At 39.9% G+C, this 72,089-nt stretch overlaps 1 protein-coding gene across 3 annotated transcripts; it reads right to left on the bottom strand.

Moving 5' to 3' along the window:
• Window positions 1-15,646: 15,646 nt before the first annotated feature.
• SLC15A1 (solute carrier family 15 member 1) lies at window positions 15,647-70,828 on the bottom strand. 3 transcript variants are annotated; one of them, XM_036228863.1, is made up of 24 exons: window positions 70,658-70,828; window positions 67,726-67,817; window positions 43,300-43,316; window positions 42,819-42,900; window positions 42,575-42,716; window positions 41,566-41,685; window positions 39,392-39,491; window positions 39,078-39,168; window positions 37,158-37,241; window positions 34,480-34,562; window positions 33,284-33,370; window positions 32,662-32,751; window positions 31,006-31,050; window positions 30,813-30,845; window positions 30,641-30,729; window positions 29,499-29,580; window positions 27,992-28,111; window positions 26,885-27,031; window positions 25,972-26,021; window positions 19,535-19,642; window positions 19,303-19,411; window positions 18,629-18,772; window positions 17,404-17,511; window positions 15,647-16,431 (listed from the first exon to the last, which is right to left on the bottom strand). In XM_036228863.1, exons 1-24 carry the CDS (start codon window positions 70,693-70,695, stop codon window positions 16,246-16,248), a joined length of 2,247 nt encoding a protein of 748 aa, XP_036084756.1. In that variant the 5' UTR covers window positions 70,696-70,828; the 3' UTR covers window positions 15,647-16,245. The 3 variants fall into 3 exon arrangements, with proteins under 3 accessions (XP_036084756.1, XP_015978686.2, XP_015978687.2); XM_016123200.2 differs by lacking the exons at window positions 67,726-67,817; window positions 70,658-70,828 and adding an exon at window positions 58,383-58,581; XM_016123201.2 differs by lacking the exons at window positions 67,726-67,817; window positions 70,658-70,828 and adding an exon at window positions 53,741-55,194.
• Between the last annotated feature and the right edge of the window lie 1,261 nt (window positions 70,829-72,089).

Genomic DNA, 72,089 nt, shown 5'->3' with positions numbered 1-72,089 from the left:
AAATTAGAAAATTGTTTAACAAGATCCAGCATCTATTTTTGATAAAAATGCTCAGCAAAGTGGGAAGAGGAACATATTCAACATAATATAGGCCATATATGACAAACCCACAGCTAACGTCATACTCAACAGTGAAAAGCTAAAAGTGTTTTACTTTATATCAGGAAAAAAGACAAAAATGCCACTTTCACCACTTCTATTCAACATAGTATTTGAAGTCCTAGCCATAGCATCTGGCCAAGAAAAGAAATAAAAGGCATCTAAACTAAAAAGGAGGAAGAACTCATTATTTGCAAATGACATGATACTACATATAGAGAACCCTAAAAAGCCTACTGAAAACTATTAGAACTAATAAATAAATTCAGTAAAGTAGCAGAATATAAAATATTCAGAAATTGGTTTTATTTTTATATACCAATAATGAAATATCAGAAAGAGAAATTAAGAAAACAATTCCACTTATAATTGCATCAAAACAAAACAACTAGGAATAAATTTAACCAAGGAGGTAAAAGACTTGTACTCAGAAAATTATAAAATACCGAAGAAAGAAATTGAAGAAAATACAAATAAATGGAAACATATACCATGCTCATGAATAGGAAGAATTAACATTGTTAATGTGGCCATACTACCTAAAGCAATCTACAGATTTAATACAATCCCTATCAAATACCAATGGCATTTTTTCATAGAACTAGAACGATAATTCTAAATTTTATATTGAACCACAAAAGACCCCCCAAAACCAAAGCAATCCTGAGAAAGAAGAACAAACTTGGCAGTATCATGCTACCTGACACCAGACTATACTACAAGGCTATAGTAATCAAAGCATGGAACTGGCACAAAACAGACACATAGATTAACAGAATAGAGTCCAAAAATAAACCCACACCTGTATGGTCAATTAATCTATGACAATGGAGGCAAAAATATGCAACAGGATAGAGACAGTCTTTTCAATAAATGGGGTTGGGAACACTGAACAAACACATGCAAAAAAAAAATAAATTAAATTAAACCACCTTCTTACACCATATACAGCAATAAACTCAAAATAGACTAAAGACTTAAATGTAAGACCTGAAACAATAAAACTCCTAGAAGAAAACATAGGCAATAAACTCTCTGACAATGATCTTAGTAATATTTTTTGAATATGTCTTCTCAGGCAAGGGAAACAAAAGAAAAAATAAATAAATGGGGCTACATCCAACTAAAAAGTTTTTACACAGCAAAGAACACCATCAACAAAACAAAAAAGACAGCCTACTGAATGCGAGAAGATATTCGCCAATGATACATTCAATAAAGGGTTGATATCCAAAATACATAAAGAACTCATACAACTTAACACCAAAAAGACAATTTGATTAAAAACAGGCAGAGGACCTGAATAGACATTTCTCCAAAGAGGACATACAGATGGCCAATAGACATATGAAAAGATGCTCAACATCACTGATCTGGGAAATATAGATTAATTCTCACTCCTGTTAGAATGGCTATCATCAATAAGCCAACAAACAATTGTTGGTGAAAATGGAGAAAAGGGAACTCTTGTGCACTGTTGATGGTTTTGCAAATTGGTGCAGCCACTATGGAAAACAGTATGAAGGGTCTTCAAAAAAATTAGAACTACTATATGACCCAGTAATTCCACTTCTGCGTATTTATCTGTAGAAATTCAAAACACTAATTTGAAAAGATATATGCTGCCCTATGTTCTTTGCAGCACTATTTATAGTAGTTGAGATATGGAAGTAACCTAAGTGTCCATTGATAGATGATTGGAGAAAGGAAAGATAGTACATATATACAATGGAATATTACTCCACTGTAAAAAAGAATGAAATCTTGCCATTTGAATAACATGGGTGGACGTAGAGGGTATTATGCTAAATGAAATAAGTCAGACAAAGACAAATACCAGTTGATTTTACTTATATGTGGAATCTAAAGAACAAAATAAATGAGCAAAACAGAAACAAACCCATAGATACAGAGAACAAATTAATGGTTGCCAGATGGGAGGTAGTTTTGGGGCTGGGTAAAAAAGGTGAAGAGATTAAGAAGTAGAAATTGGCAGTTACGAAATAGTCATGGGATGTAAAGTACAGCACAGGGAATACAGTCAGTAATATTATAATAACTTTGTATGGTGTCAAGGGGGTACTAGATTTATTGGAGAGATCACTTTGTAAGTTATATAAATATCTAATCACTATGATATACATCTGAAACTAATATAATATTGAATGCCAACTGTAATTGGAAAATAAAAATAATTTTTAAAATAAAAAATTAGAAATTAGAAATTCTCCTCCATTTCCCAAAGGTACAGTATATGCAATTATTACTTTGATGTGTACCATTCCATAGGTTCATTTTTTAAATATTTAAATCTTTGCTTTATTTGAACTTATTCTGAGTACATTGTGTCATATGGAGTTAAAGTCCATATTTTTCCCAATGATTCGATATGAAACATTTATCAAATTCCAATTCCACATCATTTGGATCTCTTTTAATCTTTATATTCCATTCCATTTGTTTGTCTTTTCATGTCCTGTGTACCTTGTGTTAAATGTTGTAGTTGTAGAATGTGTTATCTGTCTTTGGTTTTCTTGCATTTTTGCACATCTTTTGAACTAAAGATGACTTTTTCTGGGCTACCTTTCAAGGATATGAGTATAGCAAACAGCCTTGGAAGAGAGAGAGAGTATCCTGGAAGCAAAGGTTATGAAAGTTTTAGGCTTTCTAAGCCCACACAGAAAAAAAGGTTGATAATACTGACACTTTGGCTTTACCTAGCATCTCGCGTCTACTACCAGTGTCATGTGACTGTGCCAGACTAACTTGTTAACTTGCAAAAAGGATAAACTCTCTGACCCTTCCCAGTTCTTATAATCACTTAGGGTGGTTGTTCCTCAATGCTCTTCTTGTTTAGAGTTTTTCTGGTATTCTTGCATGCTTGTCAATCTCAACTTGAGAGTTAGTTAATCTAGTTTCCAAAGTCGGTCATCAAAGAAAGCTTTTATTTTTATATGGAGTGTGTCAATTTCTCATTGCCAAATATTCCTCTTTTCTATTCTCATGGTCAATATCATAAATTAGGCCCTTATCTATTTATACTTGAACTATAGCTCTTCTTAAAATTAGAGTTTGTTTTAAATAAGTTGGGAGAAAGCCCTTATAAACCTCAGAATAAAAAACACAATGGCAGAAACATGGCTTGTCACTTACCAGAATCTAGGCTTTGTCTGGAAAATGGGTAATAACAAAGCACACTCCACGGGGCTGTCATGAAGTTGAAATGAGTTCACACTTGGAGGTCAGGCATACTAAAAGCACAATAATTGGTACTTATTATTATTATAATTATTTGTTTTGTAATAGTGATCTTCCATCTCAAAAAAAAAAAAATCCCAGCTCCAACCATTTTAATATATGCAAATCTGTATGGAGAAGAAGCTTGGGAGAATTCTTAAAATATGGGAATATGATTTATTGGACACCTCTCCAACATGAATTCATTAATTCAACTAAACTGATTGCAATCATCTATAAACAAAATCCTTTCCCTCAAATGTATCGTTTAATCAAAAAACATTTTATATTCCTCTTGGAGGCCACTACTTCATCATTTTTATAGTTTAATGAGAGTGAAAGCCCTGCTTATTCAGGAACGGGAAAGTAATGGATGGTTTTGTTCTGTGTCAGAGCTATTATGATAATTCTGAGTCTTGTCCTTAGAATGGTTGGTTCATAGATTAAAATTGATAGAAGTCACTGTAAGCTTAAGGTTTTTTAACTGGTATTTGGTTATTTGCTCTATTCTAAGGCATATCTTTTCAATTCTCATTATTTCATTTGGATATTAAAAGTGAAGACCTCTAATGCCATAATAAAGTATCTGAATGATTTCCATGGTAATATGGCAGCTTTTTTTTTTTTAAGCCTAAATCTAAAATGCAAAGGGAGCACTAAGTTGTTAAGAACAAGCCACTTGGGATAGTAACTTTTTCCAAAACTCAGGCATGGCTTGTGTAGACTGTTTGGAAAGGCCAGGTGAGACTTGAGGCAGGTCTCCAAGCCCAAACACTCTACCTACCCACCCAGCACTCCCACCCTGCTCCACCCCAATTCTTATGGCTCCTTAAGACCCATTTTCACTGGAGAAATCAATGAGCTCGTTAACATCAGCTGGTTAGAGGGATAAGGAAACATGATTGACACATTTCTCGGAAAGAAAAGTCTTTTGAGGAGTTATGGAGCCAAGTAGGAGAAAGGTTCTAACAGCAAATTCGGCCCCGAGAGCCCTGGTTATAATCCTTCGCTCGTCTCAGTATTGCTCCCCCAGCCCCTTCCCACTGCTCTTTTGGTAGTTTAGAGTATCAGAAACTGCTGTAATCTGAAGAATTCTATATAAGTAGATACAGTGAAATGCGGGCGTTGGTCTGGTCTGTATTGTCATGTTAATGAGTTCTCTCCAGAGCCTTACCGCTGAGAAAAAGCATCCACTATATTGGCTGGTTCTCTCAGAACGCTGCAGTTGAAAACACATTCCGTTATTTCCCCCAGGTGTAGTTTCCACAGGCCCCACTAGGTCCAGTCTCCACTCATCTGGACTCTGCTCTCTGCCCCAGGAGGCTGGTCTGTGGGATTCCCTTGTTCTGGCTTCTGGTTGGATTCAGCCAATGGAAGCTGGAGGAGAGGGAGGGTCAGTGTCTTTACTCTGTTCCAGGTTGTCTTGGGTTAGCTGCACACCTCCAGCGAGGACCACTGCCCTCTCCTCCAGCCCAGCTGGTCTCTCTGGGTTTGGGGAACTGCTCGCTCCCTGGTGCTCTGGCAGGCCTTTGTCAGATCCAGGTGCTCATCCTCACGTGTTGGCACCACAAGCCTCACCCACGCTTTGCTTATGGTTCTCATAGACCCTTCTCATTTCCTGTTTGAGTGCACCATCTGTTTTCTGCTGGAGGCCTGATTAGTTTCCTGCCATAACAGATCACTACAAACTGGGTGGCTTAAAACCAAAAAGGTATTCTCATGTAATTCTGGAGTCTAGAAGCCCTTGATCAAGGTGCCAACTGCTGGCAGGGCCAGGCTCTGAGACTCTAGGGGACGCTCTGTCCAGGCATTTCTCTTAGCTTCTGGTGTTGCCAGCCAACCTCGGCATTCCTCAGCTTGTAGTTGCATCGCTCCAATCGGCCTTCCTCAGCACACGGCACTCTGCTCTCTGTGCGTCTACTCTTCTTATAAGGACACCGATTATATTGGATTAAGGGCATACTTTATTACAGTATGACTGCATCTTAATTTGATCATATCTGCAAAGACTCTATTTCCAAATAAGGTCACATTCACAGGACTTCAACTACCTTTGCGTGTGTGTATTCGCTTGGGGGTGTCAGGGCTGGGAAGGATATGATTTGGCCACAACAGGGCCTGACCAATGTAGTACCCTAAGGGGGCCTTTCTCTTCCTCCAGGTTCTGATGCCCCTAAATCTCCCTCCACTGGTCCTCTCTTCCCACCTCTCCTTTAAGTTGCTTCTCTACTTAATTTCCCAACGGCTAATGTCCGCCTGAAAACTCTTCTTTCTGTCCTAGTCCTATTGCCACTGCTCTAGTTTTAAGGCATTCATTCCTTTCCTTTGCCCAGTCCTGGTCTCCAGACTAAGGCTGCACCTCCCAGACCTGAGCCGATTGCGCATGGCATCCTCCGTTATCAGTCCAGACGAGGCGGGCATGTGATGTGCAGTCACCCAGTCAGAGCCAAGGGGCCGAATTCTGTCTGATGAACCGGGGAAGTCTCCAGACTTCCCTCCCATGTGCGCACGCTCTCCTGGAGCGTGACTCAGGAAGCACTGCTGCTGGCGTGGCCTTCCTACAGCCACGAGGGAACTGGTTTTAGAACGAGATAAGAATCATGTGGATGACGAAAAACTGAAAGAAAATGAAAAGATGGAAAGAACTGGGTCACAGTTGACATTGTAGAACAGCTGGACCAACCAGCCCTGAAGGCTGCCCTGCCTTCCGACTTTCGATTACATAACCTAAAAAAAGAAGTCTGCATTACCCAAATGGGTTTGGGTTTGTTACTTGCAACCAGAGGCAAGTACACCGCTAGGGTTTTCATATTTCTAAATGAGTAAGCAGATGGAAAAAAATTAAAAACAAATCAGAAAACAACTGTCCTGGATTTGAGGGGGATCGTCAGAATTTGAGGCTATCCGGTTTTCAGTCAAGATGTTGGCGGGGATCGCCTCAGCTACTCTTCCCGGATTCCTGGGTTTTCAGCCCTAGCGGGTCTGTCCTGAGTGGATGCTGCCAGCTGGCTTAGGCTGGAAGCCCCGTGCAAGGGGAGTGGGAGGCCAGCTAACCTTGGCAGATCTAACAGATTGGTTTGGGATGAACAAGTCAGCAAACTACACGTGGAGAAGGCAGCTCTTCCAAGCATTTCAAACAAACTGTTGCAAAGAGAAAGCTTAATATAAAGAAGTCTGCATTAGGACTTCTGGATAGAAATGAGAACTAAATATAAATATTTACATTTACTCCCTCCTTTAACTAAATGACAGTGAAGATAGTGACACACACACACACACACACACACGCGCGCGCGCGCGCGCGCACACACACACACACACACACACACACACACTTTAATGTATAAACCCACAAGGATCAGAGAGAAGACAAAATTGACAATTTTGGAAGCTGAAAAGCATGTACATGAGTGGTAAGTAACTTAGCCAACTTCAGAAAGCTTGATCCAAAACCAGCAGGAGGGAAGCCAGTGCTCGCACACCCCTCGGGGTCAGCAGCACCAGTACCTCAGGAGCAGGGATGAAGGTTGGGCAACTAGTAGGAATTTGACCCTTAGGCCCCCTCCTTCCCCTGCACAGTCGGGTTTTAATCCTGCCCCACCACCTCAGTAGTGGTTTAGACTCTTGAGGGGGGAAAAAGGAAAGGTCACAGGCTCAAGAGACAGCTGACACAATTGGGGGTGGGGTACTAGATGGCAAACAGGATGTATGTAAATGAAGGTTTACACACTGAATACTAAGCTCCTCCCTCCAACCCCACCCCCCAGAGCTCAGGACTGTCACACTTTAACCCTTCTATCTGGGTCAGCTGAAGGGAAAAAAAAGTCTAAAAATGCTACCTTCTGGGATTCTGGGATAAAATGGCTCATCCAGACTTCCTACAGTGAATACCACAGGTTTGTGCACAGAACTTCCATTCAGCTTTTTAGACTCCTCCTCTTAAGTTTGGTCAGACAGCCAAGAATCATAGGACACTGGAGGAAATGTGCTGTTTGAAAAACAGACTAAGATACAAGCAAATCAGAAAAGAGTAACTTGGAGAAAATAGAAACTATGCAGGGGAAGAGCCCTTGAAACACGCAGAGCAAGAGCCTAAAAGTTGCATGAGCAGATCCCGCCATCATGAAATATAAGCTGGGCGCTATCACAAATAACAATTCGGAAAAGTAGAAAGACTCTTTGGATGAAAGACATGATGGCAGAAATTTAAAATGCATTAAAGAGTTTGAAAAATAAGTTGATCAAATTTCAAAAGTAAAACAAAAAGAAAAAAATGAGAGAGAAAGGTTAAGAAAATTAGAGGGCTAGTCAAAGAGGATTAACATCTCAATAATGGGACTTCTAGAGAGAACAAGAGATAGAGGGGCGAGAACTTTAAAAAAAATCATGAAAATGGCCCAGAATCAAAGGACATGAGTTCCCAGATTGAAAGGCCCACTGAGCGTTCAGCACAGTGGACAAAAATGGACCCACACCGACATCTATCACCATCAAATTTCAAATTACTAGAAACCAAGAAAAGATCCTACAAGCTTCTAGAGAGAAAAAAAAAAAGTTTTCATACAAAAGATCAATAATCAGAATGGTTTGGGCATTTTAATAGTGTCATCAAAAGCTATGCGACAATGGCTTTCAAAATTCCCAGGGAAAATGGCTTTTGACTGGAATTGTACAAGCAGCTAAAAGTCAATCAAATGGGAAGGTAGAATGAAAACATTTTCATTCATATGAGACCCATCAAAAAATTACCTCTCATGTTCCATTTCTCAGGAAGCTACTAAAGTGCCCAACCTTAAAAAAAAAAAAAATCAAGAAAGATAATGACATAGGATATACAATACAGGATGTAACAAGGTAGAGAGGTAAAGGGAACCCCAGGATCTTTCTGGCCTCCAGATTGGCTTCTGTCGCAAGGTTCCGGAAGAAACATCTTTAAAATTATGAAACCGATAAAAGTGTATTCAATTGTATTGAGAGATTATTAAACCAAGGGAGATTTGAGGTTAAATTAGTAAAAATATGTAGAAAGTAAGAAAATTTAAAGAGAAGGATTAACTCCAGGTAAACTAAACTATGATACTGTGCTGAGAAGAAAAAACTAATTATGTATAATATGTGGCTTATGCAAAAATAACATTATACAAGCATAATAGTGTGACGGTGAATATTTATCTAACACAAATGACTATATAACTGTATTGAGAAGATGGGAGCTCCCCCACACACTAGTGTGCATTTGTAGCTGGTGTGAATGGCAGGCTGTGTGGAAAGAAAAGCTAAATTCTCCTCTATAGCAGGAAGTTAATACATAAAGTTTAAAACTGAAAAATCAACAACTAATTATATAAGAAGGCTATTTAGGGATAAACAATCAGATGAAACAATTCAAGGTGTTCCCTAGGGAGAGGAAATTGGGCGGGTCGGGGAAATAGAGGATTCTTCTTTTTCAAAAAACATGTCTTGTAGAGATCTTTGCCTTTTTAGATTTTGTGCATAAAATTTGATAAAAGTGAAAACTAATTTAAAAAATACACTACATTAGTACAGAGTATTCAAAATGATAGACCAGGGTTGGACAGTTTTTTTCTGATCAATGTTATCTATCTTTATTATAATCATATTGATTCCAAAAAAAAAGTCTTGATAAAATATATAGCCATTTCATAAAGCTTAAATGAACTTATAATTTCCTTAGTCAATTTACAAAAGCAAGAGATTATTGATACTTTTTAAAGAAATATTTTTTTCTTTTGAAATATAAATAAATATTAAGGTATTTTATTCATTTAACCTTAACCACGAAACATTTTTTTTAAACGAGCTTGATTCTTGTTTATACCTATTGTGGAAATCACTACTTAATGTGTGTTTCTTTTAAACACACCAAGTTTTGCTAATAGTCATGGCAGAAAACAAAATAAACAGGAATCAACTAAAAAATAGTTTCCAATATTTTTAAGGTCTTCACAAATAAGTGAATTAAATGAACCTGGTCAATAAAACTGGTCACTTAAGTTTGTAGAGAGATCACTTTTAGACTAATTATGATTTATAAGTTTTAATATTAATGAAGTTTAATATGAGTTTTGACAGTGTTTCTCAGAGGCTTTGAAAACACAGACTGAAGACATGAATGAAAATATTTCAACTTTTTATTGGACAAATGTTTTGATTCAGGTGGATGTGGAGAGAGAATGAAGCTGACCGAATGCCTTACCTTCTCTTGTAAAAATAAACTTGAGGTAGCAGGTGATCAGCCACTCTGCGCACAATCTTTCCAAGCTGTTAAGGGAACATAATCTGAAAGCCTATAGCACCACCGTTTACTGTGCATTTTGCATCTCACTGGGTGCTCTGGAGAACAAAGAGGGGCCAGCATGGTGCTGTTTCCTGTATCTGCTGTCAAAACCACAGTGTTTAGGGTCCACCATTCTCAGATTTAATTGAAAGGATATAGAAATTTCAGAGACCAGTCAAAAAGCTTCATATGCACTTTAATCTCTACTAAATGACCCATCCAAATGATATTTGATTTTTATCCACATGAAATTCAAACTTCAGCCTGAATGTCAACATCTACACCTAAACTTCCTGGGCCCAGGGCTGATGTTGCTGGTGCAGCGATTGCGGGAGCAGGGTGAGAAAATACGATGGTCAAGGAGAGGGGCTTGCAGATTCAGCAGAACCCCTAAAGGGAGTTCCAGGAAACGGAAGGAATGTTCCAAACTGTTGACAATCTTCCCAGGGCAGAGATAGGAGCCCGACTCAGGTCATGAGGGAATCTTATACTTTATTTTGCAACAAAATGGGGTGCAAGCAGAGCATATGTGTATAATATTCATAGTTCCTCTGTGCAGAGGTTCTGATATGTCAAAGGAAAGGAACAGTAGCCTTGGCTGAAATACCTTAAGAAAATGATCTAAAAATCATACATGTCTATGTCAGGGGTCCAGAGTACCACTGAAGTCTCCTTAGGAGACACCAAAAACTTTTTTTTTTTTTCCAGATCAAACTCAATGCATTTGCTCAATTAAATGAACATTCTTATTTCTATAGATTCCGTCAGCATGTCACATACTGATATGGACAGAAGAGAGCAAAGGCCCAGGAGGAAAGGCCGAGGATGTGAGAGGCATTTTGCAGTTTATGGAGATGTGACCACTGGCATCTCTTTATGCTTGAAACCCAAACCTTGCCTTGGAGAAGGTCATATCTAAATTTCATATCCTGAAAAAAATACAGGAATGAAAACACGCTTGTATTTTAGCTATATCACCATGCTTATCATGCTGGTCATCATAGCTTCTAATGACTCAGAATGCTTTCGAAACTGCATTTTCCCAAGTAAAGATTCATTAGAGTTGATGGGAAGCAGGAGTTCCAACTTAAAGTTCGGAGTTTAAACAGCTGTCCTCAGTGACCGACACCACGTTTCCATGTATGTGCTAGAGCGAAAGTTGCTGTTCCAGAAAGGCACGTGTTGTCATTAATCACAGTGTTTGCGTCATGTCTTTACAATTTTTATTGTGCTTGCACACACGATATAGAATGCTAGTTTTGAAACTTCGTTGCATATTAGAATCCCTGGGAGCATTTAGAAGAACCCAGCACGCCCAGGCTGCAACCCGAGTTCCGATTCCAGTTGCCTTGGGTGAGGCCCAGGCATTGGAATTAGAGCTCCTCAGATGCTTCCAATGAACAGCCCGCAGTGAGGACTACTGCTCTGCTCTGACAGCTTCCCAACACACAGGACAAAACCCAAGGTCCTTGTTATGGCCCACAAAGCCTTATGTGATCAATCTGAGTTCCCTGTCCCTCATCCCTTGCTCACCACACTCCAGACACAGGAGCCTCTTTGCTGTTCTCAAACACGTCAACCAAATTCTCATGTCAGGGAATTTGCCCTTATTAGGGTTTCTTCTGGAATGTTCCTCCCCTAGGCATTTGCATGTCTTGCCCCCTTACGCCATTCAGGTCTCTGCTCAAATGTCACCTCCCCAGAGAAGTCCTCCTTAGACAGCTCATCTGAAATATCAGCCTTCACCACTATTTCCTTACTCTGTTTATTTTTGCTTCATAGAACTTGAGCCACATAGCATCAACACCTGATACATATCAGTTTATCTGGCCTGCATCAATGCCTGGAAAATAGAAGCTTAATAAATATTTTTGAACGCATAAAGTGTGGATAGATGTAAAATAATGCAAACTCTGGCATGTCAGATATACTTGATAAATGTTTCTTTCCCAACTGTATACATAAAGCCAGTTGCTTTCACATGTGACCTTGGACCTACTACTGAGGAAGTGACCCCTGCTGGAATTTGTATGAGTCCCATAGAGAATAAAAGTTCACAAATGCCAGTAGCAAGAATGAAACTTCTAGATATGTAAACACCCAGTATCTGATATAGCCTTCTGATATGCATTCATGAAAAATTCCTAATAAGATATTTCTGACAATGTACAAAAGCTGTTGGTTGGCGCCACATTTTCCAAAGCATATTCTCTTCTGCCACCCTGTGGCCAAGATAGGAAACTTCCATACAAACAGTTCGCGATGACTTCGCTTGTCAAAAGAAAAGTTCAGGCCTGCTGGGCTTGCCCAGAGTCTTTTTGCAAAAACACTTTTGGTCATTTGACCAAGTCCAGCTTCCTAAGCTTCCATTTTTTTTTTTTTTTTTTAAGAAACATGAGAGAACTGAAGTGACTGCCTCATTCGGTAGCGTCTGCTGGACGGACAACAGAGAGAAGTAACTGAGGGTCACCTCCCCAGAGCCCAGCTGTGCCTGAACTTTGTCCTCCCACTCTGACACAGTCCCATAATTAACCAGTCACAGAAAGACCCTGATAGTTTGGTCTGGGCACTCAATAAATGCTCATTAACTCCACGACAGCAGGCGTTTTCTATCTTGTACCCCCAGTTACATTAAGCCGCATTTAGCACAGAGTAGGTTACCAAATAGTCACTGTTGAAGGAATGACATAACAAGAGCACTTACTGCATGGCATGCACTGTAGGAACCCCAAGCACTTCACAGACATCAGCTCCTGAATTAGGGTGACTAACTTGTCCTGGTTTGCCCAGGACTGTCCAGGGAACTGACTCCGTTTCTGACAAGGACAATTTGTCCCTGTATTTATCAGCGCAGGCTGCCATAACAATATATACCACACACTTGGGGGCTTAAACAACACAACAGAAATTAATTGTCTTACAGTTCTGGAGGCTGGAAGTCCAAGGTCAAGATACCATTGTGATTGTTTTCTAGTGAGTCCTCTCTTCCTGGCTTTTAGACTGCTGCCTTTTCACTGCAGAGAGGGGAGATCTCCTTTTCTCGTCTGAGGACACGAATTCCATGGTAAGGGCTCACTCACTCACTCCTGGGATGCCTGCTCTGGGTCCTTAGTACTTATTGGACTCACATGGGCTGTAACTTTGCGTAGCTGAGTGAGACATACAATCTCACCTCGTTTTATTAAGCTTTGCTTTATTGCGCTTCACAGATGTTACAGTTTTAACAAATTGGAGGCAAGACCCTCCCCCAGCAAAAAGGTTATTACTCGCTTTATCGTTGACACGTGCTTTGTGGTGGAACGTGCAACGCTTCCCGGGTATGCCTGTACTGAGAACTGTTTGCTTGTAAACCAAACCAAGGACCTGAGTTAAGACTTGTGACTTCCTGAAGTTTACTCTCACTGAAGGCTGGTCTTCAGTATCCAGGCCGAACAGGAGAGGGCAACAGAGAATGTCATCTCTGCCCAAAGGTGCAGTTTAGAAAAGGGCGCTTGTCACCATTTGCAGGCAGCTACAAAGCTGGGGAAACCTGTCAAATGAAGTTCTGTGATGAATGGCCCGTACTTCCCTTCTCTCTCTTTCCTGTGGAGAAGGCAGACAGAGAATGCTTTAGGAGGCCACTATGAAATGGAAACTGTTAAGGGAAATACTCCTCTGTGGAATGGGAATAATAGTAATCTACATTATTGGGCTATTGCAAGGATTACATGCTTGTAAACTTCATGAAATAGAGTGCGTAACATGCTGTGCGTGCATTACATGCACATACCCAGTGTCCAACAAAGGTTAACTACCACCGTTTGTCATAAAAAAAAAAAAAAGGCTACAAAAAATAAAAATTCCAGAATGCATGACAAAAACCTATGGCTAAATGGTCAATAAAAATCAAATTTGAACATACTTTTAATGAAGTAATTTTATAAAATCTAAGATACATTGCAATATAAATATTTTACTGTGTTGAAATAAAGAACAGTCACAGAATAAAAAATATTATGGAGAAATGTGTAAACAAAACGAAAATAGGTCACTATGAAAAAGATTTGTATGTATGTTATAAACACTGCCCAAAATATTCCAGCTTTTTGATATAAGTGATGAAGTCCTGCTATTTCCAATGAAAGCATTTCCATTATCAACATGAGTTGCCATGGTGAATTGTACTTTAACAGTAGCCAGTCTTTCACGTCAGTGTACTATTTCGATAATATGCTGATTGGCCCAGAACTTAGAGAAAGGCATAAAGCACATAAATATGGGGACCAAGGAAAGGGCAGAGGACCAGAGGTTACTGATCTGTTCTCATCCACCCCTGCCCTATGACATTTGTCATTGTTTAATGTCTCTCATCTAGAATGCCAATGTTGGCACCCATCAGCTTTGATTATGTTTAAAAGAAGTGGATAAAAGCTACAGGGATGATAACTCTGAAAACTTAATGCTGATAGGCAGAGTCCCCAGGTCCCCTCTAAGCCCTCGTCATATCCTTTAAAGGCTAATGCAGATGATGTAGGTGTCATTTCCATCTATATGCAAAGCAAACTACAGTGTTAACATCAGAGTTGATAGAGGGGTGTGCCTCCACTCAAATATTTTTAAGTCTATTGTATGGCAGACACCCTCAAAGGATTTTTAAGACCTCAGGATGTCTAGTGTTCTGTCTGTTTCATGGGAGAAAGAAATGAGATCTAAAAGGTCCAGAGTGGCCCAAACTTACCCAGAGGCTCTCAAAGAAGTTAGGACTAGACTATCTCTTGAGGGTTTAGGATTAGTTCTCTTTTGATTATTGACGAGAGGAGTAATTGCTCAACTGTAACTGTTGGTTTCCCCCATCAAAGGAGCAGATAGAAGTTAGAGGGTAGAAACAATGGGAGAGACAACAGTAGTCATCCCTTACAGCTATTCTTTTACCCTAGAGTTCATTACTTAGGCTCATCAAACTGTTACTGAATGTTCAGTTCTCTGCCACTTCCATCTCACTTCTCATAGCCCAAGAAGTTTAAGACATTTGGCATGTAGAGGTCTACCATGTTCTGGAGACTGAATGCTGAACAGGGCACACACAGAGCTTCCAGTCTAGGGAAAGCTAGAGAGTTATGATGCACTGAGGAATGTGGATAGGGAAACTCTTGGAGGAAGTAGCTTGAATCCTGAAAATAAGAGGGCTGAGCCAGACAGAGGTGGAAGGTAAGCAGTGCTAAGTGTCTTAGGACCTGATTTTTTTTTTTTTTTTTTTTTGCCTTTGACCTGAAAGTAAGAACTCGATGCATTCTAGAAACTAGAAGAAACTTGATGTTGGCTGGATCAGAGTGTGCAAAGAGAAAGAAGATATGTCCAGAGGAAAAAGACCCATATGGGCCCCAGTTAAGGAATGAGCACTGATCCTAAGAATGGGGAGAGTCTTCAGTAAGGTTTGATCATCCCATTTGCATTTCTCGCTTTGGACTTTGGGTCCTTTTCTTCATTCCTTCTCCACAGGTCAATGATGAGCTTGTGCATGAAGCATCTTAGAGGTCCGACATGGATGGGTCCTTCCTCTTAATCCAGGAACCATTTCTAACATTCAGAGTTATGTACAAGTTTGCCTAAGAATAGTTTCTTGTTTTTTCAGGAATACCAAAGTAGACTCATTCTGGGTCTGAAACCTGGAAATGGTTAAATGATAAATACAGGATGAATTAGGCAGTAAGTGTTTATAATGTTTTGGAGGAATTTTTATTCAGGCAGAAAAATATTCATGAGCATTGAGAAAAACACTTTGAGATGGTAATTATACACATAGGAAGATCTTGGTAAGAAAAGAGAAATGTAGATATACACATCCTTGGGGAAAATAGAAACAGGAAGAAATAAATCTCAATATTTCATGTTTCTGGAATTTATTATATGTGGGCATTTCTTTGTTCATGTTTTTATCAACTTCGTATGAAATTTTAATAAGTATGCACAGTTTCAATAATCAGGAAACATGTTAAGGATTTTTTACCCTACCCAAAGACACATAGACACTTATTCTTAAGAACAGGAATTTATTGCATATCATTGAAACTCCAAAAATCATTACTGGCTTTTGTCTGAGTGATCTTTTGAGTTGTACATAATTTAAAAAGAGGTGGGGACTGGAAAAACAAAAGAAAAAACAAAAGGAAAAGATTAATACTAGCTGGTGCTACTATCCCAAAGCCTATCAATTCACTTTCACATTGTCTCGTGCCCCATTTAGCACTGTTTTCATAAAGTGTTATAATGCAAAATATATGGAACTTTGCCACCCTTTCGAAAAATTTAAGTTAGTCCAAAATAACTTCATCTGTATGGTAGGAAAGGAGTTAAATGCAGGATATGCTCTCAGGGTTGTAAAAGAGCGTGTGTGTGTGTGTGTGTGTGTGTGTGTACTCATGTACACTTTAAATAAGACTACTCTTAAAATAAAAAAGACTTTTTCCAGTTTTAGTTTCATTGATGGTTCCTTAGAAAATAGCCTTCTTGGCTTGGTTCACAATTCTGAAGTCTTCCCCATTAGGGGCCGTACTACAGAGTGTCCTGCCACTTGGGGACAGAAGTCAGGGCCTGTTCTGGGCCCAATGCATCTTCCACTTGCTTGCTGACATTCACATCTGTGTTTGCGAGACGGGATCGAATGTGTAATACGGGTTTTCCGGGTTCTTTTTCTCTTCATCCTTACCAAACTGAGCTTCAATCTCTGCCGGGTTGACGTAAGTATAGAATTGAGCCATGATGGCAAAGACGACACAGACAACCAGAAGCAATGCAGCAAACAGAATGTACTCGGCCCACTTGAAGAAGTCGGAGTTGGAGCAAGAAAAAAACAGAAACAATACAAGTTATGTAGTGTATATGGCACAGGTATATTTTCCTGCTGTGTCCAGATGGAAGGTGCTTTTAAATTAAATTGTTATAGAAAATTGGTAGGCCACTGCCATAAATGTCATGGTCAGTTGTTGCCACAGATATAGAAGGGCAAGTTTTTCTTGAATGCACAAATTTAAAGATAACATTTTTTTTTTAAATAGCAATGGAATGCAGAAATATAAGACTTTGGGAAGATGAGAGAAAATTTCTGGAAAACCCTAAGTCTTAAGGCATGTAGCTGGTCCCCGGAAGAATGGAGACCAAGAGAGCACCAGGCAGCACTCTTGAAAGGAAAAGAACGTGATGGACTGTTTGCAGTGAAGACTCCCGTCTTTTTCCTCCGCAGTGCCTTGAGGTCATGAGCATGCACATGCTCTGGTGGGACCCAGTAGGGGAAGTGATGAAATTGATGGGCTCAGGTAAAGGACAACTCCTTTAGGAGGTAGATATGCTAATGTACTGAAGGAGGGAGCTTACGTATCATAAAAAGCCCTTACTTCATTGTAGCTGGAAATATTACCACCACCTTTATAATGGCTTTAACTTTAGGTATTATGACAGTTTCTAGAGAACATGTCTGGTTTGAGACCATTAAGTTGCATTCACTGAAGCTGGGAAAGTCTTTTCTTTGATAGTAAACCGCATTAAGGTGTATGCACGTTAACCCAATCTGGTTATGTTGGTTGTCAATTTCCAACTTAGTAACACCCAGTGGAAATAAGAATCAGCACATGCTTGGCCTGAAGATCATTTTGTAACTGCCCTATATGGCTGGCCTGGCAGTTTTATTCAGCTACTCGCTGAGATGACCATGTATATGTAGATGGCTAGGGAGGGTCATCATGATGACCATGAATAACACAGAGACACATACGATCTCCTTTTCCAACCCATACCTGTTCGCTGAACTGGCCCGCCTCTGCCACGATAAGCACTATGATGTTGCCAAAAGCCACTGTCAATTGCCATCCTGCTTGAAGCACTGACTTCATGTTGGAAGGAGCCTGAGGAAACAAAGAGAATCCCAAACTAGATATCAACCTTAGCAGCAGAACACAACTCACTGAGGCATTCCATTAAACGGTCTACCCTAAAAATGCATATTAAAAGTCAGGCTGCTTTAACTATAAAAGGGATAATTGCTTGGATAGCCAGATACCCCAAATGCTCAAGTTGCAGGAACATACAAAGATTCCTTTTTCGCTCTCCATATACTTGCCGAGTTGCCATCCTAGTTAAATGAACAAATCTACAGATGAACTGATTCTGTTTCTACAGAAGAGTGTCCACGTGAAGCCACCCATCACGACACTTCTTCCCCACATAGGAGGCTGTGTTCTGAGCCGTGAGCATGCTCTTCTGTGAGCTTTCTTGGCATGTCTCCAAAACCTCTCTCTAAACTCTTGTCACCTGTGTTAGAGTCATCCCTTTTATTAGACTGTGAGGTCACTGCAGAAAGGGATTATTCAGTTCCCATTTACAATCTTTACTGTAAAACTTTACTGCCAAAAAGGTACTAGATATTGTGAGGATGCAATGACTATAACTGTAGTTTTTATAAAATCACTTATCAAAATTAAGGAATTAAGCTCTAAATCAGATATCAGCAAAATTTGCCTCATTAGTATAATATACATAAAATCAATAATATATTTTGTTGCCTTTTAAAAGCTAGGCCTTAATCAGTGTTTATTAGGAGCTAGAGAGAGACCTCGACTGAACCTTAAGGAGAATGAGGCCACAGACCTGGAAATGAGCACTATTATGACTTATGACTCGTGGATCCCATCTGGTTGTTTCAGAAAGCAGTCTACTGACTCTTAGGATCTGGTGACAATTAATAGAATTTTTCCTACTTAGGACTATAAACCTCTGTGTATGACTATGGGGATACAGACACATATGATATATGTACTCACGAAGCTAAACAGTAATACTCTTAATCAATAAAGATAAGACTTGGTGATCTCAAAAACCTCATTTGGTGGAACATGCCAGAATGCTTTCTAGAATTATTTAAAACTATAACTATATGGCTACCCCAGATTTACATGAAGCCCCAGCAGCATTTTCGAAAGCAGGGGTGTAGGGGGAGGCTGGTGAAAACAATGAAAAAGAAACCTGAGAATAGGAGAACTCCAATCCTGTGATAGAGAAAACGACCTCGCCGCAGGTGATGAGGAAATACTGTGGGATTTGCAGAGCTATGTTAACTGTGTTGGGTGAAATATCTTCAAACATCTTTGGTTCGGGGCAGTCATCACTCTAAACCGATGAGGCAAAAGTGAGAAGAAGACATTAAAATTGAGATCACTTCTAAAATAAAAATTGCTCAAACAGACAAATTGAGTTTGGACTTCTAGGGTTACATCGGATGGTTATCAAGTACACATTTTCAATGTAAATACACAACACTGCATGTTATACTCGTGATGGCCTTTGGTGGGATTTGAAAGTATCTTCACTAGTGTTTTCCTCTTAAATAAGAGAGTAGTTTGGTAGTCAGGTATGTTTAAAACATTGCCATCCCTTTGAAATAAAAGCATCAAATACTAGTCAATGTGAACTTTTTAATAAGAGTTAGTTAAGTCAGTCTGTTCAGTTTTATTCTAATGGTGAACTTAAGTCATGATAAGGTAAAGACTTGATGATGAACTGAATTAATTCTAAACCTATTCAAAATACAGATCCGAATACCACTCTAGTTAAATCATTACTCTGTCCTAAGTGTTTGAGAGGACTCAGATCAAGAAAGTCTGAGTAGAACTTCTGATATGATGGAATGAGTTACTAACCTTCCTTGTGATTACATAGGTACTTGCACTACCGAATTCAAGGTTGGATGATTCAAAAGAATTTGTACACTGTTCTGAAATCCCTGCTAGGCTTAGTGTGAAGATTTTTCTATGGGGGGAAAAAAAGAATATAGGTTAACATTCTTGTTATTAAAAGCTTAAATGTATTATTTAAACAAAGAAGACTTGAAATCCTTGAACTTGGTACAAGGTGTCCAGTATAGGTACTTACTTGCCAGAAGAAAAAAACTGATATTCACTGCTAGTGTGAAGGGCGATGTTTACATAAACTTTCCCATCCATTGTGACATTCAAAGTCTCATTAAAAGCATTTACAAATCTGAAACAGAAAACCATGTACCTTGTGACTGGACTGTGGAATGATTTGTTCTAAGTCACATATGTGCATCGGAAGTTGGTCTAACCTCCCTATCAGAAAGAATTTAAGGTGTTTACAGAAGATTTTTAGAGTAAAGGCAGAAAGAAAGCAACTCCTGGCGTGCCCTTGCTCATCCACTCATGAGAACATATCTAAAAAAGAATTTGTTTAACACAATTAAATGCCAGGAACTGTTCAAAGTACTTTGTAACTATGAAATATTTCAATGATGTTTTGGGATATTAAGTGTGGACTGAAATAGGTGATGGTTGCTCCCCCTTCTGGAAGGTAGCCATGCCTTTGTGTTCCTTGTTTTGGAAGCTTTAGAACTTAAGTGGTGAAGGACCAAAACCAGAAGTTTCTTAGAACCTAAAAGACAGCCTCTGCCTGGGGCTTTTTTTTGGAGGTTGGTGAGGGAAGCCCATTTATTTCCTTTACCTCCAAGAGGAGCCTGGGACAGGGAGGCACTTTAAGGACTGGCGAGGAAGAAGTGAACCAGCACAGCAATCAGAAACGTTTTTGAGGAATTCCCTTTAGGTGAAGGAGACCAGTGCCTGCAGGTCCTGGAGTGACAGTGACCAGCACCCCGCTGGGATAGAGCTAGGAATGGAATGCCCCCGAAGACTTCCAGTTCCTGCAAAATTCCCAAACCCAAGCTTCAAATGGAACCAGCTGAACTGTTTGCCTTCAAGGGACCATATAGGTGGTGACAGCGTGGAAGGATGACTACAGATCCCTTCCTTGAATGTCCCAGGCTATAGAAGACCCTTACATTCTTATACTACCCCAGGGGGAAGGGTGCTGCCCAAAATAAGACCAGCTGATTTTTCCTACCAAATAGGTAAGTGAAGGTTTACAGTAGACTATCCGATTTAGAGAATAAGAGGAACTAACAGAGTACACCTAAGTACAGAAAATAATAACTTAACTTCTATATCCTTAAAATGTGTGGACAAGTTTCATCACTTTGTGGCAATAAGGAATGTTGGTAAAATTCTAGGGACTAGAAGAACATCTCTATGAATTAAACTCAGGTCATGATGTCCCTAGATATTCAACTTGGTGTAGTTTGATAAATTATTAATACAGAAAACTCAACCTAACAGGCAGAATTAATACTGCTCCAAATTGTAAAAGCTACTCTTGTCAAAGATTAAGATGAACCACTCAAAAAAAGACAGTTGGCAGAATACGAAATTAAGCAGTAGACCTTCCAGCTAGGTCCTGGATTCATCACTTATAAGCCATAAGACTGAATAAATCCCACCCTTAGACCTATTACTTATCTGACATCTCTCAGGCTGGTACAAATACCAAAAAGGATGAAAATAATCTAAAAAAAAAAATGCAACATCACACATATCACATGTTCTTTTCATATGCACACACAGAAAATAGTAGAGCATAAGCAGCAAACATACTCTGAGTGCTTTGAAGGGTGAAGAGAGCAGAGAGTCAAAATCTATTGTGCTCTTATGGTTTTGGGTCCTAGGGTTCCATCAAGGCTAAAGTTAGCTTAGGTCTCTTAGGAATACCAGGATCTAAGGCTACAAAGTGATCATGGAATGAGGTATGGAGAATGAAAACCAGCTGAGAAAATGACAAGATGGGACCAGTTCCTTAAAGAACAATCAAAAGAGGCTGAGAGATTTGTTCCTTCTCATTTTTAGAAATAAAATGGCTTTGTGAGATAGATTCACATACCACAAAATTCACCCATTTAAAGTGTACAATTCAGTGGCTTTAGTATGTCTGCAGGGTTGTGCAACCATCACAACAATCTAATTTTTGTCAAAGAGAAACTCAATGCCCTTTAGCGGTGACTCTCCATGCTGCCTAACTCCAGTCCTTGGCAACCACTCATCTGCTCTGTTTCTACGGATTTGCTTGCAATTTCATGTAAATGGAATCGTACTGCATGGGGTCTTTTGTGTCTGGCTTCTTTCACTTAGCATAACGTTTTTAAGGTGCATTCATGTCATAGCATATATCAGCACTTCCTTTTTATGGCTGAATACAATTCCATTGTATAAATATACCATTGTTCATCAGTAGATGGGCATTTGAGTTGTTTCCACATTTTGTCTATTGTGAGTAGTGATGCTATGAATATTCAACTAAAATTTTTGGGGTGGACATATATTTTCATTTTGGGGAGTATATATTTAAGAGTGAAATTGCTGGATGATATGGAAAATATGTTTAACATTTTGAGGAACAGTTTTTAACCAGCAGTTTATAAGGATTCAGCTTTATCCACATACTCACCAACACTTATAATCTGTTTGTTTTAAAATTAGAGCCCAGTGAGTGTGATGCGGTACCTCATTGTAGTTTTCATTTGCATTAGGCGAATCATAGCCATCTTTAATGACTAATGATGTTGGGAAACTTTTCATATGCTTTTGGGCATTTGTGTATTTTCTTTGGAAAAATATCAATTCAAATACTTTACCCCTTTAAAAATCTGGGTTATTTGTCCTTGTATCATTGACTTATAAGAATTCTTTATATATTCATCATGTCTCTTATCGGATACATAATTTTCAATATTTTCTCTCATTCTGAAAGTTGTCTTTTTACTTTCCTGATGTTATCATTTGTAGCACAAGTTTTCAATTTTGATGAATCCCAAGTTGTTGTTGTTGTTATTATTTTGTTGCTTGTGCTTTTGGTTTCATATTTAAGAAACCGTGGCCTAACCCAAGTCACAAAGGCTTACTCTTATAATTGTTCTATGAATTCTATTGTTGTCGTTATACTAGGTTTATGATCCACTGAGTTAATTTTTGTGTATGGTATCAGGTAGTGAAGGTCTAACGTCAGTCTTTTGTATGTGGATTTCCAGTTGTTCCAGAATCATTTGTTAAAACCGTCACAATTTTTTAAATGAAGGTTTCTTTTTGAATCTACTTATGGTCAATTATGCCTCACCCTCCCTTCTTCCTTAAAGTATCTTTATCAGTATGACAGTTATGAAAACTAAGATTGAAATAAACTAAACTTACAACCAGGCTCATCCATAGCTTTTTTCAAATCCTTACATTGAGAATTCTTTTAGAAATGAATGATGCATACAATCACATTATCTACACTAATGATTTTTGTAAGCACTGTTTTTTTTACTTTTATTATCCTATTTATATTTCTTTTTTGTATTACTTATGATGCACATATGAATTTGGTATAGTAGTTTATATATAATTTATAAAAGATATCATAGTCATTGTGGGTGCATATTCAAAATATTTTTATTGAATGTGATAAAAGGTTTACAGACCACTTCCCTAACTTTCCACATGTGGACAGAGAAACACATATGAATGGGGATTGTGGCATTGTTCGGAAAAATGGAAATAACCTAAACTTCTCTGAATAGAGAAATAGGTAAATAAAATGTGGTATATCCATGCAATGTAATATTATAGAGTGGTTTGAGTGCATGGATAAGGGATATATATATCAATATGGCAAAATGTTAAAATAATATTTTATATTATTTCAGAAGACATTCACAGGACAATAACACATTATTTAAAAACATGTCAAAACATATTTATAGATACTCATGTATGTTGTAATATGTAATATTAAAAAATGCATTAAAAAGATCAATATTAAGTTCTCGACCAATTTTTGACTGCACTATTGCCACTTTATTTTAAAGGCTCTATTTAGAGTAGTCTATTTACATCTTGCAACTTACACATACCACATAATTAAAAGAATGCCATTTTGCTTAAAATTCTGTGTGTACTCTCTTTAATTGGTATATTTCTCAGGAATCTAAATTCTTGAAATTCTTGAACTCGTTCTATTTATCAGTTAGTTTCTGACTAGCTGTTTAGAATTTTCCCTTTTTCTATGGGTTGTCTCCTGGATATTACTGAATAATAAAACCTTGGATCTATTAAGGATTTGGTGTTTTACTTAAAAGAAAAAAATTTCAGGTGTATCTTTTACCACACGGGTAGGTTGGTGGGGGGGTGTTGCTGATTTCATGGGTCCTTCTTTCCCAAGATCTCAGCAAAGACAATTAAGAAAAAAAAAAAGAGTAGCATTAACAGCATCGGAAGAAATGATACCCCAACTCAAAGTGTCCAAAGTGTCCAAAATTAGGAGACATTTCTGAAGAAATCAAACAGCGGGCTCTGAGGCACAAAAGCACACTTTGAGGTACAAAGGAAATCCCAGAGGCACTTCCAGCTTTGCATTCAGAATCAAATACAAAGATCAGGAAAAGGCCCAGTGACTGTCATCAGCATATTTCCTTCCACAGCTGCCGGGGCAGCAGTGGTATGAGACAGAGGGACAATCCAGAACACACAAAAGAAGGTGTTATGGACTGAACCGTGTCCCCCTGCAAATTCACGTGATGGAATCCTAACCCTCGGCACTGCAGAATGACTGTATTAAGCAAATAAGGTCATTAGGGTGGACTTAAATTCTTTTGGTTTTGTCAGTTAAAAAAAATATAGCCATCCATGAAACTCGCTGTGGGTTTAACTTATATTTCCTTAATGCCAATGATGTTGAACATTTTTTCACATGTTAATTTGCCATTTGTATATATTTTTTGGTACAATGTCCATTAAAATCTTTTGCTCTGTTTTTTAACTGGGTTATTTTCTTATTATTGAGTTTTGAGAGTAATTCTGGGTACAAATTCTTTGTCAGGTATGTAATTTATAAATATTTTCTACTGGTATGTAGCTTTCCCTTTCATTCTTTTAACAGTAAGATTTACAGAACAAATGTTTTTAGTTTGGAGAAAATCTAATTTATAAAAATTTTCATATACGTGAAATTTTTTATAACATATATAAGGAATTATATACACAATGGAATATTACTCGGCCATAAAAAGAAGGAAATCCTGTCATTGTGACCACATGGAGGGCATTATGCTGAGTGAAATAAATCAGACAGATTTAGGGTATTGCTTATATGTGGAATCAAAAAAAAAGTTGAATGAACTCATAGAAAGAGAGTATAATAGTGGTTGCCAGGGCCTGGGGGATGGGAAATGAAATGTTGATTAAAGGGTGCAAGCTGACAGTTCTAAGACGGATAAGTTCTGCGGATTTAATGTACAACACGGTGATTATAGTTAATAACACTGTAATATTGTATACTTGAAATTTGCTAAGAGATTAGGTCTTAAGCATTCTTATCATAAAAAAAAGGTTTACCGTGAGGTGATGAACGTGTTAACTCGATTGTGGTTAAGTACTTCACAGTGTATACATATATCATCAAATCATCACATTGTATACTTTATTATATACAATTTTGTTTGTCAATTATAACTCAATAAAACTGGAAAATCATAAACAACAACAAAAACAATGCTATGATTTAATAAGAATTGCACTAAACTCATAGATCGATTTGGGAAAAATTGACATCTTTACTATATTAAGTCTTCTCATCAACAAACCCAGATATCTCTCCATTTATTTAGCCCTTCATTGATTTCTTTCAGGAGCCTTTTGCAATTTCAACTCATGAATCCTGTATATTTTTTATTAGGCTTATAACTATTATTTCATCTTTTTTGGCAGCTATTATAAATGATATTTAAAGTTTCATTTTCCAATTGTTCATTGCTAGTGTATAGAAATATGATATTTTTGTTGTTGTTTAGGCTTTTATTTTTTGTTGTTTAGGCTTCAATTATACAAATATAAAGTATGTATCCTGTACCGTTTCTAAATTCATTCATTGATTCTATAAGCTTTTTTTGTAGAGTCCTTGTAATGTTCTATGTAAATAATTATGCCATCTGTGAGTAGGCATAGTTTTATTTCTTCCTTTTTAATCTAGATACCTTTACTTTTTTTTTTGTTGCTGTCTCATTGCACTGGCATCTGGAAGGATGTTGAATAGGAGTAAAGAGAACAGGTCTTACCTTGTTCCTTACAGGGAGACTTTCGACTTTCAACATCAAGTATAATGGTAGCTTGGGGTTTTTTTTAGGTGTCCCTTTTCAGAGTAAGAAAGTTCCCTTCAATTACTAGTGTGCTGAGAGTTTTTCTCATAAATGGATACTGAATTTTATCAAATGCTTTTTCTGCATCAACTGATATGATGATATGAATTTTCTTCTTTAGTTTATTAAGATAATGGATAATATCGATTGATTTTTTTGAATATCGAACCAGCCTTATGTTCTTTGGATAAACCCCATCCTCTCATTTTATAACCTTGTTACAGTTGAACTTTACTATGGGTATGCAATACTTCCAAAAGAAGCTGACGTAACTTAATTCTTAAAGAAATATACACACCTGACTCCATTTTCTCCTTTTTCTGGTTTCTGGTTAAGGCCATCCTTCACCTGAGAAAGAAAATATTTTTGAATCTAATCCATTAGAATATATTTAGAGTACCATTTCAGGCTTTGAGAAGGAGAATGATATCGACATTTATCCTACGAGCTAAGGACATAATGATTACATTTGCTGGGCTCCATTCCTCAGTGCTGTGTTTGTTTGTTCGTTTGTTTTGAAGTTAAGATGAGCCTCTACAATTTTTGATGTTTGATTTCCAGTGGTTCCTCAGAATACTGCTTTTCCAGAATTTAGAACAAGCCATTCAACAGCTCTAATTAAACACACAACCCAGAAGTCTTAATTCTATATTGCGGTGCTATAGAAGCTCACCTTACAGAACACCCACAATGCCTTCATTTAGTTCAACTACACTTTCAGAGCTTCTTTATATGCTGAATGGCATACGTAGACACCCATATTTTGTCAGTAAATATTTTATATGTATTTTTATTGCTTTTACTTGATATATTCACTATTTTTTTCATAAACTGTTCTAATTTTCTAATTACTCAGTACAAATATTTAAAATTAATACAATTAAAGATATATTTTAAACTTTATCTTAAGAACTCACTGAAAATGCATATACATGCTCACATGCATTTACTCTGTATGACTTGTGTACACACACACACACACACACACACCATGCTCAAAATTTCTTTAAAAAAATTTAAAGATTAACTCTTCCCATTCACCAATAAAGCTTTTATTGGAGGTCAATCGACTCGTGTCCTTGAAGAAGGAAGAAATTGAGGATTATCTAATGTAATACTACATCGGAGTAAAACGAAGTCACAGCACTAAAAGACTATGTCTCCAACATCACAAATAGGAAAGAGTCAGACGTAGGTGTCCAGCTACTTACCAGCCAGTAATTATTGGGGGCCCACACTAGAAGAGTGTAGCGATGGCCCTTGTCAAAGGTATTATTTACTGTAGTGACTGATGATCCAGTAGAAGAAACGTTTATCTTGTTCAGTTTGGTCGTATCCAAAGTCAAAAAATCATCTGTCTACGAAGGGGGAAGAGGAGTCATAGTGAATACCACAGAGGCTTGCTCTGCGCTGTGTAACTGAACACTGTCATGACATATTATTTGACATTCCCAGTGTATATTCATACACATCGAAAAACAACATGGGAGCGCTGGCATTAGTTTGTCTCCGTCTCCCACCACCCTTACGGACACTGCCATAAAGGCATCAGGGGAAAAGCAACAGCCCTGGAAATAATCAGAGCTGGGCTACCCCAACCATCAGGAGTTGAACTTTCTTGTTTCTTTAAAATTATTAGTTCAACGGAATCTAAGGTGATGGTTCTTAACTATTTCTAAACAGGAGTGAGGCCAGTTCAATAAAAATCTGTGGGGTTGGGAAGCATATCAGAATTTTCAAAGCTCTCCAGGTGAGTCCAATATGTTCTCAAGGTTGAGACCCTCTAATCCAGACCAATGACTATCCATATTAGGGTTTTCCAATCTCAGCACTACTGACATTTGGGGCCACATAATTCTTGTTGTGGGAGCTATGTGTCAGCATTCCTGGCTTCTACAAAGGAGATGCCAATAGCATACTCTCAGTTGTGACAATGAAATATATCTCCAGAGATTGTCAAATGGCTTTTAATGGGGCAAAACTAGCCCTGGTAGAGAACCACTCACCCAGATCTTGCTATTTAAAGTGTGGTTCCATGCACTGGAAGCAGCAATATCACCTGAGAACGTGTTAAAAATGCAGCATTTCAGAGCTTCTGATGAATAATCTGCATTTTAACAAGCTCCCCAGGCAATTCCTAGGCACATCAAAGTTTGAAGTGCACTGGTCTAGAGTGAAAACAAAAGGGGATCGAGATACTAAGACATTTCATATCTAGGCTCTTTCGGTATTTATAGAAAGACCAAGATTGGCTTGTGCAAATCTTATTATAACTCAGGTCAGAAGATGAAAAGAAGATTGCATCTCCTTCTACTTACTTGAGACAGTGGGTCAAGTGTCACCGTTTGTCCAGGAAAAGATATAGTCATGTTATCATTTCCTATATTCAGTGCTTTAATTTGGAATTCATTTCCTTTGGGGAAGACTGGAAGAGTTTTCTGAGCAAAATGAAAGATAATTGGCAGTGAGGTCTTCAGTCTGTACTGAAGATAATCTTAAGCATGGCATTAGAGTCACTTTCCTTCCAGGCACAGGAAGCTGTGCTGGCTGAGGGATGCTAAATACCCCCCACAAAGCCTTTTCCCTACAATGGAAAAGGGTTTCTGCCTTTTCCCAACAATGCCCTCTCTCAAATCCCAGTGTCACTGAAGCAATCTATTTTTATTTTAGCCCCATGATTCATTTTCCACAAAATTAGCTAAGCTCAAGAGAAGTGAGTATACCCATACTCACAATAGCCAAGGGGTAGGATCCAAGCGTCCATCAACAGATGAATGTATAAACAAAATGTGCTATATTCATACAATAGAATATTATTCAGCCTTAAAAAAGAAGGAAACTCTAACACATCCTACAACGTGGATGAATCTTGAGGATATTATGCTAAATGAAATAGCCAATCACAAAAAGACAAATAGTGTATGATTCCACTTAATGCAGTATCTAGATGAGTCAAATGTACAGAGACAGAAATTACAATAAAAGTGGTCACCAGAGGTTGAGGGGAAGGAGAAATGAGGAGTTTTTGTTGAATGAAAATAGTTTGGGAAGATGAAAAGTCTTCTCAAGACTGAGTGCATGACAGTGTGAATATCCTTAACACTCCTGACCCATACACTTAGAAATGGTGAAGATGGTAGCTTTTGTTATGTATATTTTATCACAATTTAAAAACTTTAAAATAGAGATTAAAAAGAGAGAGAAGGAGGGAGGAAGTGATGGGGGGGTGGGTGGAGAGAGCCACTTTACCTCTTTTCTTACATACTACATAACACCCTATTTCTAGGACCTGACTTCAGACTAAGGGCTTTAGGAGTGTAGTTTAGCCCCAGGGTGGGCCTAAAGACCTGTGAATTAGCTTAGGAATTAATCATTACTAGAAACATTAGAATACAAAAGGGAAGACTCATCAAAGACAATTTATAAATTTTTTGAAGTACTTTGTGACTGCTGAATTTCCTCTAACTATATCTTTTAGGAGTTTATATTGCAAAAGAACAAGTTCCATAAACTTCCCTCCTACTATAATAATTGACTTATAAATGGAAGCTCCTTATGTAACTGCCATCTAGTTTTTCTCTGAATTAAAGGCACCCATTTGACCCTATTTTTGGCTGTGTCCTTTTCAAGGATAAGATGCTGCAGTGCACACCGTCAGAAAGGGACTGTTTTGCCCCTGTGGTACACTGTCCATAGCTCCAGAACCTAGTTTATCAGCAAAGACTCTGGCCTCCCCTAATCATCTCAGTCTTGGAGAAAGAAGGCTTCTGAACAACCAACCGGAGCGACCTGGGAAGGCCACTGAAGAATCAGAGAGCAACTCACATCAATTTCCACCTGCACAATTGCAGCCACCACAAAAGCCATGGAAGCCAGGAACATTCCAACTGTCATCTTCTTCAAGGAGCTGATGGGACAAGCAAGAGAGTGACTCTCAACTAGCCTCATACACACGAGCTAATGATGAGCCCTGAAGGAAGCATTCCTCTCTCACCATCCCCCTAAACAACACTAACTTCCCCCAAACACATGAGGTTGAAAGCATCTCTTCATCTCTTACTCACGACCAAGTCTGGAAAGGATAAATGTAATATAGCTTCTCATTTGCATCTTTACATTTAATTTCTAGAAACTATAATTTGAGTGATACTTTGGATTAGAGTTAATATTTCTATCATTTACATTATAAGGCAGGAAGAAAATTTCCTTTACCATTTTAGATCCTTTCTGCTGATTTATCAAATCGACATGAGATAGATTAACAAGAGAAAGTAACCAAATATAATGACATAAATTTGTATAGAAACCCTACATAAACAAGAGGTTCAGGGACTGAAAAGGAAAATGGGGTATAAATGGCATTTTGAAGCAAAGAATGAGGTAAAATGCCTTGGGGCTTCAGAGGGGAGGAGGGCAATTAACAGGATTATAAGAAGAGCCTGATGTTCAGTAATTAGATGTTCACCCTGCCCTATAGATAGGCCATAAAGTTATTTCTGGTAATAACTTATTATGGGTAAGTCCTCAAATTTAAATTTTTAAGCGAGAGGACCTTCAGCTCAAGGCCCCCAGTGCAGATTCTTTTAGGTAGTTAAGGGAGGGGCAGAAGTTTCCTGTGAGCCCCAGGGCCTTGATTGCCTTTAGCTCGAAATTTTCCACATACCAAAGTGGCACTTGTTAGGGAAGCCTATTCTGAACAACCTTCAACATGTATAGGAGAGCCTCCATTAGAGGCTTTTTCAGGCTGCCATTAATAGTGCTTTTTTAAGAGCAAGTTTTCAGAAACATCAGCACACAGACCTTGAATCCAAACATATTTCTTTAAAACTCATCGTAAAGGTGGTGTTGTGGGAGGGAAGACGGGCATTCTTTCCACAGAGGCCTGGTAGCTGAGGGAGTGCCGCCTGTTTGCAAAGCCCTAGGTGCTAACGGAACCTCATCCCAACCCCAACCCGCCAGTCACATACGTGAAATTGAAACCGCATTTTTCAATCAGAGGATACACCACAGCATCTACGATGGGGACCATGATAACGATCAGGATGGCGTTCGCAGTCTGCAGAGGAAGTGGAGATGAACCGTTACCGTGGTCTCAAAGGCGGGTGTGATCTCTGAAAACAACTTAAATATTTTCCTTACTTGCATCTGGTCTGGCTGAATTTCAATACTTCCCTAAAAACAGGGAGGAAAAAAAGTCTCAGTGGTAAGTTCCTACACGTGATCCCACAGGGGGCTTGGGAATGTTATGAAAGGGAATAAGAAAAGGGCGAAGGGACTCAAACAAAGCACTAGTGACCAGGGGAGGTAAAATATCTTCATGTCTCAAACTTACAATTTTCCCATTCATAGTTGTTGCTTGTAGTGTCCACCTAGAGCCCTTAAAAAAACAAATACGTTCACTGCATCATTTGGGAATGTGAGTTTTAAACATTTTACGAGTTAATGTTGACTTTTTTCCAAATCAGGAATGCAGTCTGAAATGTTACAGGATTTAAAATTTTTTTCAACATCGAGCTCACCTCTCATCTCCACTGTAATACTGGGTGAGAAGAAACAACTTGCATTTCTGCTCTAGGAGTTAATACAACATATGGTCCTCTCAACCCTCACGAAGGAGCTACAAAGTACTACTCTTAGATAAAGCTATCCTTGGGCAGGACAAAAGTGCATTCCTCAGGCTTCTTGGGGAACGTGACATCGCTGCAAGCTGGAAGCAGCTTCACACTCTGAGAATATTCTCATTTACTGGTATCATAGTTTCAAGAACATTATTATTGCTAAGAGCCATTTTGGATAGCCTAGGCTGTCCTAAAATGTGATTCCATGAAGAGAGCGAGGAATTTAAACTGGGGCAGCCTTGTTACATTCAACCTATTTTATAGGAAAAGATGACTTAGTACTGTACAAATATATATGGTTATTTCCATGGAAGACTAAAGATGTAAATGTTTCAACATAATCTATCAAGTCCACTAGGTGGATATCATAGAAAGCCAGGAAATGTGGCACTGCTCGAATTCTTAATATTTGTTAGTTCCTGATTGCCTTATATACATTCTCTATTTTTCTATCCTCACAGCCTTGCTGTGGGTTATTACCATTTCAGAAGGGTTATGGGATTTGTCCCGTTAAATAGCTAAAATGTGATGAGTGTATTTCTAGTGCCAATCAGGGTCTACTCAACATGCAAAACTGTCTCCCTGGTCCTTAAGATGCTGTTCTAAATTCCATACTTGCAAATGAAGAGATTAATGTGTACACTCAATTTTTTTCCAAGAGATGGTTTACCCTCATAACAATCCTTCTTGTACAATAAAATCACATTTGTAAATTTTTTTAAAACTCCGGTTTCTAAAAGAAATAATATCTTATTACTTTGGCTGCTGAGCATCATGCATTGAATTGTCCAACCCTATATTGAAAAATTCCTAGGCACGCATCTTACAGCTGTGGAAGAAAGAGCAGGGTGATAGGCGGTGATGGGAGTTCTAGTTCCCTGCTCTAAGAATGATTTCAGGGGAGTCATTTTGCATCCCTGGATGGTGCTTCTAAAACAAGCATTCAGTTTTGATTAGAAGATATCAAGTCCTCTCAGTTTAAATATTCTGTGGATCCCCAAAAATGCAATATGTCCTTTTACCATGAGATAGCAGTAAAAAATTCTATTCTCGTTTTGACCCACAAGAATCTTGGACACTTCGATCAAGTTTTTCCTAAGGCTCTTTTACTTGACCTAATTTACACCTTTTACACCTAATTTCTTCACTGTTTTGTAACAGAAATGTGGATCAAACCATCTAGGGTTGGTTTTTTAAAAAAAGAAACTCAGTGTGACCTAACAAGAATCAAACAAACAAATAAATGAATAAATAAGAAGCTGGAAGAGAATATTTTTAGAAGCTAGGTAACTAACTATGGTGCGGTGCATAGTAGTGCCCCCCCTAATGTTTGCTAAATGAAGTTGTCCAAAAACATAGTTTCACATTACCTGCTGATCGAACAGCGCCCAGAACATTGGGAGTGGAATATACAGGAACAACACCTTGGTCACCATCTTTATTTGAGCGATAAGCTGCTCCTGTAGTTGGAGTGAGAGACAAACTGATCAGATGCGACTCCTGTCACTCACGGCCAGCGGCAGGGTTAGTGTCAGTGTAGACATATTTGCATCTAGAGAAGCCGAGTGGTGATTACGGATTCCAAAGAAACCTACCCCAGGTTTCATTAGAAAACCAAAACTTCCTAAGCTGTTTCAAATATGAGTGAAAACATCTGTGTAGGAGGTAAATTACTTAAATTTAAATGTAAATTCCACCATCACCACTTAATGCTTCTGTATTAGAACTAAAGTTATGTGATCACAATTATATATACCGACAGATTATATCAAATAAAAATCTATGGAAAAGTACAATTGTTTCAGATAAATTATATTCATTGTTTATCCAGTTCTTCTCAATATAAAAAAAACATTATTTAATATGCTGATAAAGGTTACGAAGATACAGATAATAATCTTGTCCATAAAGACTTAATAATATGAATTGCAACTGTGGATGTTCACTTTCTAGAAGGTCACTGGGGACACTGTGGCGATAATGATCACTCACGTCATACTTCTCTTTGGCCCAGTCCAGCCAGTGCTCCCTTTTGGGAAATTCCTTACTCCGATGCCTAATTCTATTTTTGATGGCAAACTGAAAGAAGGAAGAAAAAGCAAATTTTAGAACAAAACCAATTAACTTTATCAGGGAAAGACATTTCAATTAAACTCCTTTTAATGGAAAACTCATGAGAAAAGCAAAATATAAAGTTGTATACAGTGGTATGATGGCAATGTTAAAAGTCATAATATGAATTTATTGCTCATCTCTTATTAACTACAAGTGTGTGAGTTGGGGTAAACAAAGTTGCATCGTTACTACTTTGCTCTCCAAGACCTCCAGAGAGGAGTATTCGGGAGAAATAGAATGGAGGACATATTTGAAATTTACATTTTCCAGTAGCCATATTAAAAGCAAAAGGGAAACAGCTAAAATTCATTTTAAATAATTTTATTTAATTTAACAAACCAAAAATATGATCTTAATATGATATCAGTATTTTAAAAAAATTTAAAAATTTTACATTCTTTTTTCATACCAAGTTTTTGAAATCCAGGGTATATTTCACAATTTTTACCAGATATATTTTATCTGTGTTTACATTTCATAAAATTTATGTTTTAAAAACTAGATTTACATAACTAAGTTGTTCCAAACATTCTTTAAAATTTTCTAATAACTGACTTGAGTATTAGTGTGTAAAGAGAAACAACTTTATAAAAATACATGTATAAGAAATTATAGTCTACGGCTATGCCACCCTGAATATGCCTGATCTCGTCTGATCTCGGAAGATAAGCAGCGTCGGGCCTGGTTAGTACTTGGATGGTCGGGCTTGGTTAGTACTTGGATGGGAGACCACCTAGGAAGACTGGGTGCTATCAGGTGTAAAAAGAAATTATATAATTTAAATGAAGTGAAAGCCAATTTAAAATTTGGTTCAAGACCATATGTGGCTAGTGGCTACCATATTAGATAGTGAAGGTCTATAATAAATGTATTATAGCCACAAAAGGAAAATGAAAATATTTGTCCTTTTCCATTAAGTGAGCCTAATTAGAAACTTTGATTTATCAAAATAGTAAAGAACACTAATAAAATGCATAAAGGAAAGTCAATTCTTCGTTGAATTTTAATTTGAAGGAGATAGAAGGTTCTGGGGTGACTAAATGTCATTGAGAGCGAGCTCCTGAAATACTTACACCAATGCAATTGACGACTTTACCCATGATGTTACCCTGGGGCTGGACCTTCTTGTACAATGTACTGCCAACGACAAACACAACTGGAGAGGGCAAAAGAGGATGTGTTAATGAGGCATCATCAGAACTGACTAATCTAGAAGTAATCTAGATGATGTGCTTCTATTTGAGTTAGAACCCTGTTTCAGAAATATTAGTATTACTCACAGAATGGGTTTACCTATCTACCTCCCAATTTACAAAGTGCTTTTGATTCTAACAATCACAGGAGCTTCTGAGTAATGTTATATTTGTGTTCTCTCATACAAACAATGAAGCCTAATATATATCTGCTTCCCAGAACTTGGGACAGCATAAAGACAGTCATTTAAGCAGAAGTTCTTTAGCTCTTTAAGCAGAAATTCTATGTAAAGGAAGGAAAAAGGAGTAAGTGCTTTCATATAACAGATTAAAGTATCACTCTATAAAGACAAAATCTAGCTTAGAGAGATTCAGGCTGAGGAGTTGGGAGGAATTTGGATGAGGTGAGCTTCAGGAAAAAAACAGATTAATGTATTGCTCTAAAGACAAAAACCAGCTTTAATTTTCCAGTTGTAATGACAAGAGAAAGTTCTTTTTTGAATCTTCAGGAAAAAAATAGGAACAAATCTGTTGAAGCTTTTATTTAATCATATGTGACAGAATTTATTCTATGGTCATGGTAAGAAACACAGTTACAATTATTTGCATCTGCAGCTAGAATTTTACAAAAGCAAACATAGTTTTACAATGAGGCAATTCTTCCATGAAGCTTCTTAGAAAAGATGTACTGTGAAAATAACTTAGGGAAAAAAAGCATTTCTGGAAGATGCTCTGAAAATACAATCCTTATATCAGGATTTCTGATTCTCCAATACCAGAATGCAATAATTTTAAAACATCGACAAATTGTTTAAATTCTACTTTTTTCCTCAATTAAGAGGGCCCGAGATTTTAACAGGCGCCAGTTCTCAATCATCTTCAAGTGTATGCCTATATTATAGATGTTCCTTATAGTTGAAGAACTATAAAGAAAAGTTTACCTGTATTCTCATCCAGTGCCAATCTTCTTCAATTCAAACGTGGATGATAAGTGCCCAATAAATGGAGTCTAAATTTTTTGGCCAACTAATATTTTAATCTTTAAGCTTCTGATTAACCGAAACCTAGTTCATGCATGAGATTATTGCAGATAGAAACTTCTAGAGATGGTGTTGATGCATAGGATTAGGCCTGTTTGCAATTCTTTTGTAAGAAAAAGCATAATCTTTGATGTAACAATGACTAAATGACAATTTACCTAATGCCAACTTAATACAGTGTCTAGCCTAAAACAATTTTTGAAATCCTTTCTATCTTCATTTTCTTATTCAGAATTAGAGAGAAGGCATATAATATGAGCCTTTTAGGGAAGTGTAGCAGAGTTAAACAATTATGGAAGAAAATGGACATACACAGAATGTTGAGCTCTTGCATAAGCCTAAGAAAAAGCCAAATTGCTACTTCATAAGCAAAAGAGGTTAAAAAGGTACATACTTGATATTACTAAGAATTGAAAAATAAACATCAGAGAAAGTGACAGTGCTGACTGTTACCTCACTTGAGCAAAGGAAGAGGCTATGGAGGTTTGAGATCATAATTGTTTTTTCTTGTAATACTGTAATAGGTTGAATTATTCCTTCTAATCCCTGCCCCAAATGAGTTTAAGTCCTCATCCTCAGTACCTAGGAATGTGACTTATTTGGAAATATAATCTTTGTAGATGATCAAGTTAAGATAAGGTTATTGGAGTGGCCCTGCTCCAATATGACTGGTGTTTTTAAAAGGGAGACATTTGGATACAGATATGTACACAGAGAAAAGGCCAAAGGCAGATTGGCATCATGATGCCACCAGCTAGAGAGGAAGGAGAGAGGCCTGGAAGAGATCCTTTAAGTGCCTTAAGTGAGAGCATGGCCCTTCTGATGTGTTAACCTTGGACTTCCAGCCTCCAAACTGTGAGACAAATTTCTGATGGTTAAGCCACTCAGTCTGTGGTATTCTGTTATGAGAGTTCTAAGAAACGAAGACACCTACCATCTTTCAAGCTAAACTAACCCATGTAGAAATCTCTTCACATTTCCTAGAAGTGTGAAGCCAAGTGCCAAGTGCCTAGAAGCCAGTGCCAAGAGCTAATGTGCAAACAAATGTATCTAATATATACATATTTCATCCTAGAGGTCTAGTAGAAACATTTTGAGATGATATATTATGGAAATCTAGATGTTTATTGGAAGTATTTAAAGAACAGTTGGGCCAGGTTGCCATATCTTCAAGTTGTAGATGAGCACATGTTGATAAGAAAAGCTTTCAGCCATGGGTTCGCCTAGTCTAGCCGAAATCTATTACCTTCATCTTAATCTGTTTAAATAGTATCAAACCTTTAAATGTCCAACTCAACTGATCCCTTTTCATGTAAGCCTTTTTTAGATCCTATTTCCTCTGAAACAATATGCCAACTGTACTTTCTTTGAATTCTTAGAGCATATGTAACATACATTTCTTCATCCTATTTATTATTCAAATTTGTTACATAAACTTAAAAAAAATTGGTCACAAAAATTAATGTGAGGGCCTAACCTGATCATAGGATTGTATTAATTCAACTGATTTCTACTTACTCAGAGCTACGGCCATGAGAGCAGCAGGAACCCCAAATGCCAGTGGGTAACAAGCTTGTTTACTGTGAATTCCGCATTGCTGAACTGGGGAGACAGTACAAGATTAAAATTCATTATGGCATTGGTAATGCTCATATGGTTCCTATTTTTAAAAAATCCCTAACTGGTCATTACATATTGTTTTCACTTAATATTTTAAACTTATTCATTTGACTTATTGATGTCATTATCAGTTAAGCAAAGCAGCTGTGAAGAAGAAAGGGCAGGAGATGGAGACAGGTTCTAATCTTAGCCCCTGAATAGATATCTGCTCCTGGCCAAGCTAAAATCAGTTCTATGTTCTGTAGATTCCTTAGTGAGGGAGATAAAAATGATCTGAGTGCTCAGTAAATAAAATTGAAAGTGCCATGGAAAATCAAGATTGTATGTTCCTGAAATCATGCCAATTAGAAAATAATTAAATGACCCAGGGCAGGGGTCAACAGACTTCTGTGAAGAGCCAGACAGTAAATATTTTAGGCTTTGTAGACCATATAGTCTCTGTCCCAACTATTCAACCTGCTTTTGCAGGGTGAAAGAGGCCATAGGCAATACACAAATGGATAGTCTTGTTCACATTTCTGGATTTGGCTCACGGGCCATAGTTTGCCAACCTCGGTCTGAGGATCTATTTTAGCTCTGAAATCTTAGGATCGGTATGGAAAAAAATTAAGACTTTGGAAGGGACAACAGAGAATTCTGGAAATCTTTTCAATGGAATGATGGAGCCTCCAGGCATCTGATCCTAAAGCAGTTTTAAGTTTGTCTTTGACTAGCTATTTCTCAGTACTGTAAAGAACAAAGATAACTAGTAGAAACCGATAGTCATGCCATGTTTCCTGTCCATAGCTGTACAAATGATTCCTGTTCATAGCAATGCAAAATAAATTCTCCCCTAATAAAGAATATAAATATATCTGTTAGTAAAATCCTTATTTGAGCTGACTTTAGTAGCTTTCCAGTTCCCTCATGAATTAATACATTATATATAATCTTTATCATGTGCTCATTTCATATTTGTGTACGAGTCATGATTTTACTTTAAAAAAAATTATCCTTGAATACATTCTCTAGTTCAAACATGCACAGTAGATATTCTAGGAGGTGGGGACATAGGTAGGGGATTTGAGAATGAAAGTATGAATAAAAGCCATTCAATTTTTATATAAAATAAGTTGGAATGTGGTTTAAGTGCTATCTTCAAATTATCAGCCTATGCAGAAATATGTAAATCCCCACAAAATATTTTATTTCACAATTTAATCTGATTCAGTGTGCACATCATGATCTTGTTTTGGTCTAATTTGTCCCCAAATATTCCCTTTCATGTGGGAATTCACAAACCCTCAATGGACTGTTAATAAGCACAACAATCTGAGTGTTGTTGACAGTTGCTGTTTCATTCTCTTTCTTGGGCAGTTCTTTAGAAATATCTGAGATGATAGGAAAGCAAAGAATAAAACTCTGCCCACTAAGTTCTTCCTAACTCACTGAATAACACTGGGGAGCAAAGCTGGAAGGCAAAAATGTATGGTTTCCACAGCTTTTCTTGTCTTATCTCTTATTATGAATGAGGACTCAGCATTAGTAAGAACTTAGAAAATTGATTGCTATGATAAGGATGTTATAGATTCTTCAGTGGTCATTAGGATAAAGGACTCAAATATGATTAGAAAAGGAGATAAAACTAGAAAGAATAAAACCTCATACGTTGAATTTCAATGTGAACTCCAGTATGTGTCTGGTGGCTGAAATATAATGGGAGAAGACAGGAAAAAAACAAACAAACAAGGACTTAAAACTTTTCACCTGACTTTCTCCCCATAATTAATTTTAAAAAACAAAAAACAAAAAAACAGTTTCCTTCAGATATTTTTTTACCTCTGAGAATGGGAGTGATGATAGTAGAAAGCAAACTTCCAGCATTAATGGCCAAATAAAAGATGGAAAAAAATCGGTTTCTTTGTTTTACCTATAATAAAAAGGATAAAGTTAAAGTATGACTTTGGCTATGTATCAACTGATTACATGTAGCTGATGTTCTGACCATACTTCTAAATTAGTTTTGGTCAGTATCTTACTTTCTAATCTACTTGAAAAGAATCAAGTGGAGAACAGACTTTGTGTCAGTGGAATTTGATTTCTGGAGGTTTATAGTTCATTTATGTGGTTTCTATAAAGGCGCATCCTCTTACCTGGCCCTCTTCAAACTGATCGCCACCAAATGCAGCTACACAGGGTTTGATTCCTCCAGTACCTAGAGCTACCAGGGCCAGGCCGATCATGGACAGTGCCCTAAAGAAAGAAGGGGGGTTATTGCCTAAATGGGAGAATCCTTAAAAGCAGGAGCCTCTTTTTTCCTTATTTTCCTCAGGGGACCAGGTACAGTGGTAAACATAGAGAAGGGACTCAACCTATATGAGATGATGATGCATAGGAATGCAGTCTAGACAGGTGACTGGAACTTGATCTCATGGGCCTTCAAGTTTATATCATAATTATATAATGATAAGTTCATGTAATAATTTACTAGCTAGAAAATTTAAAACAATAGCTTGAATATTGAACGACAATTTTTGTATGGAGTTTTTTTTGCAGTCTTACCATTTTCAGCAAAAGAATGAGTAAGTGAAATGTTTAAGCATTGTTTCTGGTATAATCATAATAGACCGATAAGCATCATTAAAAGACATTGGAAAATATGATTTAATTGCAAAGCAGAATATAAGGTTATTGAATATGACTTTAACTTTTTTACAGAGTACAGAGGACTGGAAAGTAGAGAAAAATATTTATTATAATCTTTTATAATATTAAAAGGATTGTTTATAATAATTAAAAGGGACTAAAGGTCATTTATTCTTACTTGCTTTTGTATTTTCCAGTTATCTATAAATGTTTTACTTTATAAATTGAAAAGAATTCACAGAATTTACTAACCTTCATTTTGTAGTTTTGCTAATTTATAGTAGATACTACAAATTTTAGGTTTTATAAGTGTTTATTCCATTTATTCTTGGCTGCTAACATTGCTTTAAAATGCTAAAAATATTTTGTGAAATAGAAAAGTCAATGAAGATACTGCCCAGAGAAAGAATTCTTTAAAAAATCATGCTCATCTTCCTGGTTTAACTGGTGGAAGCCTCTCTCTCACTGTTCACTTGTTAATACAACTTGCATTAAGTGCTGTCACTAAAAGCATTTTAAAGGACAAAAAGAAAAGTGGCCAATTGAATATTATACACCATGCACTCTTGTGAGAATTATAGGTATGTTCTAATACTAACTCCGTAAAATAAAATAAGCAGCTAAGCTTTCTTGAGTACTTACCACTTACCAGTCAATATTCTAGGTGCTCTACCTGGATTAATGTATAACAGTCCCATATGAGGTACATACCATTACAAATGAGGAAAATTAGGCACAGAAATTGAGAAACTTGTTTAAGATCATGCAACAAGTTAGGAGCACACCCGGAATCTGAACCCACATACCCTGGCTCCAAAGTCCATGTTCTTCATCGATTTGTGGATTAGAAAACTAAGGCACAGAGAAGATAAGTTGCCCCGGGTCTTACAGCTATTCTGGGGGAGAGCTGGTAATCAGATACTGAAAGTCTAAGTAGCTGGGCTATGCTTATAACTACTCCCCTCCACCAACACAGTTCCCTGCAGGCACTAAGGGTGTTACATCAAGGGCCCTAGTAGGAACAGCAATCTAATTGACTAACAAGTCAGAAACACAGTGACTGTAGATACTAATCTGAATTTTAATAATATTTTCCCATCCCACAAGATGATTTTACTCAGAGATTAAAGAAGTGAAGCACAAGAACAAGAAACAAAATAAATCTTTGTAACTTGTCTACTATGCCAGACTGCAGTAAAGGGAAATTAATCTAGCAGAGAAGCATTTGTCACTAGCATGTTCCATCAAAGACTCAGAACAGAGGGCTTGAACAAATGAAACTGCATTATTTTATGAAACTGCATTACTGAAAAATCAGCAAAAGCATAGTACAGACAGAAAATCAAAGACATAGAATCTTGAGGAAACCCAGCACAGTTTCCTCCCAAGAAGGAAAGATCAAGATTAGCAGAAGTATCCTGTGCACTTGACCATGCATCACGTAAAATGTACCCCAGACAACAAGCCTTCAAGTGAGCAGTGACTCCAGACAACTGTTAGGATGACGACAGACTGATGACTCAACTCTAGTTAACTAAATGGCTTTCTCTATACTACTGATGAAGGAAGAAGGGTCTCCTTACACTTATGGTAAAGTTCAATGAAAAAGAATAAAAGTTAGAGCACCAAACAAGCAACCAGTGGGAAGATGGAGGTAGGGCAGAAGTTAACATCAACTCACACATGTACAGCAATTCTGTCAGGGGTTCCGTCGTGGTTGAAGTCTGATAGGTCATTAATTGAGCTTACTGCAGTGATTGTCTGTCCAATCATGTAGACAATGGATAGTGACACAATTGTCCTGTGTTTAAAGAGGTGGAGAAAATCCAAATTAATTGTACAATCCACCACAAAAAGGCCCCCTGCGTCAAACTTTTAAGAGCCCAGTCATGAATATATTTGTTTCTCCAATTTGAGTAAAACTGGTAACTCTTAGAAAGGCAACCTGCCGAAGAATTTGTGGCCCAGTGTGCAAGTGCAAAGTTTTGGCTGGAGGAGCCAGGGGAAGGGCAAAGATCTGTTTTATCTTTGAACTAACTGAAAGATTCAATGTCCTATTTTATCTAATTACTGAAATCTGTACTTATAGCTTTAAAAAATGACAGATACTTATCTTGTGTGTGGTAACACTTGGCCAGAAGTGGACCACTGGTTATTTTCATACTGTATTGCATCATTTTTAGAGAGCAAATTTTCCTACTTTTGTCTATATCATGCCTTTGGCTTGGAAGAGCCTCCACTTCCTTGCTCACTAAGTCCTAGCAACTTCCTGTTAACTCCTTTACCGAGTGCACTGGTAGAGCTCTTCCTGATGCCACACATCCTCTCTGATCATCCAGCAGTGTGAGCCTTTCAGCAGCTAGGACATAAATTAGGGAGTTTCCTTGACTCCCAGCCCTAACCTCATTAATAATAGACAGTATCCCCATCACTATTTCAAGATGAGACAAAGGTGTTATCACTCTTTGGAGGAGGGGAAAAAAAACCCTACTCATGATGCTTGCATTCACTGCTAAATGCCAGGCACTGTGCCAGGCTCTGGGGATAGGATGAGCAGAAACAGGGTCTAGCATGCTCTCCTAAGAGTTTTATGTTTTTAATTCTTTGTTCCTAGAGCGCACCATCCCAAACCACAAAACTAATAATTATTTTTTGGCTTCCTTGAGAACAAGAAAGTTGCGACTACTCACATGAACTTTCCCAGCCAGGAGTCGGCAATGAGAGCACCAAGAACTGGTGTCAGGTAGCATAGAGCAACAAACGTGTGGTAGATGGCGGTGGACAGATTGTCATCCCATCCAATGAACTGTGTGAAGTACAGAATCAGGATTGCTTTTCAAAGAGGGAATGAGGAGGGGAAGAAAAACACTGTTAGGATTGGCTGCGGTAAATCATGCTCTTCACGCAAAGGAGTGGAGTGTCGAAAATAGATACCTCTCATTCCATAGTATGAAAATCTTTCGCAGAATTCATTGACCACGATGAAGAAGATGCTCAAGGGATAACCGAAGCAACTCTGACAAGAAGAAACAGTTTAGGGTTAAAATGTGCTTCTCCCTGGTCCATAATCACAAATGAGTGCTAACGGTATGAAAAGTAGCCCATGCCTATTTAGAAACTTGTCAGTGACTATTCAGAGGTGGAATACAGAATTAAAACAAATTTATTCCCTTCCACTCCACATAGAGACGACAATTAAATAAAGCATCTAGTTTTACTGTTAGTCTGAGAAGGACTCTACACAGCATTTCCTGAAGAGAAGGAACGTCACACAGAAACTCAGGATTGTCCCCTCCATTCATGTTGGATGCATGACACACATTTATTATGTGAATGAAGCACAGCTGAGTGGGGCAAAACGGACTGCCAAGTTTATAAGATGAAGCTATGAGGAGAAAAAAAAATGAAGACTCACCGGTGGTTTGGACATTCCTGAAAGAAAAACAAAATGCCACTATTAAAGTCAAGTAATTAAAATATTCTTGGCTGAATCTGAACTCAAACCCTCTTATTTTTCCTGGCAGTCATATGTATTGCCCAGACAGCTCCAGCCCTCTCCCGGATTCCAGACGGAGGCTGTGCCTCTGATCCAGAAAGGGGCCTGGCTGCTGCATTTTCTTTTAATTAGCTTCAGGCACTTCTCATGTGCGGTCAGAACTGTGAACCAGAGGCTCAGAGATGGTGCCAAAACCACCTCCTCCTTAAAACACTTCAAAGGCTGCCCATTGCCCACAGGATAAAATATAAACTTTTAGCATGTTCTTCACTATCTCACAAAATCAGCAAATTTAGGGAGGATTAAATAATGGAAATATAAAATGCTAAAGAGTATTTAACACACCACAAGGATTCAATCACCATTCCTGTTACCTGGGCCCGCCCTCCTTCCAGCAGCTTCCCCATGCAGAGAGGGACTCCCATGACACACAAATATTTGTTCACTGAACATACAGTGTGCCCACCCAAAGTCCTTAATGCACAAGACGGTAAACCCTTCGCCAGGAATGCTCCTTTTAATGGGCTCCTTCCCTTCACAAAACCTTCTCCGACTCGTTACCACAGTAAAATAACAGTTTATATATTTGCCTCCACTTTTGTGGAAGAATCATGTACTGTCCAACTCTGCAACCTCAATGTCTTTTCTAATACCTACTGCACAGCAGGGTCTGTTGCCAGGATGAATTAGAAGAACAAGAAGAAAAAGGGTGAGAATCCAAGTGAGTCGGTATAAACCAAGAGCCATTGACTACCTTCTAAATCTTAGTGCTCTTCATCCCTACTGCCCAGCCTCTGCTCCTCTATCTCCCCCGAATTTCAGCATGAACTGGCCCATAGTCTTGCCCTAAGTCTTAACACTTCCTCATGCTGCTTCCTACACCAACACATTGCTCAACACTCACCAGCGTCTGTCACTTGCTAGGCCCCTTTCCATGGGGAATGATCTCCCTCTCCCCTTCCCCAGCCCCCACTGACCACGGCTTAGATTTCTTTGTTGTCAGGGCCCCTTGAACCCCCCTTGCCTCTATTACACATTAGTGACCCCAAGGCAGTGGTTCTCAAATTGAAGTGCTTCAGCATCACCCGGAGGGCTTGTGAGAACAGGTTGTTGGACCCCAGGCCCAGAGATGCCCACTCTGCAGGTCTGGTGGGGGAGCGCCTCTTCAGTTTGCATTTCTAACAAATTCTAAGGTGACGTGGATGCTGCTACTTCAGGGACCACACTGTGAGAACCTCAGGCAGGTTGTTACAGTTGAGTTGCCTGATTGATTCCTTGGCCCCAAGTCCAAGAGGGGACTTCTGTGTCAGTCCAGAGCAGGCACCAAATACAGAAGCTGGACAGTACTCTGAAGTTTCCAGCACGGCTCCCCACTTCACACTCTCACAGGTCCCCATTTGGGGCCCTTCCTCTCAGATTTGCCACCTTGTATTTTTATTATGTGCAAATCTAGGGCCCCATCCCACAACAAAACTGCAACTCTGCCTGAGGAATCACGTTCTTGGACCAGACTCACACGGTCTTGCAGCCCCCGCCCCCCCGCCCACTGCCGCTCCCGTCATGGGGTGCTTCCTGATCTTGGTCACGGCTGTGCTGCGGGTATGCTTGGTGTGCCCCCCAGAGCCCATCTCACACCAGATGGTCTCACTTTTGCCCACTTGAGAACAGCGATGCTATTTCAATAGCTGTCCTAAGGTGGGAAATGAATGGTCCTGGTCCTATGAAGGTCCAATTCCCAACTCTACCTGCCTATAAAAGTTTTGGAAGAAGATTCTGCAACACTAAAGGACTGGTTTTCTCTCCAGTGGGAAAGGGCTGTTTGGGGGAATGACACCCAAAGAATGTCCGCATGGGGTCAGGCATGTGATCAAATTTCAGTCTTGTTGCTTTCCAGCTGTGACCCTGGGCAAGCCCATCTTCCCTTCAGACATCTCTTCTATCAAGAGATGACACCAGCCACCATGTAGGATTGCTGTAAGAGTTCCTTGTGAGAAGCTCAAGCCCAGGGATTGATGCATCATTCAGTGGGAGATGCTACTGCCTCAAAATCCTCAGCACCTCACATGGTGCTTCTTTTTCCTTTTTTTAGAGTCAAAGGGAAAGTTTATTAGAAAAGGGGTAACACTCTACAGACAGAGTGTGGTCTCCTCTCAGAGGCACGCAACGAGAGGGACCAAAAAAGATGTGGAAAAGCAGTGAGTAGGGACACACAGTGCTTTTTGCAGAGTAGAAATTAAATGCTTGTTGAGTGAATACATATTCCAAAGGACCAGTTATATCAGTGATCAAGTTCCATGTTCAGACACTGGCTCTGCCACTCAATAGTTCCATTTGCCCCTCCAAGCTCACCAACCTCTTCCACCCATTAGGTTGACCTGCACAGGTTTCACCAATTTCTCGGTGTCTTCCCAGTTCCCCATATGTTTTGACCAATGGAAAGCCCTGGCAGAAGATCAGAAGGTCAGGGTATTCCTTTTCCTGGCTCCTTCACAAACGGTCAGGTTACACTGCTGTATCCTCGAGCGACAGTCAGTGCTCCTCTGAAGTGGGCACTTCCTACGCTGACTCTCCCTTTTCAGGTTTTGGTCACTGTTTTGTGCCACTTTTTACAGGTGGTTTAATAGTGAGGCCATGATCTCACTGTTCTATTATTTACGGTTCCCAATCTCCCACCGTTTTCTAATTAGCCTTTTTGTGAATAAATGCTCCTATTTTGAGCATGCCATTTATTTCCTGATGAGGCCATGACTGACACAGCCCGCAAGCCAGGTTTCATCACTAGACTGGGGAGAGTACCACCCTCTTCAGGAAAGTAAAGGGACACGTGCTTCTGTAAAGGCTGCTGGCAGTCTTCAGAGCCCCTTTTCACTGCAGTGGTTCTCCATCTTCTTGAGGACACTGCAGGACCTTATGATGCTCTGCCTACTTAGACTTCAGATAACATGGCCTTCTAATTTTCTCCCAAACACTAGGTAAAGCAGGGTGACACCCACACAAGGGATCAGATTGGTCCTTGCGATGGGCCTTCTACAGAAAAGCAGGAGGGAGTCGTGAACACATAAACTCAACAGAGACAGCCCGGAGCTTCGCTGAGATCACATCGTTAGTGTGTTTCTCAGAATGTTGGTTTGCAGGGAAAAACTTCTCTTGGTCAGGGTAGCACCTATAATTTTGTACTCAACATTATTCAGCACCAATTATTTGCTAAATATTAATGGCAAAGGTTTTGTTTGCTTCGAACATAAATAGGGTAACCGAAAAGATACCAAAATGCTCAGAGAACTTGGGTCTTGTTATAACAACACTCATACCCAGAACAACATTATGGAAAATGACATTCCGAAGCTCACTCAAGAGAAAATATGAGGTTTAGTACCCAAACATCACTCGGGAAGCCTTTTACTTTCTGACAGGTGTGCATTCCAAGGAACCACTTTTATCGTTGCAGGGGAGAGGTTGCTAAGCTTCGTCTACAAAATCCAGAGCGATTTGCTGGATGTAATGTCACAGTCAGCATTTCTTATCTCAATACACCTGAGTCAACAGGATTGCTATCTTAGAAAGCTCAAGTACAGAAGTGGTGCTTACATTGCACTTAAGTATGAACTAAAATATCAACTGTCACAAAAGTCTGTTTACTTCGATACATTTCTGCCTGTCCTTGGTGCTTGGTCATCTAATCAGAATATCGGAGTGGTCTTATGTTTCTAGCATCATTCGTGGGTCACTTGGATTTAACTACTGACCAGAGTAAAACAGCTTAGAATCAAGCTTGCCATGAAGCTCCCTTGGTTAGCAACAAGCACAAAGCAATCACTGATCAACGCCGCCTTTATTGTTATTCTAAGCCTACAGCGCTTTTGTCTTTCTTTTGGCTAGAAAATTTAATATATGTACATTACGCATTTCTATGATTACTGACTTTGGGGGACGGCGAGGGGAAAAACAAGACTACTATTTCCCAATGACTTCATGAAATCTCTCCATTAAGGTGAATATTCCTGACTATCTAACAAAGCGCATTCTATATTTTGAACCATTTAGGGGGGGAAATGCTAATGTTTCCTTACATATAAATGAAGAACCCCCTCAGCAGCATGGTGGGTGGACAGCATGCATTTCTAGGACTTGGACCTAGGAAGGGGAGGAATGAGGCATTTTGCTGAAGTCTGAGGAGCTCTCACCTTCAAGGAGAGTGAAAAATTCCTCTCTATCATCACATCGAGAGTGAAAATAAGTGAATAATTTAAGTGTCACATGACATATTTGAGACGATATTTCTAAAGTTGTATAGTGTGGTAGGCAGAACAGTGGTCCCCCAAAGATGTCCATGTCCTAATCTCTAAGCCTTGTGGCTATGTTACCTTTCATGGCAAAGGAACTTTGTGCATGTGATTCAGTTGAAGACCTGGAGATGGAATGCTCAACCTGGATTACCTGGGGTGAGGGGCTCAGTGTATCTCAGAGTCACAGGAGGAGACAGGAAGGAGGAAGCAGAGGTTGGAGTGATGGCAACTGCTGGAAGGCCGCCATAAGCTAAGGAAAGTGGCGGCCTCTAGAAGCTAAAAAGAAAATGGATTTTCCCCTAGAGCCTCCAGGAGGAACACAGCCCTGCTGACACCTTGATTTTAGCCCGGTGAGACCCATTTCGTATTTCTGACCTCCGTAACTGTAAGATAATAAATCTGTGATATTTTAAGCCACTAAGTTTGTGGTAATTTGTTATAGCAGCAATAGGAAATAACATATGAGTTTGCCCTGAGCTCTGCAAACATAGGTTTTTATCACTATTTATATAGAACTAAGACTCACGCTTCCCAGCAAATTTTATTTGACAGAAAAATATTTTCTATATTTTTTTCTAAGCTACATTTTCTACCTGGGGCCTTAGAAATCTGTACTTGGCACCTGCCTTTTTGATGCGATTTGGCAGGATCTGTATTTGCTCTGCTACATTCTGCAGGCTACTGACTCTTCACTATCTGTCTCTAACACGGAGAAGCTGCTTTCCGGGGTTGCTACAAGGCAGGAGGTGGTCTGAAAAGGGTTTTGTAAACAAGGGTTAAAACGTGTTAAGTTGATCATGGTTCTTACAGGCCGTACCTGTGCCTCACAAGGTAGGTCATGTGAGACCCCAGGGAATGCAATGATCTCTGCTAGAATACACTTAGCCTCACTCTTAGCTGAAGTGGTTTCTAAGTTAAAGTGAGAACTCCTCTCTCAATATTGCCCCTGCATCTTGTAGGCGGGAGGACATGGGACTTTGGAATTAGGAAGTTGAACCACAGCTTGAAGACATTCTTCCTGGCCATGTGGCTTTGTTCAATGCACTTAATCACCGGACCTCCATTTCTCCATCTAGAGAGGCTAACAACTTCTTTGCAAGTTGTAAGATCAAATCTGTATCAATAAAATGAGGTTTGTTATTCACTGCCTCTCATGAAGACAGCTGGATAGTACGAATGGATGTTTGCAATGGACTGACTTGAAATGAAAATATGAACAAGAATTTGCTGTGAGGACCCCTGGCAGGGCTGAGAAAGTGGCTCTGAAAAATAGAAGCGGTCCCCTCCAAGGCTGCTCACACTGACAGAAAGCATCAGGTCCTTACAATGTCACCTGGGGAACTTAGGCTGTGGAGATTAAGATAGATAAAAGTCAGTCTTCTCAAATACAAGCCACAGTGGCGAGCACTGCCTTTCAACCAAGCTGCTTTTCTAATGGGTAGCAGCACTACAGTGTGTGACACGTGGGTAGCTGTAGGGATTGAAGGATCATTTTTAATTCTCCAGGGCAGTGGTTTTCCAAGTGTGGTCCCTGGACCACCAGCAGCACCTGTGAACTCATTAGAAATGCAAACTCTCAGATTTATCCTAGACCAACGGAGTCAGAAACTCTGAGGTCTGCATATAATCAGCCCTCCCAGTGATGCTGAGGTGCTAAGTTTGGGAGTGACTCACTGCTCCAGAGTGACGCTAGGTAGCATAAAGGAAAGGGCCTGGCATGAAGGCGTGCATGCTAGGTGGCGGCTGCCATCGAGGTGGTCAGATCTTTAGATTCAGTTCTGGCTTCTGCTCCTCTTTCCTGCTCCCGGAGCTCTATCCACCATTCATCAGGACGACGGCGACAAACAGACACTTTGTCTTACCTTCCTTGTCTCCTGTCCACCCTACCCACCTGAGCTTCCCTACATGGAGCGTTTCAGGACTGCTCTCAAACCTTGCTGGCTCTCTGCTACCTGTGAGGTCAGACCTGCTGCTCAGCATAGCATTCAAAGCCCTTGGGGATCTGACTTCCAGCCTCCTCCACCCAACGTGGAATGCAGGCACAGGACTTCCCTCTCCACGCCAGCCTTGTCACAGCTTCCCGTACCGTCCAGGCAGTTAGTGCCTTACCACCCCTTCGGCCCCCCAAATACTCTCTCCCCCTCTTAGGTCTCTTTAGCCTCTTCACAACTGCCTCTGACAGAGCGAGTTTTTCTGACTTTTGAGAAATGTTACAGAGCCTCACATATTATTTTCCTTTTTTTGAGAAAAGTTGTGTGTGCCACTTCAAAAAGAGCCCAGCAGGATCGGTACCAGACATAACTGTGGTCGACTTGAGGCAATGTGATGGGAGGCATGGGGGAAGGGGAAGGATGTCTTGTGCTGCACATTTGCCTTGGTTTTTTTTCCCCCCAACAGATCAACTTTGATCAAGAAGTGAAATGTGCTTTCCTTTCTTTAAATGAGCGATTCCATAACAGTAGTCAGGTTAGCCTTAGAACAAATTCTGTGCCTGTAACCCAAGGCCTTTGTTTTTCTGGAGTGGCTGTTTTTGAGGTGGTTTCTTGCCTAATTTGTTTCTTTCCTTCTTTGAATGTTTTGCCATATTTCCCACCCTCAGAGTCCCTGCTAGGCCATATGGCACTTTTTGTGCATTAGAAAATTATGATCTTTCAGGCTGGATGCTGCCTTAGGAGGAGGTATGGTTTGATGAGTAGATAGTGGCTTGGCTCCAATAAAAAAAGGTGTCCCTGGGTGGATGCATTGCTCAGCAATGGCATATGGGCTGCATTCCAGCCCCTAGGGGCCCTCTAGCTGGGGCCCTGCCCATCCATTGATTTTTAAAAAACAGAAATAGCCTCTTTTCCACAACCACCTTCTTTCGCACTAAGAGAGCACCTATTTTTCCTTTGACGTGTTAACAAATAACTGCATAAATATGATCTTCAGAATGCCACTTTAGTCAAGCCACTGGTTGTCTTGCCTGCAGCACTGCTGAAAGCAAATGAGTTATCTGTCCTTTGAGCGTGAAGAACATCAACTAAATGATAATATCATGAAGCTACTTTAGAAATGTGGGGAAACCAGTGCTAACAAGACAGCATGGGTTTTATTAAGTTACTTTGGCACGGTGCCATCGCAGGGGACAGCTCAGCCCCGGAGCACCTGACCCCTTGCTCTTATCCGCCCAAAGGCGTGAGCCCGGCTGATAAGGAATATGGGGTTTTCTGTATAGCCCCCTGATAAGAGAGATACAGAATATCAAACTACTTAGCTACAGTCTGGCATTGGCGCCTCGGCAACGAGGAGTCTCACAGTGAGTGTTGTTGCCGTCATCATCAGTGTCTGTCGTTTCGGTGTTGGCCCTTTTTGTTGTGGGAACAGGGACCTCAGGGAGCTGGCACCTTTGACGAGTCTTCCTTCGCTGTCTGTGAGTAATCAACTGCCTTGTTGTATCTTTATCCATCTGTCAGCCAGGCCTTGTCCTCGCCTTGTCCTGTGTGTGTCTGAAAGCCATGCTTTTGCCTTTCTTTAAACCATCACTTCCTCAGCTTGGGGGTCTACTGGTCAGGACTGAGAGAGGCAGATCTTAGTCACTGCATTAGTTTGCTGGGGCTGCCATAACAAGGTACTACAAATGCAGTGGCTTAAAATAACAAAAATGTATTGACTCATAGTTCTGGAGGCCAGAAATCCAAGATCGAGATGTGGGCAGAGCTGAGTCCTTCTGAGGGCTGTGGGGAAAAATCTATTCCAGGCCCCTTCCCTAAGGTCTGGTGGTTTTACAGGCCATCTTCGACATTCTTTAACTGTAGGAGCATCGCCCAGATTCCTGCTTTCATTTTCACATGATCTTCAACCTGTGTGTCTGTGTTCAAATTTCCTCTTTTTATAAGGACTCTGGTCGTATTGGATTAGGTGCCCACTCTACTCCACTATGACCTCATCTGAACTATATCTATAACAACCCTCTTTCCGAACAAGGTCACATCCTGAGGCACCGGGGTTAGGACTTCAGTGTATGAATTTGGCACGGGGGACACAATTAACCCGTAGCAGTCTAGAGCATTTGCGGCGCGCCGCCTCTTGCTGCGGGTTACAGATATTCTCCTACCTTTAAAAAAATTTCCACACGCGATTGTCTAAAATTATAGGCTTAAGAGGCCCATATTGGCTGCCTCTGATGGTTCTATAAATAACCTGTGACTTTTATCATTGTTTCCATGACTACAGATCTGCACCACTGACTGCCTTCCTTCAGAAAAAAAAATGATCTCTGTGGACCCCAGGATCCACTTGCCTTCAGACATGCTCAAAGACTGTGTATGCTGCAATTTCAGGGCAAGGGCAGCCAGGCCAAAGGGTGCTACAGAGTTCATAGGTAGTTACGCAAAACAGAAAGGTCCAGGGACAGGTGAAAGCAGGAAACAGTTACTCATGTGGTGTTAGGAAAGCAAGCCGTGCTCACCAAGTTCTCTGATCTACACTTGGACATTCTTTTATTCTAGAAGGACATCCTTCATTCTGAACTTTAGGTTAGGCTTAATTTAGATGCTATGATGACTGACGGGGAATAAATGCATGTAATCTCAGGTTAAACTGAAGACAGACCTATCCTCAGAGCAGACTCCAAAAGGAAATAAGAGGACAGAACATGAAGGAACGCAGCTATCAGAGTCCTGGACAACACCCTCCCAACACGGTGAACTGGACACACCCAACAGGCAACACTAACAAGTATAATGGCATCAGCCTGATAATAATATATACTGTCATAGGAAAAAACAATGCCAAAGACATACAGGTTTCACTAAATTAAAAGGAACCAGTCTCTTGGTCCTTTGGGGGGTTTGTTTTGGAGGCAATTAAGTGAGAGATTCTAAATTTTAGACACAACAATTTTGTACCCTTAGGTGTTAAATCATAACTAGAAAATTTGCTTTATGATCACGGTCAGTGTGAAATTAGGCTACAAATCTATGTACAGAATGCACATTTCCCCCTGCTACGTGATATTTAAATTGTATGTGCCTCATTCCTATCATGAGATGATAAGAAATTTCTAGAAGTAGAGTGCTGGAAAAATGTTACATATATTTTAAATTTTGTTAGATATTACTTAACAACTCTCCATAGAAGTGTTTGGTGACTTATTTTTTTCCAGTTTTGTATTTTAAAATGAGCATACATAGAAGAAACAGCTATAAAAAATTAAATATTCATAGCTAAATGCTGCCTGGAAACTTTATCCACAGGTCCACAGTTCAGTATCAGGGGAATATGGACATAATTTTTAGAATTAATTTGAGGTAAATTGCCTGAGTCTATGACATCACTGAACATTTCTGATTCACCTAATATTATGCACAGGGGGTGTTTTCTACATACCAATTCTGTTATTAAATGAATGGTTGTTTCAAATTGATATGACCAGAAAACCCATCTGCTTTGCTGGGGAGAAGATACTAATTACCAAACATTGCACCTGAGCTGAGGTACAGACCATAATGCAGTCATCTTTACACACTAAGAATATTTTCTACTTCAAGTTATGTTTAAGTGATGTACATTTTCTATTGCCATGTGTACTGGGTTGAGTAATGTGTTTCCTCCCCACCCCCCAACTCATTTCCTTCTCAGAATCTCAGAATGTGACCTTATTTGAAATAAGGTCATGGCAGATATAATGAGTTGAGATAAAGTCACACTGTATTAGGGTGAGTCCTTAATCCAACATGACTGGTGACCTTACAAGCAGATAGCCATGTAACAGACAGACACGCCCAGATGGGAGAGGATGTGAAGACAAAGAGAAAATGGCCATGTAATCATGGAGGCAGATTAGAGTGATGCGTCTGCTAGCCAAGGAATGCCAAGGACTGGCAGTATCACCAGAAGCAAAGAGAAAGGCATGAAACAGATTCTCCCCTAGAGGCTTCAGAGAGAGCATGGCCCTGCCAGTACCTGGACTTTGGACTTCCAAACTTCAGAACTGTGAGAGAATACATTTCTGTTGTTTTAAATCTTGCCACTTGAGGCAGACTGTAGAAATTTTAAACGCTTAGTTTAGAGTTTTCAATGAGTCATATGAGTACCTTTTGCGAGGTTTCCAGCCTTAAGTCTGATCCTTAAATCAAATTTTCCTTTGGGCACTGTGCTCAGTTCCACACAGCCCCGCACAGTTCCACACAGCCCCGCACAATAACCGATGACTCTGAACCTTAACCCAGTGAGAGTCTCCTTTCCGCAGCCCAGTAGGAGGCCTTGGCTGGTTTCCAATCTGGAGGAACTAAATCTTCCTCCTTTTTTAGGAGTGTTTGTGGAAAGTCCTATCCCTTCCTTTTGGCCATGGTATTTCCCAACTGCCGAGACTGTCCTTCAGCTCTGCGCTGCCTGCGGATGGTAGCTGTGCTTGCACCCAGTCTCGGCGGCGAGCAGAGGCACGGTCTGGCCCGCCTGACGTAGCCCCGCTCACATCAACACCATGAAACGACCTTGCCATCCAGTTCCCTCCGTGATATATTTCTGTCTGCTGACACCAAGGGACAAAGTTATGAAACAGTGATAACCTGGTTCTTTATGTTGCAACACCAGTCTGTGAGTCAATGGTTCTCTTTCATCTGCTGATAATATTTCTCTCACTCTTTCACCACCCTCGGATTCCACCCTTGTTTTTATTTCCTTATAAACTCGCCTGGGACACCTACCCACTTTCTGTCCAGCCAGAATGAAATCGAGGTGCACCTGCATCTGAAGGTGGGATGGCTGGGTGGTCCCACCCAGGGCTCCTTTCGTTCCTCTCATTAGCAGCTCCATCCTGGAGAATAGATGCTGCCACATCACTAGTGAACTTTCCTGGTAGCTCAGCTAGCCAGCTGACTAATCCCTCCATCCATTCTCTGTTCTTTAGTAACTCAAAGGGCAGCAGGAAAATTATTAATAAAAAAAATTCAGGTATATAAAAAATAAATAATTCCACTCAGGACATGTTGCAGAGGTGTGAAACACTATGCAAAAATATAGCATTAAGATGACAAATCTTCCAACTTTGACAAGCCACTATTAACTGCTGCTTTTCCTGGTCTCATAATACTTTATTCACCTCAACTATAATTCAGTGTGGAAAAATGTTGTTAATGGGCTTGTGTTCCTGCCCCTGCGAAAATGAGTTTCTCCAAGGCAGGACTATTTTATGCCCTCACGTGGTAAGCGAATACCTGCATAAGTAAGTGACTTAGGCTTGCCCCCTGCCAGCCTCAGCTGGACAAAGCGATTGTCTCTTCTTTTTCTACCCTACATTCTTAGTCTTTGTAAGCTAATTTTTCAATTCTAGATACAAATTTACCCAAAACTTGATCATCGTGGACAACATAGGGGCCAGACTGCATTAGATCTTCTACTCATGATCTCATCTGGGGGCACTGTAGCAACATTTGAACATAGTACGGGTCAAGAAAAAGAGCCTGTCATTTAGAGCAGTGGTTCTCAAACTATGGTCCTGGGACCAGCAGCAGCAGCATCACCTGGGAACTTGTGTAAATGCTAATCCTTGATCCCTGCCCCAGAGCCTACTGAAGTAAAGACACTAAGGATAGGGCCAGGCACCATGTTAGAAAAAGCCCTCACTCAGGTTATCCTGATGCATGCTAAAGTTTAAAGGCAACTGACTCAGAGTAATGTCAGCCTGAAGGAACCCAGGGTCAGAAGTTGTCTCTTCTTGCTCTCTGGGAGAAGGTTCTCCCAAGGATCTGATGCCTGAGGCCCCTTTCGGTGTGGAGCAACCTTAGCTTCTAGCAGTACACTTACAGCCTGTAGCAGGAGTACAAGCTTCCCTGGGACTTCAGCATTGTTCTTTGGCAAAGAGCTTTAAGAAAGAGAGAAAACAGGGTCTTTTAAATGGCCAGGTTTGTGACATCTTTAAGGCTAGTCCATCATTTTTTGCTCGGGCAGGAGGCCAACTTGAAAAACTCATCAGAATCCCATACAAAGCCAGTAGGAGAGTTGGGGTTGAGGAAATAGGAATATAATAAAGTGTCCTTCATTAAGTGAGTAAAAATTTCAAACCAGCTTGGAGGCACTGGCAGAGGGAAATAGGAAAATGCTTCTAGAACTTGAAGCTTCTTTGTGCTTAATTTTCAAAGTCAAATACATGGCAAATGACAGAGCAGGATCTATGGTTTTTCGGGAACAAAGTGATTTGTGAGAACAACAACTTAAGCATAGACACTTACAAAGCTCTGGGTAAGGGGGTGAGGTGGGGTGAGAGGAGAGAGATGGACTATTTGAAATCTTCAGTCAAAGCATCCCTAGCCCCACAAAGGCCTCGGAGGTGGCTCTCCAGCCACTTGAGTGGTTCTTGGACATTCTGAAACCTAACTACACAAGACAGCCTTGGGAAACTGGCCTCCTCTCCACCCATACTTTAAAATAAGAGTTGACAAACTATGGTTCAAGGGGCAAATCTGGCTCACTCCCTTTTTTTTTATATTGCTTGCAAGCTAAGAATGGTTTCTACATTTTTAAACGATGAAAAAAAATTTTTTTAAGACTATTTTGTGACATTAAAATTATATAAAATTCAAATGTCTATTCCCATAAAGTTTTATTAGAACACAGCTCCACCTATTTGTTTACATATTTTGAACTACGAAGGCAGAGTTGAGACTGCATGGTCCTCAGAGCCCAAAATTTTGACTTTCTGGCTCTTTACAAGAAAAATTTGCTGACATCTCTCTAAAGCAAAGGGTTGGCAGTTCAAGATTCTAACCAGATACTGCATCCAGGTTAAGCTATGCATTGCTATATCCAAAGCAACTTCTTAACCCAGTTCATTCTTGTGGATTCCTGTTACTTATGTTGCTATGTCTAACTAATGCCTAATGACACAGTTCTGACTCTCATCATATCCCTCACTTTCCTATGCAGTCATAACTTCTGCCCCTCCATTCCCAGGGCAAGTAAAAGAAACTAATGTGAAAATTAGTTCCAATTACACATGGGTTGAAATCAGCTCAAAGCAAACATTTCTCTAAGAATATTTCCTTATTTCTTTCCCTCCTGCTGCATTCACCAACTCTTCCAAGTGTCCCCCCTTCAGTCACCAGAGGATCTGAAACAATTTGACATAATCTAAGTGCCAATGACTTTGTTCTTAAGAGGAGAGTTACTGCTACTTTTTTATTGAAAATATTTTCTAATTATTTGTTTCACTTACTAACTAAACTTAGATATCGAAAATTTAGGACTTGATTAAACAAAACAAATATCTGCATATAACTTTTGTTGCCATTTGCACGCTATGCCAATCTCAGCTGCACAAAAACCCCAAAAAACAAAAAAACAAAAAGCAACTCTTAAGGACCAGTTTGCAAACTGGGACGAGTACATTTTGGAGGGACTATGCTTCAAAAGTTGTGTTTATTCACCATTCATCAGCTACCCTGATTGGAAACATTTTAGGGAAGTTCTAACGCAGCACAGATGCTACTCAGGTGTTTGCCATCTGAAGACCAAAATAAATAACACAGAGCACCTCCCAGAAAAGTTGCCATGAATAACAAGCACATGGGGTTTGAGGTGGGATCCAGGGCTCCAGCCCAGGAGTCTTTAGCCTGTGAAACACACACTGCTGCCGCTTCTTTCTGGAACAAGCAAAGTGGGCCACAACTAGAAGTCTCACGCGTGAAGCACTCAACACTGCTACCTCAGAACCATGACACTGCATGGGGCAGTGAGACCACGCGAGCGCTGCACACCAGGTGTTATGCACTTACACACCTCAGTACAGCCACTGAGGCCGCACACTCACATTTTAATCTAAAGGCTGAGGAAGTCGCAAGCGGAAGAACTGCAAATGCACGTGCAGGTAAGCCAAAGTCGGACCCGGTTCTCTCACTCGTGTGGTCACACTGCGCCTGCCTGGGCCCATCCATGGTACAACTCAAGGGGAGTCATTTGACCCCCCCCCTTCCCTATTTTTAAGGGAGAAGAGGGCTGGGCTCACCTCCAGTCTCTTCCAGAACCTGCTCTCTGCTTCTGCATTTATTCTAGAGTAGTTTATTCTGAAGCAGGCAGGATTAAGTGTTTTCCTAGATGTCCTGCTGACACTCCACGCCTAAGGAGGACCAGCCACTTTCCTCTGTGAAGCTTGCGGACAGTGGCAGAATGATAAGAAGGGCCACAAATGGCCAGGCTCAATTCTTCTTGGGCCCCTGCAGAGCTCTGGGGCCACCTCTCCAGCCAGCCGCAAGAGAAGTGCAAAGGCAGCCGCCCAGCGCCCACAGGCAGACGGAAGTTTCGCTGGTCCTGCCATCGCGCGCACGACCCAGTCCACCTTGGAGCGCACTCGCGGATCGCAGGGTGGGAACCCGAGGACCGAGGATTGCCAACAGGTGGGCAGGTGGAAGATACTGCGTTCATTCTTGTAACCTCTGAGTCTGGGCGCCTCAGAGCCCTCCGCCTCTGCGCCCCGGGAGCGCCAAGACCTCCCGGCACCAGAGATCCGGCGCGCGACAACTGCCCGCGAGCCCCGGCTCCACTGACTTCCCAGTCCCTTCCTACCGCGGTGACATGTCTCTGCCCGTGCGCGCACCAGCGGTGCCAGCCTTCCCGGATCCCCGTGCTAGTTCGTAAACCGCCGGGACCAGAGTCTCAGCCCTGCCGAATCCCTTACGTCGCGTCCACAATATCCCAACCGCGCAGACCCTGCCCCGCCCCAGCCCGGACACCGGAGCCTACCCATGGTGGTGGCTCCGAGGGCTTCCTGCGACTGGCGAGCGAGGAGTCCAGCCGGGAAGACTTTTTTTTAAAGGTGTTGCTCCTATGACTTTGTCTCCAGGCCCTGCCCAGCTACCTGTACAGCTGGAGGTGTGCAGGCGTGGTGGCCAGGCTCCGCCCTCGCAGGCGCAGGAACAGCAGGGAGCAGAGGTTAGCGCACCTTGAGCCCCAGCAGAGCGACACCTGTCCGTGGCCAGAGCCGGGACTCCGCGGTTCTGCCCCAGGCCCTTAGGGGTGGGGAGAGGCACCGCTGCAGGTGGCAGCGGGAGACCTGGGCCAGAGACGCCCCCAACGTGAGCGCACAACTGAGCCACAGGGAGGGCTTGGTAAAACGCAGGTTCTCGGGCCTCAGCCCGATCTGCGGACGCGATAGGTCGGGGGTGAGGCCTGAGCATTTGCTTTTCTAAGAAGTTCTAAGGCAATGTTGATGTTGCTGCTCTGGGGACCCCACTCTGGAAACTTCTGTGCTGAGAGAAAAAAAACACATCTGTGTGGGGAAGCAAAAGTGGGTGAGACATTGGTCAGTTTCACGTGCGCATGCCCGGATGTGTGGCTTCTCCTGGAGTGTGAACCCAGAAAAGCATTTCTGGAGGATTCTACCTATCCTTCCCTTAAAAATACAACAACGACAACAAATAACAACGAAAACAATATAGTGATAAACTCCAGATCATTTTTCTGTTTCCTTGTCTGACTTGAGGGGTTTGTGCTCTGCAAACACTGAAAGGAACATTAAAAAGGGAAAGGAAAGCAAGTGTCTACTGCCTTAAAAAAAAAAAATAGTGGTAAATATATATAACATAAAATGTACCATCTTAACTGTTAAGTGTACATTAAGTGCCCTGAAGTACATTGACATTGTTGTGCAATCATCTTCAGAACTTCTTCATCTTTTCAAACAAACTCTGTACCCATTAAACACTAACTCTCCATTCCCCCTACCCTGGCCCCTGGCACCCCCACTCTACTTTCTGTCTCTATAAATTGGATTTTTCTAGGTACCTCATATAGCTGGAATCAAAAAGCATTTGCCCTTTTGTGTCTGGCTTCTTAATTTCTGCAAGGTGCATCCATATTATAGCATATGTCAGATTTTTTCCCTTTTTTAGGCTGAATAATATTCCATTGTATGCACGTACCACGCTTAGTGTGTCCATTCATCTGTCTCTTAACTTTTGAGTCTTAGCAAGTCCCCCAGGCTAACTGGAAGACTGTGGCATGGAGGGTAGCTTTGCCCTCTTAGGGCTTTCCTCATTGTGCATGAGGAGGAGAAACCTCTTCAGGGAGAGGCTCAGTTGATACAAACAGGGCAGTAGGTAAGGTGACCTAAAGGCATAGGGCTGCAAGTAAAAAGATTGCATCAGGTAGAAAAATGCAGCATTGACTAAAGGAAAGATAATTTGCTCCGGAAGGATTGAAAGCATGCTTCATAGTTGTTATTCCTGTCATCAGATAAGCCAGGGGTGGAAAGGGAAGCGTGTGATTGTTTATTTTGATCAAATTTTTCTTGACGGAATGGTATTTTTGTTGTTGAGCTCATGAAACAGAATTCTGGGCACTCTTGTTCTAGGCCATGTTAACCTAAAAATACAAGGTCTTTCAAAGTGAGAGGCAACTAGCATTTATTTGAGATCAAAGAATAGCTATTGGAGAAGCACTGATTCAGGCAGAAGCCCAAATAATATTCCAATTAGGAAACAGAGACGAGGGGAGACAGGGAAGGGGAACATTACATCAACAGAAGGAAGAGATTTCTATTGGTGTAGATGAGCTAACGTAGCAATGCTAATTCCAAACAATGTTATTAACTTCAGTCTTGTATCATAACTGCTTTCTTGTTATCTTTGCAAATGGTTCTTTGGGGTACAATATTGCCTTAGGCCCAGTCCAAAGTTTATTTTGCTTTGTTTTAACATTCTGAAGGTTTGAGGCAGAAGATGTGCAAGGCAGTTCTCTAAGGTGGCTGCTCCAGCTCCATTTTCAAGTGGTTCAATTTATTCTTTTTTTTTTTTTTTTTAACAGTCAGCGATTCTCAAAGTGGGGTCCTTGGACCAGCAGCATCAGTATCACTTGGAAATCTGTGACAAAGAAAATTCTCAGGTCCCATCCCAGATCTATTTAATCAGAAACTCTCCGTTGAGGCGCGGCCCACTTTTCAGGAGTTGTGAGGCAAACGCTATTTCTTCCATATGTTTAATTCTTCATTCAGCCTTTATTTATTTATCACCTCCAAGGGCAAACTACTCTGCTAGTGACAGGCATTGAGTAAACAGTCCTACACTCATGTTCTATGTTATCTTTTAAGCATAGCAAGTTACTCAAGATGGAGAAGCAAAAAGAACAAAACTCAAGGAAGAGATAAGCTCTACTGATTCTGGCACATCAGCCAATCCCTGGAATCTGCTAGAAGTCTCAGGATGGTCTGGACTCGGAGGGCAGGCATTTCTCACCAGGTGCTCTTTGGCATGTGGCGTATATAGAAGAATAACTTGGACTTGGGCGCTTCCATGTCCTCTACCCCATCTCGAGAGAGAGTAACATTCCTTATGCAACAACAATATTAAATATTTTTTCCTCTGTAGTAAAAAGATAAAAATTGTTCTCAAAAACAAAACAAAAAGCCAACAACAACAAAAAATAGAGGCAGAGTAACACTGCATAAGCCTCTATTTCACTCTCTCCTTCCCCTCAGCCCTCCATGTGTTGACTTCCTGAGGCTGCCATAACATATTATCACAAAGTTAAGCTTAAAATTGGTGGCTTGAAATAACAGAAATTTATCCTCACAGTTTTGGAGGCCAGAAACCTGCAGTTAAGGTGTTGACAGCGCATTCCCTCAGAAGGCTCCAGGGGAGAATCCTTCCTTGCCTCTCCCCACTCCTGGTGGTTCCAAGTGTTCCTTGGCTTGTGGCGGTTATCACTTTAATCTCTGTCTCTGACCTCAGGTCACTTTCTCCTCTGTGTCTTGTCTCCCTTTCTTCTCCGAGGGCACTTGCCATTAGATTTAGGGCCTACCCTAATACAGGAGCACCTCCTCTCAAGATCCTTAATTTAATTCCATCTGCAAAGACCCTTTTTCAAAATAAGGTCATATCCACCAGTTCCAGGGGTACATATCTGGCAGGGGGCGCTCCACTGAACCCACTGCACATCCCCCAAAGTGCCCCATGTGTGGCACTTGAATGTGCTGAATTGGCAAGCTGGTCCTGGATTAACAGAACTGTTGCTTGGCCTCAGAGGACTGTCCTCATGAAAACTACTGGGGGAGAAGAGAAGGTCAGTGGCTACGATGAGATCAGCACAAAATGGTTGTGATGAGTCATTGAAATCTAGACCCCTCGTCATTTTCTTTTCACTAAAGAATGGTATGGAGGTTTCATAGTAGTCTATTTCAGTAAGAGTGCTGGCTTAAAAGGTGGTTTGTGAAGTTCTTCCAGTAATAGAGTGTCATTTTCTGCAGCCCTGCCCCTCAGATTGCTTGGCTTTAAAGACGTTTTAATTTGGTCTCAGAGTTAGATTGAGTGGTTTTTCTATAAAGCAATGAGAACCACAATGGAGATGCTGATGGTTGAGGGGTAAACAACAAAAGTGGGTCCCACAGTCATCTATTTGAGAAGAAAGAGATTCTGCAAAATGGCCTGGAATAGGGGAAGGAAGAATTTGAGGTATAAAAATATGACTAAAAGTCATTTGGAAAACAGGTTCCAGGAGAAGAGAATCAGCAACCAATTTAAATTCATTCGAAAATACTTGTCTGGTGGTTTCACAACTTGCACCAACTCTGATGGACCCGAGTGCCTTACACTGGCTGCTGAGAACTAGTCTGCAGAAGTGCCTTGTTGAGCAATATGGGGAATACATACAAATATATAAGATGATTTCCTTTTCTTTAACACACTTTTCTTTATAACATTTCAGAATGACTTTAGCTGTGCATATTTATATCTGACCAAACTCTTCTTAAAGCAAGGGAGTGATAGTCCCACAATTCAGTGGTGCCTTGGTTGAGAGGGCAAAGGCTGAAGAGGCGGTGAGGAGGACCATGGGAACGCAAGCTTTCAGTAACGTCCCAGTGCAGCGTTGGGATGTAGACTCGCAATGTTTATTATATTAGGAAGAAAAGCCAGCACCACCACGGAATGTTTCCTGAGCATCCTCCTTTGATCAGGGAGTGGTACAACTACAAGCTTTCAAGAGACTCACAGATGATTTGAGAGTTACTGGCTTAATAGTGTTACCCTGTGTGATCTTGGGGCAAGTCACCTTCCCTCACTGGGCTTCATTTTCCCGTCTTGTCAAAGACAGATTTGCCCTCCAAAACTGGGCTCATTTTTTTCACACAGGTTCCAGAGTAGAAGCTGGTTGTGGCATTAGGTTTATTGTGAGGGAGAGACAGTATTGTCACTGTTGGAAGGTAATTATTTATGATCTGAATCATTATCACAGATGTTCATGTTGTCTTGTCCCTGTCTATTGTCAGCCATAAGTATAGTGTCTGGTGCTTAGTAAAATGCTCAATAAATATTTGTTGTGTAACCAATGAACTCATTTTTATAATAATGTGGATAAATCTCTTATTACATTAAAATATATATGTATATATTAAATATATACATTTATAGTTTATAAAATATACCCGCTCCAAATAAGAATGTTTTCTTTAATCAAAACCTTGCTAGTTGAACTTCAACAACAATCATACAATCATGCCCATGGTATTTGGAGGTAGGGGATGGAGTCAGGGTGGTTCACAGGCCACTGGGTTAGATGCCACCTGGATTGGTAAGATTCTCTGGAATCCTGGGGTACTGTGGGGGAGAAGGTGGGGGTCAGGAGCAGCATCTCTGGGCTGATTGAGCTCCAGTGGGAATTTGAGAGAATGTACGGAGAGAGTCCAGCCTCTGTGTCATGTTACTCTTTCCTTTTTGTAATCGCTTTATCGAGATGTAATTCACATACCATACAATTCACCCATTTAAAATGTACAGTCCAGTAGTTTTCAAAGTTGGGTAGCCATTGCCACAACCGATTTTGGAATATTTTCATCATGGTTGTAAAGAAGCCCCATATCTGTTAGCAGTCACTCTCTTCCCTCAGTTCTAGGCAACCAGTACTGTTTTCTGCCTCTATAGATTTGTATATTCTCAACATTTCATCAGTGGACATTTGGGTTCTGTCTGCTTTTTTGCAGTTATGAATTTTTTGCTGCTATAAAAATTTATGCCCATGTTTTTGTGTGGACATATGTTTTCATTTCTTTTTTGTATATACCTTGGAGTAGAATTTCTGGGTTATAAGGTAACTTTATGTACAATCATTTGAGGAACTGCCAGACTGTTTTCCAATACAGCTGCACTATTTTACATCCCTATCAGCAGTGTATGAGGGCTCTATTTTTCTCCACATCCTTACCAACACTTGTTATCATCTGTCTTTCTGACTGATTATAGCAATCCTAGGGGGTGTGAAGTGATGTTACTTATTTTTGTTATTTTAACATGTCTTTGCATTATATGTTAATGTATTTATGTTAAATCTAAATATATTTAATATATTTTAATATTAGTAGAAGTATTTAAAATATTTCTTCCATTTGTTTTCTTTAGAGCAAAGTGGGCAACTCCAGCTTCTTCTAGCTATAATGACAGTGTGGTCATTGGTGTGGGCAGAGTTAGTGCTGGGTTATGTCCTTACTGGTTGGGGTGGGGAGGTAAGGGGAGTAGAAGGTGCAGGGAGAGGGTGGTTATGGGGGTGGAGAAGGCAATGTCCTAGATTTAAGGATGAAGGAGGATAAAGAATAGATAGATCATTATACTTTGAACGAAAGATCTGTTTTAGGATAATCTATAAAATGTTGATTCCCTGTGAACAGCCTGCTCTTTCTGAATCATTTCTTTCCACAAATGCCTACTGTTCCTTAGCTACCAAGGTTTTCATGTTCTCTCTTTCCACCAAAATCTACTCTCAGGAAGAAATCTGGTAACTTACCCACACTATGTAATAAATGCCTGATAAGCCTCAAAGTGTTACTTTTCCTTGGAAATCTGCATTTTAACAGAAGAAGGGAAAAGCCACCTATTTAAAAGAAACAAAGGAGACTCTAGCTGTGAAATCGAGAGAAGGGAAGATGTTTTCAGAAGCAAGTTTCTTCCCAGCACTTAGGAAATTATACCACATGGTTATACCACATGGACCAACTCCTACGCACAAAACTGGCTTGTCCCGGGACAATGGGTTGGAGTGGTTGAGGTGGAGTCCAAGTCATAGTTTCTCCACGTCTTCCTCTTTCATCTTTATAGCACGGCCTGGTTTACCAGCTGCTGAGTGGAAAGCTATGGGAATTAGGGACACAGGTATAGCCTGGGGAGATAAAGACCTACAACCCAAACCTGGTACTCTCAGGTAGACCAGCAAAGAGAAAAAATGGGAGAACTGCTTTAGGGACACTAAATAGTCTAATCTCTGTCATCACCTGAGGGGCATACCACAATCCTACTTCAAATTAAGAAAGAAAGAAACAAACAAAAACTCAAATTATTTTTGACATGAAAACATATCACTTTAAGGGGGCAAATACAGGCCATCTGATAATTCTTCACCTCCATATGTTGAGAGAGCAAATAATTTATTTGTCATTCTCAAATAAAGTTTATTTTTTTAGGCACTTGGAAGAAACTGAAAAGAGGCCCATATGATAGCAAAATACAAGCAACTATACACATTGCCTAAATCAGCAGTAGATGCTGGTAGCTTTTCATTATCTGGAGTGTCACTACTTCAGAAAGCATTAGGAAAATGTATTTGGAAAAACTTCTTCCAGTTAATTAATTAATATAAAATCCCTGGGACATGTCAAAAATAAATAAGGAAGCAGGGATCTTTTTAATTTCTCCCATGTTCTCTTCACTGTTCTTTGGGGAAAAAAACCCCAACTCATTAGCCATTGCTTTTAGAAATTATCCCAAACTTCCAGGCATAAAAATAGTAATGTTGCATGTGTTATTGGTTTATGTACCAATAATATTACAATTTATTTATCATCTGATATAAGAAACATAGACACAAATGCCCTATTTTATTTACTTCAGGTTTAATTACACAAAACCAGAACTTGTCAAAATGCATCTATATAATGACCTGCTTAGTCAATTACTACAAATTAGAAATAATACAGTTGATGGAGTCTTGGGAATTTACTGTGAATAAATACAAAATATTGGCGCCTGGTTTACTCATATACAATTATTTAATTTTATTTTCTAGAATTAATAGAGATGTATTATCTCTCCAAATGCCATGAATAGGATAGACTGAGGAAATTCAGGTATTTTTATAGTAGGTCACTTAATTTATCTTTCCAATTTTATATCACTCAAATTTATATTATTGGCAAATAATAAAAAGTATAAATAATTTTTTTTAAGGCAATGCTGGCTGGGAAAATTATTGCTTGGCTATCGCCACGGGAACATAGGCTATTATCTATGCGAACACAACATTCTAACAATAAGCTTTCTGCTTCTGTACCCCCTCTTGCACACCTGACCTGTGAGTTGATAGGTAATGAATAGAAGAAAAACAGACCTTTGTGTTTAGATAGAATGAAGAATGAGATTTTGGGCTTAAAAACCCTGTACCTCTACATTTCAGGGCTGCTTAATTTGGGGTCTATGTACCCCTGGCAGACCCAGCTGGCTGAATAAAGAGTGTGTTCCCTACAACTCACTGTGTTCTGGTGGTCCATGTGTTTTTTGGGGGCTGGTGGCTACAACATTTGGAGGCCCCAGTGAGATCTCAGGGAGTGGCCCTGGGATCTAAGACTGGACCGGCCTTCGAAGCGGTTGCTGTCCCTGCTACGGATACAAAGGGGTGGCCAACCTGAGACATTCCAGGGCCCTTGAATGCCGTGACAAGGTTAATGCAATTGTCAAGGATGCAATTTTCAGGGCACGTTCTTTGTTCCTGGTCCTGACGGGAATTTGGAATCTCCAAAGCCTTGGTGTCTGGATAAAAGGTACCTTTCTGTTTCCGTTGACCAGTCATTGAGGGGTCCATGGAGAGACTAGATGCAGTCATATCTCCCAGACCATGGCCAGGCTGTAAGTTGCCGCATCCTGTGTCCTATTGTTGTGTTCTGTTTATTGTCTCTGCTTGTCTAGGTTGTGGGTGGCAGACTTCTCTGGGTCCACCTACACCCCAGTAATTATTCTCATCTGAGTGTCTGTTTTGTGTTTTCTGTGCAAGTGATGAGGAGAAACCTGAGTTCACAGAAGACACCCTTGGGGTGTCTCCTGCGACATTTCAAAGAAGGGTTCGTAGAGGAAGCTAACTATGGCATAAAGTTTTCTCCGGGCAGACTAAGAACACTATGTGAAGTTGAGTGGCTGTCTTTTGATGTAAACTGGCCTCCAGAGGGTTCTTTTGACAGGGGTTTAATGAGGAATGAGTGGAAGATTGTCACGGGAGACCCGGGACATCCCGATCAGTTTTCCCTACATCGATCAATGGTTAAATCTTGTTCAGAACCCTCCTCCTTGGCTCCGCCGGTGTGCCCTTTCTCTAGGGGCACAAGTTTTAGTTCTGGGCACCCCAAAACATGCAGCAACTGAATCTCCAAGACAGCCCAGTCCCCCAGTCCTCCAATCTCCACTGGAGGACAGTGACCTTCCCCCACCCTACAATCCAGGACAACAGAGGCCAAATAGCACCGCCTCACCTTCTCGGAGGGCCAGCAGGTAACCCCTCCTGCTCCCACTCTGGGCGGGGCACCAGCCGATACCACCACCCCGGCCATCCTCCCCTTACGAGAAGCACCACCCCAGGGGCATCACACCAAGATGACCAAGAGGAGGATCCTTTGATACTTTTAAATTAATTTTTTTGTAACCACAATTAGAACAAGCCACCTAAAAAATTAGACAGGTTGAATGAAAAAACAAACAAACAAACAAACAAACAAACAAACAAACAAACTACTAGAGACTGTCTCGGAATTTAAAAAGGTCTTCTCCCCTAAGGTAAAGTAAAACTATGTAATACTGTCAGTATTCTGTTAAATACGTTACCAACTTTAAGAAATGTTCTGGGCTTCTCAGTCATCATGGTAGAAGCCAACATTATAGCTTTATTTTGATCCATGAGGGATAGCAAAAATATCCTCCACCTGCACAAAGGTATCCATGTCCAAATCCCCAGAATCTGAGTGATATGCTACCTTACGGGGCAAAAAGGACTTTGCTGATGTGATTAAATTAAAGAACTGCTACTTAAAGCAAGGAGGCTCTCAATTCTGAGAGAAACTCACCCAGGTCCACGTGATGCAACGCCAGAGGGGCACGGTGGTTCCGGGTCGGCAGGGTGGTTCTGGTGGGCTTCTTCAGAATCCTGCTGACAAGGCTGAGAAAATATCAATTTAAGACTCGTCCAAATCTTTAGCGAATTCTTGTAAGAGTTTACTTGAGCCAAACTGACTACATATGCCAGGGAGCAAGAAGATCTCAAATGCGCCTGAGAATGACAGTTTTGTATCTCTCATACATTTGAAATTAAGGAGGGAACATAAATGAGATTAGAGAAAGCAAGGAGGGGATGGGATTACAGGACAGTAACAAAATTATGTGCTCTCTTGAGGGTGGGGATGGTTTATTTCAAAGGTGTGTCAATCTAGGTGCATAGTAACAGAGCACTTGCTTAAGGCAACGATTAACCTTTTGCTAAAAAGCTATAGTCTGGGGCGTGACTGCCCACCATGACCTGCCCAGTTAGGAATTTATGATCAGATCACCCTGTGAGCTCACTTTCCATGGACTCGCCCTTTCCCCTTTTTTTCTGTGCACAAGGAGAAGACGGGGTAAGAATATATCATAACTCTCTGTGCTATTTTTGCACTTTTCCAGAAGGCTAAAGTTATTTTAAAATAAAAATATTTTGAAGATATAACATCTAAATAATATGTTTTGATAGATGGTGGCAATTAAAAATGTTACACGTTTTTCTTTTATATTAATTGCCTCATTTTTCATCCTTGAAATTTTACTTAGCAAAAAATATTTTACATTTCTAAGAGCTATTTTGTATTATGTTTGAAGATGGAATATCTCCTTGAATCTCTCTGAGGATACAAATTGAAATTTCAAAACAAAGTCCCCTCTTACCCCACATTTCAGGGCTGCTTAATTTGGGGTCTGCATACCCCGGGCAGACCTAGCTGGCTGAGTAAAGAGTGTGTTTCCTATAACTCACTGAGTTCTGATGGTCTGTGTGTCTTTTGGGGGCTGGCCGCTACAACAGTGTTATTTTGTTACAAGGGTCATGATACACATGTCTCTCTAATGGTTATATAAGTCCTAAAATCACAAAATTATTTATAAAATACATTTATGAAACTCTGTTCCTTATAAAAACTATGTCTTTCCAAATACCAATGTGCTTTAATGAACGACTTGAAGCTTTTCTTTGTGATGACAAGCTATCAGGCATAGCTTCGTATGACTATATAAAATCATGTTTTGATTCTCAGGTTCTGCTACACGTGGTCCATGAACTTTTGTGGGCAGGAAGAGAAGAGACAAGACTATTTTTAATGGTTTTTCAGTCTCCTTAAGGCCTTTAAATAATTTCCTTTAACTCTCTGCTATTACAGTCTTAATTTTCTTCCTTAAGAGTGAGGCTTTGTTTTGTTTGTTTTTCTTTCTTTTTTCTTTTCCTTTTTTTTTTTCTATGAAGGAATAAGTTAATTACCAAAACTTGGTGGCTTAAAACAACAGAAATTTATTCTTTCATAGTTTTGGACACCAGAAGTCCAAAATCAAAGCGTCAGTAAGGCTGCTTTCCTGGAGATGCTAGGGCAGAATCCTTCATTTCCTCTTCTAACTCTGGTGGCTGCCAGCATTCCTCAACTTGTGACCACATCACTCTAATCTCTGCCTTTGTCTTTACATGGCTTTCTCCACTTTTGTGTATCCTCAAATCTCCCTTTGCCTCCATTTTTATAAGGGTACTTGTGATTATATTTAAGGCTTACCTGGTAAATCAGGCCCATTTTAACTCAACCACATCCTCAAGGACTGTTTCCATATAATTAACATTTACAAGGTCTCAGGGATACAGACCTATTTTGGAGAAGGCCATTAGTCATCCTACTACACCTACTGATCTACTTTTTTTTTTTTTTTTTACTGTTGTTGGTCGCTTCTAGGACTCTCACCTCCTTTGGGCAAGGTCACTGGTAGCACATAAAGCAACTGAGATGTCACCTCAGTGAAACATGACAGAGGTTGCCACATTTGGCATAACAGACATGGTCTCAGTCAGTGGCAAGAAAAACTCATCCTAGGTGCAAAATTGTGTGACTATGGAATGGCGTTGAATTGATGAGCATTGGGGATAGGTCTTTCTTTGAAGCTGGAGATGTTACTGAAAGCTCTAGATCCCAAAATATGTAAATGTATTGGTAAAGTGGACAGTTGTTTGTCAAAAGCTCATGTTTACATATGTGTGTGTGTGTGTGTGTGTGTGTGTGTGTGTGTGTTATTCAGGGCCAGCTACATAATTTATGGATTTGGGCCTGGTGCAAAATGAAAACATAGGGCTTTTTGTTCAAAAAGTACCATTAAAGGTACTGAAATATATAGCTTTTTCTTTCTTCCACAGTTTCTCTCTTGACTTGTCATAATGTTCATTTGCTATTTAATGTCATTTTAAGTAAAGAAAAAATTTTAATTATTAGCATGAATTTTACCGTTCATTTTTGTATTACACGATGCTTGTTTTAAATGCAAGTATAAGTATATTAACTCATATGCAAAATCATAAAAATTACATAATACATATTTCATAACTTATGCATGCATATGTATTTTGTTCTCATAAGAACAGTGAAAGCACCATGTGAAACTAACTTACTGTTTTTATTTCATTTCTTGCTACACACACATTCTACCAATACTCTTAAACTTCGCCTTACTAATGAGTAAGGAGGTCTGAAAGGAAAAGGAACTATGAGCTGCCCTATCTGCCTTTTTCCTTCTGTGTCATCGTTTCCAGTATGTCATTGGCTAACACAGAGAATAAGAATACAAGTATAAGAAAGGATATGATAGGGTTCCTTGGTTGTGTTTCTTAGAGTGGCATTGCCTTCTCTCTGTACTGGAAGCAAATTCTGGTTGGAAAGGAAAGTGTGGCCTCTCGGGGCTGTCAGCACCCCTGCGTACTTAGTCACAGATACAACTCTTTACCTTGTACCCACTCTGGGTCTTGCTGAATTCCCACACATCACAGGTCCACTGGAATCTCACGGGCTGTCGTGAAGGCGATATGCAGATGGGGCAACAAGGAAGGATGGCAGACAATGCATATGAGTGCATCTCTATTGCTCATGCTTATGCTCCAGTGTCCTGTCAAACTTCACCTGCAAAACACAAATGTAAAGATAGAGTTAAGAATTTCAGGGTGGTATAGCAGAGCATTAAATGAAGTGCAGGTCCCTTCTGAGCTCATGGCCCTGGGCGACTGTACAGGTCATATGCCCATAAAGCCAGCTCAGGTTTTATTTGTCTTTACAAAGTATAAAAAATGTTTAAGGATTGATTGTTCAGTTTGAGTTCTTTTATACTTTCTCTGTCCCAAGCTTTACTAACATCACTGTTAGTAACATACTAGAAATCCCTCAAGCTCAGGAGTTAGGCATACCTGATTTGCAATCTCGGTTTTGTTGCTTATTTTGTTACTTAACCTTGCTAGCCACAAATGGAAAAATGCAGATAATGATACTTAACTCATGGTAGTGTTATGGGGATTAAGGGCATAACATATAACATGTCTAGTCTTACGAGTCCCATAGAACAAGGAAATGCTGAAAAATGGAAGCAATTTTTATAAAGAGAGAGAATTATTTGCATATGTGTAACGGTGTCAAAGAAATGGCATGAGATGAGTAGACCTGAAAACCTATTCCAGTTTAATCAAACAATAGCTAGGTGAACTTGGATAAGTCACTTCACTTTTTACGTACGAGTTCCCTGTCTGTAAAACAGTAATAAAAGTACTTTTCTCATTAAGTACTTTGATGAAAGTACTCTGTAAAATAGCATCAAGTGTTAGTCACTATTCTAGCAGACTGCCACATTTGTTGAGTTGTGATGGATGACAATCATTTAAAAGAAGCTAGAACTAAGAGAGAAACTTTCTTTTATTTTCAATCTTTCTAAACCACGTTGTTTTAGCGGTGTCTCTTGCAAACAGCATAGAGCTGCAATTAGCTTTGTGAGCTCATCTGAAACTTTTATTTAATATGTGAATTAATCTCATTTATAGATGTTCGACTTTAGTCCTGTCATATTATTTTCATAGTTTAAAAAAGGCTTTTCATTATGTGGTCATTTCCTTTTTAACAGCTTTACAGAGATATGATTTATAAAATTTATCCACCCCAAGTATGCAGTTTGATGAATTTTAGTTCTTTGTATTTTGGGGGGGGGGGGGTCTTAGTTTTTCCTGATGTTTAAAGAGAAAGATTTGTATTTTTACACAAGTAGTTTATAATTACAATTTTATGTAATAACCTTAGTTATCTATATCTTCAGATATTATCAATTGTTCCTTATTATGAAAAATAACATTAAAATGTTTCTTTCCATCTTATATCCCTTTCCTCTTTTTCATCACCCA

The sequence above is a fragment of the Rousettus aegyptiacus genome, unplaced genomic scaffold (genome assembly GCF_014176215.1).
Source record: "Rousettus aegyptiacus isolate mRouAeg1 unplaced genomic scaffold, mRouAeg1.p scaffold_m13_p_11, whole genome shotgun sequence".
In the NCBI taxonomy this organism is placed as follows: domain Eukaryota; kingdom Metazoa; phylum Chordata; class Mammalia; order Chiroptera; family Pteropodidae; genus Rousettus; species Rousettus aegyptiacus.
This window is presented reverse-complemented; position numbering and strand designations above follow the sequence as displayed.

Bases quoted from the DNA above. Each gene is read 5' to 3' on its own strand.
- SLC15A1 (XM_036228863.1), bottom strand. From the start codon at position 70,695: ATGTGTGGGAATTCAGCAAGACCCAGAGTGGGTACAAG. The intron at 26,022-26,884 runs GTAAGTAGCTGG...TTTCTTTCTCAG, and splicing joins CCCCCAATAATTACTGGCTG to GTGAAGGATGGCCTTAACCA. The intron at 18,773-19,302 runs GTTAGTAACTCA...TCATCGGTTTAG, and splicing joins CCTATGTAATCACAAGGAAG to AGTGATGACTGCCCCGAACC.